Here is a 72,089-nt window from a genome sequence, read left to right as displayed (position 1 = left end):
ATCAGGGTTCTGACAATCCCTTGCGAATTGTCTTGTCTGTCGACTATTATAACAGATAATATGGCCACGTCCTCGACCAAATCCTCCTCCTCCTTTTCCTCCTCATGCTTGGAAACCTCCTTGACCAGTGTGCTGGCCTAAATCCTCGTGTGTATGTCCTTCAGCTTGTAGTCTATAAGCATCATCAGTGTGTTGTATAATAAAGTCATAACTTCGACAATTTCTCTCATCACAACCTGTTGATTTACAAAAGTTGCAAAACAACTGCTTTGGAGTATGTATGTACTTTTGTAATAAATAGAAATCTTCAAAGTGATGTTGGCCTCTTCTGCAAATATCACACCACAAACGTGATCCTGGGTTCACTGGATTAGGTGCTCCACTTACCAAGTAATCTCTGAAGACAGGGCACTGATCCTTATAATGTTCCTCTGCTTTTCATTTTTGGCACCATGCTTCTGATCTAGTCTCTTTACCTTTCTTGTGATCTTGTAATTCCAAGGTCAAATTTTCTAGCTGGCTCTGAATCTGTTGTACTCCTACATGAGTATCTCTGATTGGGAATCTTCTAGCTTCATTGTAATCTCCAATGCTTCAGCTTGAGTCATGATCTTCTTCTACATCAAGGGTAACCTGATATGTGGCAGTAGCACGGCTATAAACCACTCCTTATGTTGTTGTGGGGGTATGTTAAATCTTACTTGTCCCATTAATACCTTGAATCATTGGTCCAACTCCCACATGGACTTAGTAGTGGGCTATTTGATTTCCTTCAGCTCCATAATGCACTATGATTTTGACTTCGGCTTCTTGAATTTTGATACTAGCAATTTCTTAATATCATCCAGCGAGGCAGCTAGATTAGTCACAGAGTATTTCATGTACCATGTCAACGCCCTTTCTCGTAATGTCATGATGAGTTGCGTCTTCTTTACATATTTGTCAGTAATTTGTCTCGCTTTCCATAATACATCAACTACAAACCAAAACTGGTCAGGTTCCTCTAATCCAAGCCCTTTAAAGATAGGTAGTTTAATGCCATCGACCATTTTTCTTCTTAGGGGGTTAGGGGGAGGGGGAGGGGGAGGTGGTGTAGGGGAATTATGGGGAGGGAGATGGGGGGTAAGTGGAGTAGATGGATGGGGAAATCCCAAAGATGCCTTGACTTCTCAACTCCTCATTTTGATGTGTCTTTAGGATAGGAGGGGGAATACCGCGTGGTTTCTGGGTTACTTCCTTCTTCTTCACTCTCAAACCCACCTAACAAGGGAATATAGTCAGTCTCAATAAAGTTCTTTGGTTCGTGCTCTACTCTATGTCGCTTCCCATTTTGTGTAGATCCTGGTTCATACTTATTCCCTATTCATCCAAACATTAATCTAACTGCATTCGTAGTACACCCTTTTCACATAAAAGCATTTTAATCCACAACTTCAAAGAGTGTAGGTACTTACCTCACAGACCCTTGAAAAATCTCCACTCAGCTTCACTATAAGATATAATCGTGTCTATTGTGAATTCAATGATAAATCCTCCCAAAATGATATCGATCTAGAAATCAACAGCTCTTGAGATCCTGTTATTGACCTACTTGAGTCGTTGTATCAATACAAGATTCCACTCCTTAGGTTCATCTCCCTTAAAACAAGTCTTATGCTCAGTCAAATTTGATACCCACTCATACAGTTCAATGTGAAATAAACCAAAGAATATTTTTTACTTCCCTTCGAAGATATACTTCTACAAACAACTATCAGTTGACAATCGTGGATTTATTTTTTCCTGAACTGCAAATTCTCGCTCTTTTTGTTCAGCCCACTCTTGGATTTCCTTCTTCGACGGACACCAAAACATATCCCTCAAACTGATCTCCATCTCGACAATGGAACCATTTGTTGGCTTAAGGGGCTTGGACCTAGGTTCAAAGTGTATTGCGCACCAACAAAACTCCTAGCCACTAGCCCTTTCGGCAATGACCCGCAAGAAGATGACAGTCTCACCCGAAGCAATTATGGGAGGTTGCAGAGCCAAGTTTCTGTAGGCAGAGGGATATGCGCTCTGTGGCTCCCATGTGTTTACTTGTGTCTTAGACCTATCTACGATTTTTCATGCATAAATAACTTTGGGCTAATGATTTAATTCACATATTTTCACTTTTCACATACACATATAAGAAAATAGTATAACATGTATTATTTCGCCTAATTTAGTAAAAAACATGCATAAAAATATGTATAAACACAGATAATAAGCACAAATACATAAAATTTTTCTAAAATTTCTTCTTCTTTATTAAGACACGTCTTCAATACATACAACTTCTTTGACTTGCGCACCTAGTTGTAGGTGGTCTGCGCACTCAGTTGTAGACTCTTCAAGGCCTCCACGCACTTAGCTATGAAACCTTCTCCTAAAGACCAAAATACAGACTAAATATAGAAGATATCAAAGACTCATTTATGACTTGTCTACTATATTACTATCCTCGATGAGGTATTACATCTCCTTATATATATTTCATTACTACAAAACCATGGTCCACATACCATGGATCCATCAAAACAATGAACTAACACCCAATACCTGTTACAAAATGAGGGGATTTTACCTGCCCCAAATCCCTTAAAAATCACATGGTAAATATAACTTCGTGGACTCTACGTGCTCCGCTCCTCGAAATATGAAGCCTTTGACCAAAACTGGACCAAGTTGGGTTGCACCCAACACATAATAAAAAAAATCACATGCATATATCACGCATCCATAATATAGCAAGGAAATCATACATGCAACCTGTTACCTGCCAAATAATCTAGTTGTAGCCTCTAATCCAAGTGCTCCCTTATGCTTTCCTTCTATCCTTTTCCTTCTTTCTCTAAATCCAAGTGAAAGCTAAAGTTCTCCAAGCATTCTCCAAGAATTCTCTAAGTGTGTAAGAGTATGAGAGAGTAAGAGTATAGAAGAGAAATCCAAAGCTAAACTAATAGAAAGATCAACCAAACTATCAAAAGCTAGCAACTAATCCTCAGAAGCCTTTTTATCATTGATACCACTATTTTATTTATTTTCCTTCAATTTTCCTTCAATTTTCTTAGCATGCAAATATTTGTCTCTTCACCTTTCGTTTCTCCTATTTTCCTTTATTTCATAAATAAATGCCAATTATACCCCTTTTCCTTCGCCAATGCCTTTGCCAATTTCCTTAGCCATAAATAAATTGAAAGTGACACCCACTAGGATGTTTTTCCCACCATTCAACTTAGAATATGTGTCCCATGACCTTGGTCTTATATACTTTTACACAGAAATTCAACTAGGGGTTGTTACAAACCCCGCCCCCCCAGGGGAACATCATCTTCGGTGTTCTATGACACCTATTACCAAAAAACCATTAAAAATAAAACATACTACCCATGGAGCTTTATAACACAACTCGTTACAATATTTACAATGACCACCCCTGAAAACATGACAATCATATCGTTTATTTGAGCTTTAAAACACAATTCATTATGGTATTTACAATAACAATGACATATATTCTCATGTACATTTACTTCACCTAGAAAATAAACATATTGTTCACAGATATTTATAAATCATGCTCGATACAATAATATGCACATATACATATTCACATTTTTTCTAACCAACAAATAAAAGGATATAGTGCCTACATCTGCAACAAGGAAATTCAGAGGCTCACACCTCCACCCTCAAAAGAAATGCCAAGATTCATCTCCTTCCCAGGAAGCCCGGAATACAATGCCAAAGAAAAACCTGCATCCAACGTACAATACTATGATCCTCTAAGTGAATAGTTACTAACTCATTGTTTCAGGGCTCACTTCCAATGTGATTTTGATTCCATCTGGAAATGCTAATGACTAAAAAAAATTCATTCCCTAGCCTTCGCTTCTTTGTTAATAGTCCATTGGGAAATTCGATCACCCACTTCCGTGCAGTCACACACGTTCCAAGTTCTGCTAACATCCCCTTCTCTACTACACAGTCCATCGGGCAATCCATCCCTTGACAAGGTTTCCTCGCATTGGAAGGTCCAAAAACCAAGGCATATCCCTACCTCAGAACCATCATACTGGTCATAGCATGCTCATGGAAACCAATGGGTACTACTGGGTACCAATGTCCCACAATGACCTTGCTCCTGAATATTTTACCAACATATGTTGCATGTTCCAGTTCCTTTCATTGTTGCTGCTAATTCTTGCAGTTAGTTTCAACCACCCAAACTGGGCATTTCCATGCTTTCCTATACCAAGCACATAATTTCCATTAGATTCAAAATAAATTTAAATAAATTCAAATCATACCTCATTGGTAGCTCGTCAATAAGGTACACCTGCAATTTTGTTTACTTCCTATCACAACAAGTCAAACTAGCTCTTTGATCAAATCATCATGTATAAACTTATCTCATCGAGTTAGCTCAAAACTCAATTGTTATAAATGAAAATCATAGATCACATGTAACCATCATAAATCAAAGTCATAGTTCACATGTATAATTAAAACTGAAATAAAATACTGATACTTATCTTTCAATTAGTTCTTTTCATTGCACATAGACACTGAATCAGTTTCCACACCCGACAAACACCCAATGCCTTCTCTTCAGACACATACATATACAAATAGTGTACATCACATGCACACACCCACACATGGCGTACAATACAACACATACACCTACACCTGGTGTACAACACCACACAATACATACACTTACACCCGGTGTACAACACCACACAATACATACACCTACACCTGGTGTACAACAAAATACATATAGTTACATAGAGTATGACACAACAAATACACATGTCATGATAAGACAACTACATAATACACATAACACAATACCACATGTGCACAACACAAAATGTACAAAGTGAACACAATACCACATGTAGACAACACCACATGTACAACGTGTACTCAACACCACATGTACAACGTGTACTCAACACCACATATACACAACACCACCTGCACAATGTGTACTCGATCACACATGTACATGACACCACCTGCACAATGTGTACACAACACCACATGTACTCAACACTACCTGCACAACGTGTACACAACACCACTTGTACACAACTTCACCTGCACAACGTGTACACAACACCACATGTACAACATGCACATGAAACAATATGTACATAGCACCGCATATACAACATATACACAACACCATATGTACACATCACCACTTATACAATGTAAGAGCCCCTACTTGATTTTCTATGTAAATAAATAAAAAATAATAGCCAAGGTAACAGGACACATATTCCAAGTTGAATGTTGAGAAAAACACAGTGATGAGGAACAATGTTGATTAATAAATGGCTATGGAAATTGGCAAAGTAGCTGGCAAAGGAAAAGAGGCATTAATTGACATTTTATTTATGAACATAAAGGAAAATAGGAGAAGAGGAAGGTGAAAGGTCACAAAATTGCATGTGAGGAAAAATGAAAAAAATGAAGAAAATAGAGGCCTCAATGATAAAAGGGCTTCTGAGGATCAGTTCATAGCTTTCGACAGTTATATGATGGGGCTCTCTCTCTATTCTCTCTCTCTCTCTCATACTCTTGAACACTTAGAGAAACATTGGAGCATTGTTGGAGCTTGCTTGGAGCACTCTACTTTTCATTGGATTTGGAGGAAGAAGGAAAAGAAAAGTGGGAATGTGCAAGGGAACAAGTGTGTAAGGTCCCATCTTACCAACCATCAGTATTATAAAGAAATATTGAACACTAAGACTCAAAATGCAATATTTTTTTTTGCAAGGCATAAAAGTTAATGCAAGACCATCTTTCCTCATTGGTACCATTTACACTACACACTAAATTATACTAACTAACCCATTGTAATTTTAATCTTCTCATCAAGGCTATAAGGATAATGGTTCATCAAGATCCAAAACTTACAACCATAATAATTTCCTCTGAAGCTTAAAAATCACACTTAAAAGAGAGAGTCTTTAGTGAGATGAATAAATATCAAACTTTACAAACCATAATTTCCAACAAGCTAATTGCTAATTCTGTTGCAATTAAATGTGTTCCGTAGAGACTAATTTGATTTTATTCTAAATAAAATTCTTATTAATTCTTTTCTTAAAAGTAGAATTCAAATTTTATAGTAGTGGTATCCAATACTTATGATTAATATGTAAGCTAACATTAAAACAATTCACTTACCCAAATTTGACTTCATCAGCGTGAATTTTATCTCAATAGAATTATCACGCATATTCATTGAGACATTTCCATAAACACCTTGGTTACAAATCCTAATTTCACTTAGACATTTTTACAGACAATTCATAAATGTAATTAGCTACAACCATTGAGGCATTAAGCCAATCAATTTGCAAGCATGCAATGTACAACCATTGAGGCATTTTAACAAATAGTTTGCAAGCATGAAATCTACAACTATTGAGGCATTTTAACAAATAGTTTGCAAGCATGCAATGTACAACCATTGGGGAATTTTTTCAAACATTTGACAACCATAATCCCTTAAGTAAATTTCACAACAATTAGCTAACATGAATCTAAGATTACATAACCTCATTTTTCATTGTCTCACAAGAATGCCAGTAATTCTTGAATTGAACTTAACACATAAGTAAAACTACCAACCATATTCATTGATGCATTTCTACAAACACTTTAGGAACATGAATGACTACAAGCATTTGTGATTTTTTAAATAGATTGTGTTTGTGTAGGCTACAACCAATGGAGAATTTTGACAAACAGTTAGTGGTCGTGAAATAAATTACCATAAATATGTTTAAACTATTAGAGTATCAACCATTGATACATTAAAACAACAATTTCAAAGTGCATGAACCATATTAATGTCATCAATATAAAGCACCAGGTAAATCCAAGATGGAAAAAATTCTGCAAAACCAAACAAAAAGCAATCCATAGAAGCCATCAACAAATTTGCAAAATTGAGCAGATTAGAGAATCAAAGTCTGAAAACCTATTTTTTGGAATCAAAGTGGGGGTTAGATGGTCATATGGCCCAGATATCCCCCAATGTTGAGCTAAATCACGGTAAAAATGCTAAGGGATGTGATCCTTCAAAACAACAAAAGATGGATCCCTACTATCTCATTTACAACTTTTGTCAAACACTTAGTATGAAAACTTATCCACAACTGTACATGGAGAAAGAAAACCCAAATTTATGCTAATATGATATTTTCATCAAACTCATGGAAGCCTGAATGCTTCAGCCATTAAGACCTTCTGTCAATTACTTTGCAACAAAACTATACAAAAAGAAAACTTACATAAAATAAACTACAATTATTGTGAAATTTCTTCAAACATTTGGTGTGCAACATTTTATATACATCTAAGTTTCAACCGAAAACCTAATTCACAGTAAGAAAAAACCATGCTATCAAACATAGAATAATGAATTTAGATAATAGATATGACCTTCTATGGAAAAAAAATCATTATAAGCTGAACTTTAAAACTTTGGCAACACATTCTTTTTTTAATCCCCTGCATGTACATTATGAACTATAGTTGTCATTCATTATTTGTTAGCTCAGAAATAACTCTCTAAATATATCATAAACATTCAAAGTAGAAATTCCTAACAAATTGAAATTTCTACAACACATTAAACCTAAGTCACCTGACACGGGGATTCGGGATTCGACGGATACGGGGTTTCGAGTGTCGGATACGGACACGTTGACCCCCCAGAATAGGACACGTTCGGATACGTTATATATATATATATATATATATATATATATATATATATATATATATATTAAAATTAGATGTTTATTACACAAATTCTCATTCATGATACAAATTCATCTAGATGTAAGTTTTACAAAGTAAATTATGCATACAAAATTACAAATACAATTGTGACATAAATGATAAATGATAAATTATAAATTTATAATACATATTCAATTCATCAATGATCCAATAGGAGAAAGACAAGATAGTAATATAAAGATATTGCAGTTTTCTCATTAAGCCATCAAAATCAAAATGTGTTACTGTTTATATAGGTAGTGTAATTCCAATGGAAAATAGAAATAGAAAATACAAAACAACTACAACTACAAGTCTACAAGTATACAAGCCTCAAGAAAGAAAGTAGCTCATGACTCATGAGTCATCAATCCTCAAAGTCATCATCAAAATCGACATCACTATCCTCATCATCATGTCACCACTTCTCTCCTCTGCTGAATCCTCCTCCTCTGTATCCAAAGTCATCTCTGCATCTGTTGGGTTGAAGGATGACCCCTCTCTAGTATCACCATCATCAAATCTGATAGGATCTAACACTTACCTGTTGCTTGAATCTCCTTGAAAATTCTCCCACACCCTTTGCTCCTTACTCCCAAACACCCACAACAAATCCACATCAAACTAGACAAGTGAATGTGCAAATAGAATGGGGAAACATGCCTTTATAACATCGCACAGGTTCTTGATTTCCGGATTCTTTTCCGAAAATCAGGACATGTTCCAGATTCGAAGTGTCCTGATCAAGCCGCATTCCAGATTCGAAGTGTCTCGATCAGACACGACGTGTCCCAATTTTTGGACACAAATCCGTCCAAATCATGTCCGATTCGCTGGATTAGGGACATGTAGGGCCTGGGGGACAAATCTAGTTTCATAGCTTTAAACTAATAATAAACTAAAATTTCAAGAATATTTATGAATATACCTTACATTATATATATACAACTCCAAAATATGAGAGTATGCTCCAGCTCTAGTGTCCTAAATGAGAGTATTCCCTAGCTCCACTATCCTTACTAACTCATTGTGAACCATCCGATTTTCTTCCCAACCATATCTAGGAAGAACTTCTCCCCTTGGAACCCCTGAGATGTAAAAGCTCACAAGCATACCAAAATGCAGCAGTAGAGATATATACAAGGCAAACTAAGGAAGATAAATTTCACTTCCTCTAAACACCACTCATATTCAACTCCACTAGGTAGAGCTCCATATTAATTTAGTTTAGAAATTTTAGATTCATCTCGAAAACATTTGGCTACTCTCTTGGTTTCTCCCTCTCACAATCCTCTTCAAGTCTCTCTAACTCTTGGTATTATAATGCACCTCTTTCTCCCCCCACAAGTGAGAAGACATGAAACACATATATAGGAGGAGTAACAAATTCTTGTCATAAATGAGGAGAAATATGCATGCCTTGAGGAAAGGGAACATATTCCATTTATAGGAGTGTAACTCATGCCATTAAGGAGATGTATGCATGCTTTAGTTAAGGGAAGTGTAACATATGCATTAAAGAAAGTGTAATAGGAATATTTTATGCATGTTTTTAATGAGTGTAATAGGAATATTCCATTTCTTTGATGAGTGAATAAGAGAGTGTGTAATCTATCATTAAGAGAGAGAGAGAGTTACATAGATCCGTAAGAATCATCAAAGAAGGAGGTGTGAAGTGATTGAGGTGATGAAGGTGACTTGTAATTCCCTTTTAATAATAATATCATAGTCTCATAAAAGATAATAATGATAATGATAATAATATTAAATAATATTGATGATTAAGTCAAGATTTAGCTATCAATATTGATTAATGATAATTTAAGTGATTTTCCTTCAACTACACTTGATTACCAATTTATGCAAGGTGATTTACTATTTTTGGAAATCCATGCTTGAGATGCTAGACATGACTTTCTATTTTTAGAAAATCACTCTAGGATTGTTAGAAATTAAGTTTTATTAAGGAAATGCATCCCTAGGCTGCCCATGAATGATATTTTTATTTTGGAGAATAGGGATTACGCACCCTTATTGCATGCATCTATGTGTCTTAGTAGATTAAGGACTTCGTGCCTTGATCTACTCCATGAATCCAAGATTGCACACCTTTATCTTTTAAATATGCAGGACTCTGCACCCTAATATTTTTATTATAGATCCAAGACTCCATGTCTTTATATTTCATGGATTTAGGATTATGTGCCCTAATTTTCATGGCTTCTCATCTTGTCTGCTTTGAAACTCCATGCTTCACCTTAAGGTACTAATTGTGAGCTCATACTCATCTCATGGTTTGTTGGTAAGGTCTTGTTCCAAGACCTACACACGTCACAATCTAATAGATCAAAGAAATCAAGTGAATTTCATAATTAACTTATTTAAATTTTACCAAGAATTGTGCATGAGTTCCATAGTCATTTTGGTTTTGTAGAAATGACTTCTGCAATCATTTATAATTTGAGCATCTTTATTGGCAAATAACTAGGTACCCTACCACATCATGATTAGTACAATATTAAGCATACATAATAATTAACCATATGTTCCAGATAACCATGATCATCCATGGATCTATGTGTCTGAAATTTGGATCATCATCCATGTCATGCACCTATCTTAAAACTAGAATACCAAAACAAAAAACGTTGATAATATGCACTTAACCAAAATCAATCTTATACACACAACCATAGATATTATCATAAGCACACAATGACTAGGTTACCCAAACTAGGTCTATAACATATAAGCATATACATAAGTCTGACATGCATAATCTTAAATCACTGCATCAAAATTTCCCTCTCTAAGTGTCACAAAGCTGACCTTGCCACAGTGGGACATTAAAAGGTGGATTATTAGCTACAATTGGATTTATTTGTAGGTAACAAGTTGCATGTGTGATTTTATTTGTTGATTATGGATGCATGGTATATGCATGTTATTATCTGGTTATGATCTGTCATTGGCATGGATGATTGGCTAGATTGAAAATGGTTTTTCCTAGCCTTTCCATTTCCTAGATAGCCATGGTGTCATGGGTTTTTCCATTGATTAGTTTTCTAATTGGTGCTTGTAATTCCTTATGGTTGTGTGTTGGAACAAATGCTCTGGAGCCCTTGGTGGGATGAATTATTAGTCCTGGAGCTAGGTTGGACAAACGCTTTGGCACTCTAGAAGGTTGTGGGTTGAGTTACTAGTTCCTAGAGCTCGTGATAACTTGGGTAGAGACTGATCTGTTTGGTGTTAGTGATGTCTGACCATGAGGTGGAATCAATGGTTGAGGGTTGAGGTGGCTTGGGTTTTGGATGCCTCAGTTTGGTTTTGTTTGGTTTATTCCATTAGACCCCACATTAATTCTTGGAATATGGCACGGGGGTGATTGGCTGAAAGAGAGATTTGGTTTAGCCCAATATATGGTTGGGTGATATGTGGAAGTCCCAGAATCGATATTTTCCTGTGTTAATAAGAGTTATTCTTCTATTGTGATTCAAGCATATTTATTGGCAATGATTTGGTGATATTATGGGTGAGTTTCCATGGTTTATATGCTAGTTATTTTCTAGTTATATGTCGTTCATATGATGTGTATCTTCTATGGATATTGTCATGAATAGTTTAGCTATTTATGAGTGATGAATGTATGGGCTAATCAATGGTGTTGTATCTATGTGGAGAGGGCATAGGGCCTTCTCGATGATTCTCAGATGAACCTAAAAATTTTATGATCAGATATGAATTTATGGCATGTAGCCCACTTGTTTGAAAGATGTTTGATGAAATACCTATCATGTTCTAGGAAGTATAGGTCAAGTTTTGCCTTAAAAATTGTATGTCTAGCATTTTTTTCATGTCATTATTGATTCTAAGAAGTTACATGAAGTTCTAGGCAGTGGACTAGAGGCTAACCTGGAATCTAGGCTCAGATCTTGGGACCACATGCTCCTAATTGAAAATTTTGGGCTGCAACCACATCGATGTAGGCTTTTTCATGAGGCTGGAGGCTTCAAACTGCATGGAGGGCTTGCTATGGGAGCAGTTGGGGACCCAAGTAAGAGAAAAGGGTGTCCAACTCAGGTTTTGACCACCTGGGGTGGTTAGTCTCTGAGTGATATGTAGTCCATGTAGAATGTTATGAGATGTTTGTTTATCTTTTATGGTTGGCCCCACTTCCTTAATGGAACCTAGGAGGTCGGGTCATGTCGTAGTAGATCCTCCTCTCATGTTTACCTCAGCAGGCTGGTGAAAATGGGTAAATGTGGGAGGGATGGTTACATACAACATGTACACAACACCATATGTACACAACACACCATATACAACATGTACACAACACCATGCATACATAACACTGCATATGCAACATGTACACAACGCCATATGTACGCAACACTGCATACACAACATGTACACAACACCACATTTGCAACATTCACACAACATCATATGTACACAACATCACATATACAACATGCACACAACATGTACACATCACCGCATATGCAACATGTGCACACACCATATGTACATAGCACTCCATATTCAACATGTACACAACACCATACGTACACAACACTGCATGTACTGCAACATGCACACAACACCATATGTACACAACACCACATATATAACATCCACACAACACTATATGTACATCCTGAGACCACACTATCTCTAACAAGCAACCTTTCTTCTAGTGTCTTTCTACTATCCATGCTTGTCCCATAGTGCCATAGGTCACACTACTTTCATTCGAATGATGTTTCCTTCAGTGTTACCTTCCATAAAATAAACATATCCATAGTCGTAAGCAAATAATATAAAATCATATCCACATGATAATAAACTCGTAGATCTGTGAGGGCTACTCTTCCCACTTGATTCCTCATAAACCCGGAGCTTCTTCATGCCATTCACCTACATAAGAAATCATTCCTCCACAAGCATGATCCCTGAAAATCCTAGAAGAAAATGACATACATGCATACATATATACATATATAGACATCATCATAATCATAATCACAACACAATTACTAGATATCATAAGGTCAAAGTTAAGAGAACTCCCTTTATTCATGCACAACATGCACAACATTGAGACCAATAGTTCTTAACATAGCCAAGGCATCTGATGCCTCAAATCCATTTAATTTTCTTTTCCCATTACCTTTCTCATGAATTCTCTGCCACCGTTCATTTACCCCAATGGACCCAACAAATCCAACTGGTTGTCATATTCTTGCCTTCAATTTCCCTTATACATGCACCAAGCTTTTAAGATCTTACATTACATGTTGGGTTTCATTCATATCTTCCTGAGCTCCATTAAATTTCTTCTTTCCAAACTAATTCCTAAGACTCTCAAAACATAAATTGAAAGAACAAAAAATCAAACAAGAAGGAAACCATGAAAACTAATACCAATACGACACCACAAAAAAAATGGCATGGTCATGCAACAAACATAAGTAAAACTACAAACTAAGCACAAACAAATCACAAAGCACCAAAAGCACAAAACTTTCAACATACACCATGAATCAATCCTTATGGGTTCCCAATGCTTCCCAAGGGAAAGCTCAACTCGAGTATTCTTCAAGATTTCATGGCAGTCTCTTTTTCCATGCAATCCCATGTATCATACTGCCATAAACACATAATTTTCAGTGCGGATAAATAAAACTAACAATATATTGGTCACCTTACCTTGTTGAACCCAACACGTTTTCTTTTAACTAAACACGTACATATATCATCTCTCAAGGGACTGCAATTTATTGACGAGACCAACCATAAATAGAAACCAATTGTTATACCTGTCAAATACATGTTCATAAATATAGAACATATCCACATAACGTCAGACAAGATCAAAGTTAAGAAGACTTCTTGTATTCATGCAAAGCACTCATTCGTTTCGAATTGTGGTTTCCAAACATAACCAAATGAATTCTCACCCAATTCATTTATTTTACCTTTTTTCTTGCTATAATTGAGTCTTATTATGTGTTATCTCATCACCCAGCTATTAGTTATATAAACAAATCAGCTGTTACCTTGTTATGCTAATAACAATCATGTTGCTCTGCAGTTGTTCACACATGCCAAACACATGTTCCAAAGATCAATACATCATGTCTATTAATTTGAATTCAACCTTTACCAAGACTAACATCCATGTCTTAATCAATTCATAGTCATTAATCATACTACTATAATTAGCACCCACTTGCACTCAAGTGCATATTAGTGGTCTCAGCACATATTGTGTTAGTACAAACCTCCTTATTGTCCATGGTCTATACTAAAGTAGTAGGAAGAAGATACTATAATGGTCTGATCTCCAATGTCCAACAATGGAAATGAGATGTCCAAAGCTCTACTAAATTTAACCATACTTGCCAAAACTTGATTTTCATTTCTCATACATTTTGTACTTGAAAACATACTACATAATCATGGCACTTTTCCATTTCGTATATTTCACATCAGGCTTGTAAGAGGAGTCATGTGAGTTGTATTCCACTACTATGCTCTTTATCCCTGACCTTCTATTTCCTGTAAACATAACATGTTAGATGAACCCAATAGATGACATAATTAAACACATACCGTAGTGTATATCAAGGGAAGCTATCACATCTGCACAAGTTAGTCTAGATTAGTACGACACAATATGACAAGTATATCGACTCATACCTGAATACCATAACCATAACCATTTGCACAGGATAATCCAGATTAGAACGATACATATAATGTCAAGATCTTAGTTGCAATGATCATAATCATAATGTAAATGACCACAATTCATATAAAAACAAGTTACTATCATTCATGACTATCTGACGCACGTGCATATGACTGCACTGAACAACTAATACCATGCATGTACCCACAACAACAATAGAATGACAGGAATGTATATAACCATAGTGCATATAACAACCATTAACCAACATACTTGTATTCCAAACATACAAACATGTACGAAAATCTACTCTTACTCAAGGTCCAGTGATGAAACCTCATTCTGATAATCTACATCTCCTGCTCCATCTCGATCAACATATCAGTCTCATAACATACGCAACAATTTCGTGATGACACAAAATGCATAATGAACACCACGATGCATGACTGATCTACTATGCATGCATAACCATATACATTTAGCTGGATGGGATAAATGGGCTAACCATAACCACATCCAGTCCAAGTTTTTGAACCATGCTCTGTTACCACCCTGTGGTATCATATATTACCCAAAGAGAACAAAAACCTACTCTAATATCACCTTGTAACACCCCCTCCCACATTTACCAAATTTCAACAACCTGCAAGGGTAAACATGAGACTAAGAGTTACTATAACATGACCCGACCTCCAAGCTTCAATTATAGAAGTGGGGTCGACAATTGACAACTCACATACATTCCTCAAGGCATATAAGACACTCAGGAACCAAAGAACCACCCAAGTGACCAAACCATGATATGAGGATTCTTTTTAGTGACCTAGACTCCCAACCACACCCTTCAAACTGGATTCATGTGTTTGAAAGCCTCCAATCACACCCAAAAGCCTTCCTCCATGCGGTTGTCACCTAAATTTCTTAGTTCAGTGCATACAGTCCTGAGATCTGAGCCACAATTCCAGGCCAACCTCCAAACCCTTGCCCAGAACTGCTTGAGATTTCTCAAAATGATAAATAACATATGGAAGATGCTAAACATACAAAACTTTTCCTAACCAAGCCTAACCATGAAAATCATTTCATCAAACATATAGCGAACATGTAAGCTATAAATCATGAAGCCATATCTGATCACAAGAGTCTAAAACCTATCTGAGAATCAACGAGAAGGTCTAATCTCCTCTCATAATAGTTGCAATAATAATTTTTATTCCATGAATGCATCAACCATTCATACATTCATCAAAACATGTCAAGAGCCATAAGTAATATGCATCACATAACCAACATGTAAGTAACAAATAAAAAACATAGAAACCATAAAAACAGATCCATAATATCATCAATATAATCACTACAAATATACATGAGTAACAATAGAAGAATAACTCTTATTAACATATGAAAATACCAACCAATTGAGGGACTTCCATGTACCACCAAAGCATATATTTTGCTAAACAAAATCTCTCTTTTAGCCAATCACCCCTACGCCATATTCTAAGCATGAATGCAAGATCTCATGGAATAAACCAAACCAAAACAAAACCAAGGCTTCCAGAGGCCAAACCACCTCAACCCTCAACCACAGTGATTCCACCTCCATGGTCAGATATCACTAACAGCATCCAGATCAGTCTCTACCTAAGATGTCCAGGGCTCCAAGAACTAGTAACTCAACTGTCTAAGGCTCCAAAGCATTTGTCCAATCCATATCTAAGACTAGTAACTCAACCCAAGTTGTTCTAGGGCTTCCAGAGCATTTGTTCCAACCATAAGGAATTATGAGAACCAACCAAAAACAATTAAGTGGAAAAACCCACAATACCATGGCTATCCAGGAAATGGCAAGGAAATTCTAAAACCACTCTCAATCTAGGAAAATATCCATGCCAATGACAACACAAAACTAGAAAATCACAAGCATATACCATGCATCCATAAACCAACAAGGAAATCATACATGCATTATGTTACCTTCCAAGCAATCCAGTTGTAGCCGCTGATTCAATTATTCCCTTGCACTTTCCTGCTTTCCTTTGCCTTATTTCTCCAAATCCAAGTGAATGTTAAAGTGCTCCAAGCATGCTCCAAAAATTCTCTAAGTGTGCAAGAGTATGAGAGAATGAGAGAATATAAGAGAGATCCAAAGCTAAATTGACAAAAGTCTCAACCAAATTGTCAAAAACTAGCAAGTGATCCTCAAAAGCCTTTTTATTGTTGATGTCTTTATTTTCTTCATTTTCCTTCGTTTTTCCTTCAATTTCCTTAACATGAAAATTTTTGTCTCTTCACCTTCCTTTTCTCCTATTTTACTTTATTTCATAAATAAATGCCAATTATGTCACTTTGCTTTTGCCAATGCTTTTACCAATTTCCTTAGCCATAAATAAATCAAAAGTAACACCCACTCGGATGTTTTTCCCACCATTCAACTTAAAATACATGTCCCATGACCTTATTATTATATATTTTTACATGGAAATTCAACCAGAGGTTCTTACAAATATGCTTCTGGTGGGAAATCAAATTCCAGGGCTCCCACGGGGGATCAATCACATGAATTGATTAAGACATTACCATTTAAAATGTCTTCAATGCATCAGTTGAGGGTATTAACATGGTTTTGCATAAGGGAACTTATAATTTAATTTCAAGCTGTATGTATTTATTTATTTTTACTCTAATTTAACTATATTTAAACTAAGAAATAGAAGCTACTCTGTAGTCTTTGTTCAAATGTGCGATTTGGTTCATACCTTTCAAAATTCAATAATTAAATTAAGTAGCAGGGAGTGCTAGCTATGTTGAATTTTCACATATACTCATGAATTCACAGAAATATGAAAAGAAAAAAATTATTTCAAGTACGAACAATGTTATTATTACATGTGGAATTGTTATGGCAAGATTGTCCATCGGAAAATTATTTAGCTTCTCTCAAAATTTTCAGCAATTTTCATGGGGTGGGAGACTTTCCAAGCCAAGGGACTTGAGGAGCGGTCAAACAATATCCCCAAAATCTACACACACACACACACACATATGGCTTTTAAACTCACCCAACGATGTTCATTTCATGGTATTTAAACCAAACAATCCACATATGATTCCCGATGCCAGTCGGGCTGGAACCTTTCCCTTTCCATTAATGTGGCATCTCCCGAATCCAACTATGGTCGGGAGAGACACACATGAACCGAAAGGATCCGTCTAACATCTAGTGGAATAGTCCATAGAGGATGCGACGCTCGTTACAACCAACAAACGAGAAAAGTCTGTTTAATATCCTGTGGAGTAGTCCACAATGATGGAAAAACAATAACAACCATTACAACACATTCTCAATAAGATAAGTATGAAAACAACCTAAATAGTTCAAATATATTAGCACATGTGAAAGAAAACATGAAGTATAAACATCCACATAATAGTCTTACAAACATTCATAATCCATGCATGAAGAACAAGATGGCCTTGAAGGCTTCTGTTATTAAGTAAAATTTCCAAGACACATGTATACAATGAACATCACTAACTCTAGTAGTGGAGCGATGGAGCTACTCCTTGCTCCCCAAAAGAACTAGCTTATCTCTCTAATGTTTTGTGGGAGGAGCCAAGGTGAAAAAGTACTTTTCTCATACAATGAGAGAGTATATATAACCAAGGGGTGATGCTTCCCCTTCCTTGTGACTCTTTCACTACCCTCATAATTGTTTGACTTCCTATGACTTTTCAACTTACATGAATCTTTATATTCCATGTGTGTCCTTTGGACTTCCATTTTACAATACATTTTGAATACCATTTACATGATCCACAAGGATGATGTGGCATATGAAAACTCATGACATGACATGACACTGCTAACATGGACTGCTTGATGATGTGGCAGTGTTAAGCCACTATTGCTACCATGTGTTGAGTGTCTTCCTGAGAATACTCTTCTTTTCACCTCCATATGACTTGGTGATAAGGAATCTTCAATGATATTAAGTATAGAGTTGTTATCGCAAACTGATGTTCCTTTGCTTTCTTATGATTGATCAACTTGCTTGTTCAACTACAAGAGTATCTTTCAACATGTTTCCCTCCTTCATCCATTTATTCATCATCTTGTCATATCATGGTAAGGTACATGTATCTGCAATTCACTCATGAAGAGATGAAATTAGTCCAAAAACCCCCTAATCTAAGATGTTGCATTTTAATCCATTGAAAAAGTCGGAACCAGGTGATAGGTCAAGAAAGAGGGCTCAGTGGCTACGCAGTTAAACAGTTCAAGTAGCAAGGGGTGAGGCTTGGGCCCTGAGAATACACAATGAACGGTTTAGGCTGGACTGGGAGAGAAAATTCCACAATTCTGGGAGCAGTGAGACAGGTTGAGGCGGTGGACACTGAGAGGACATACTGGGAAATTCCAGGAGACAAGGTAGGTTGGGAAATTGCACAACTGCACAGTTCAGAGGCTCAAAGAATGATATTGAGGCTTGTGATTGTGCAATGCGTAGTTAGGGCCAAGTTGAGAGAAAGGGTTGCACAATTTCGGAGGCCAAGTGAGGGGCTTAAGCCCAGAAACTGTGCAGTGCAGCAGTCCTAGGAGACACGAACTATGCATTACATAGTTCCAAGGGTCAAGGTCACAGTTAGAGGACAGAAACCACACAGTGGATAGTTTAGGGAGGTCGAGTCAAGCTATTTTATTTTTTGGGAAGACTTCTTAGAAATGGCTAAGTGTAAGAGCAGATAGACTAATGTGAACAATGATAAGACTTCGACTGTGATCTCACACTTAAAACACTTGACAACACAACAACATAGATCACCTAGGACACATGAACAATGCATTTCCATCTGTGTAATAACCTTATGACAAGTTACAACAATTGGACACTTAAGATACACTTTGCGATGATCGTGACGACACTTGTGCGACAATGCTTAAAACTTTGCGAATGAGTGGGATAGATGTTTACACAGTTAGAAAAATTCATATACACAAAGATAGAACCTTGAAACCACAAGAACAAGCTTCTACGCATTGTGTGACAACTAATGATGAGAAAAGACGACAGTTTACCCAACATGCAAAGGGGAGAAAAATACTTCAAGAAAGTACATGGAATGAGTTTCGGTGTTTGCAAAAACAATGTACAAGACCAAGGAAGGCTCCAAAATTGAGTGTAAGCTAAAATTTTGGAGGGTATTGTAACAAATACAACACTTGGCGACACACTGGTAGAATTCCATCTTCTCTGCCTCGGTTAACTTATTTTATATAGGGTCTTGGTTCTTTAGGGAGTATTGATTCATCGTGCAGATTACTTTGGTCTCCTCACTTACCCCATTAATAGACATGGTCCCCTTTATGCCTTCTCATTTGAACATAACATAAGATTCAATGATATTACAATGTTTGAGTTGAGAAGGGTAGTGTAGCTTGTGAATTTAATATTCTTAGAGTAATTTTTCATTTCTAGTGTTGCTCTGCTTCTAGCAGGCTTAGAAAGCACCCCGGTGGAGTCACACAGGAACACTAACATTGCTCCACTTCCAGCGAGCCTGGATAATACCCTGACATATTTTCTTGCTTCACCTCTCTACACAGGAAGTCTTTCTCTTATTTCACCTTTATTTATTTATTTTAAAGAGGATTGTGCATCGACACTTATTCATTTTTGGGCATAAGAGGGATCTCGACTTATTGAGAGAATAAGAGGTTGTTCCTTCAGAGAAGCATATAGAGACCTCTGATTTAGGTTTTCTTGTTTATATTTTTCCCCTTCTCCTCTTCTATTGATTGGATAAGCATGAAAACATTGAAACACAAAAACTTATTGTAGGCATAAGGTTTCCTGAATAGACATAGGTTCATGGTTGGACCAAAACTATCCTTACGGATGGATCATATTTTCCATTAGAACCTCATCAACCAAAAGGTTTAACCAACACAAGGAAGATAGACAAGAGGCTAGACAAATGTTTTTTTTTCTATGTAAAACTAATCTATTAATAAAAACATAATTTACAGTGAGGCATCGGCCTCTACGGGATTAGGTCAACCATATGACCATTTTAAACAACAATTCTTGAAGTCTAGATTGCCCCAGATGGGGAAACCAGTCCAAGAACGAGATAAAATTTGATTCGTTCTGCCCATGCAAGGGCCACAGTTCCAGAAATCAAAATTTACTAACAAAAAGACTGTAAAATTCAGAAAGGTCTGCCAAAATTGACCACTGTAGAATTCAAAAACACTGGCCAGTATTAACCATTGTAAAACTGAAAAAACAAAACTCAGATCCCGAACAGGACACGTGACCTGTAGCATGTAGCTGCAAGGTGTCTTAGGATGGCAACTTTTCTTCCACGATCGGACACCAGCCATAATCTTCAAAGTCAATTTCCGCTACCTGTCTACCACCTGTAGTGTCCTGAGGCTCATGGTCTTCCACCTCTATACCTTTGTCTTTGTAGGTGGCATTGCCTCCTGGAGTCTTCTGTTTGCTGCTGGACCAATGGTCCATTTCTATCGATGGGTGGCTAGAGCTTGGCTCCCCCTCGATATTGACAATCGAAGGAGAGGCTTGGTGCATCTCTTGGCTGTGTTTCGAAACTACGCATGAGCCAGGGACTTCCCGGAAGTCCACCGTGACGATGGTGATGATTACCGGTTGGTCCATGGATAAGAGAAACCTGAATTGAGCCTGCTGGGATGTAGCAGAGGAATCCGATGCTGGGTGGTTGCACCGGCACGCCGAGCCTCATGGGAGCCAGCTTGACCTTGGCCGCTACGAGTATCTAGATATCTCCCCTGGAAGCGGGAAGAGGAAGGGCTGGGATGCAAGGAGGCTGAAGGGGAAGTAGAAGCAGATGGAGGCGAAGACGAGAGCTGAGTGGCATTACCACAACTGCCACCTCACCTACTTCGCATGCGATGGCGTTTCCGCATGATTCTCTGGGTTTGAAGCCGCAACGAGGAATGAGTCGGAGGAGCTGGGAGTGGTGTAAGAACAACTGAGGGAAAATTGAGTTGAATAGGTGAAGTCAAGTCCGAGCCAGAGATAGGGGTTGAGACCTCAATTTGCAGGGCGCAATGGAGGGACTGAGAGAAGTGTAGACAATTTCCCAGGTCGACACAACATAGGAGTCTGCAATGTCTACCCATAGTGGTGCGAAGGCTAGGCTCTACGATTGTAGGTGGCAAGCGCAGCTCAGAGGTCAAATGGAAAATTGCAGAGGGTATGGCTCCATGGTTATGTTATGGCAAGGGATGTCTTGATCCTCCCAATGTGATGATGGCGCCGTCCGAGGGACAGTGGTCTGTGTTAAATTCCCACAAGGGAAAGCACAGGTTACCATGTGGGTCTACCACCTGCATGTCCGATGGCACGCTTGACTTAAATTCTCATCTACCATCCGCATCTGGGGAGAGGTTAGCCAAATGTTGAAGTGTCACAAGATTCTTTTTATTTCGGCCACACACATACCAAGAAGCCACAACATGTTCATGCACATTACTTATTCACATGACGGAAAACAAATAAAAATTCAAACAAACAAGAAATAAAAGACTATGTACACAATGTAGGGCACAACCCCAGGTCATCATTGAAAGTAAAGTTTTATGTCTTGGCCATTGATAGGGAGAGAGTCAATCTTCTCTTCAAGTGATTGAAGATAATAAGTGTGATGGCCAAGCTTTTCGTGGACTGTGAATGGCCCAATCCATAAGGATTAAAACTTAGTGTGTTTGCCTTTGTCCTCGTTGGATTTATCCCACTTCAAGAATAAGTCACCACACTGAAGCTGTTCTTCCCTGTAGAATTCTTATCAAGCCACATCTTGATGTGGTTCTGATGAAGTGAAAATATTTCTTTTGCTTTCAACCTTTCTTCCTGTAATTTGTGAAGGGTTTCCATCCTATGGTGCACTAATAAACATGGCTTGCCTTAGTATTCTTACGAAATTTGGAGAGCAGGAAAGTAGTTGTTGGGTGGGAGGATGAAAAAAATTCCATATACCAAGAAGTAAGGGGAGGTGTTCAAAGAGGACTTTTGCATGACTCGGTCAGCCCATAAAGCATTTACCAAAGCGGAGTGCCAATTTTTTTTCTTAGAGAATATTGTCTTTTTTATGATACATATGAGTTTCTTATTTGTAGATACAGAAAGACCATTCCCTTGTGGATAATAATTAGCTGAATGTTTCAATACAATACCATTTTCCAATGCAAAATCGTAAAGTCTTAGGAAACAAAAGTATGTTGCATTATCGAAAACAAGTGAAGTAGGAATGTTGAACCTGTAAATGATGTTATGCTGAAGGAAATTTATGACTTCCTGATCATTCACCTATTTGAGTGGAACTACTTCTATCCACTGCGTAAAGTAGTCTATGGCAATGATAATATAGCAGTGATGCTTTGATGAATGAAGAAACATTTCTCCAATAACATCCAAGTCCTACTGTTGAAAAGGTTCTTCCACTGCAATATGTTGCAATGGGACAGCTGAATTCTTGTTTCTTCTGACACACCTCTGATAGACCGAACACTTGTGAGCATAATCATGAGCATCCTTGAATAATGTAGGCCAGTAAAGGTTGCCCTGCATGAATTTATGTGCTATTTTGTTACCCACAAAATGTCCCCTGGCTGGTTCGTCATGGAGATCACACAGTACTTTCTCTGAATCATGTGCTTCCAAACACTTGAGCAATACTCCATTATGGTGCTTTCTAAAAAGCACCCCATGCACCAACTGGTAAGATAATGCTTTGAGTCTAAGTGCCCTCTTTTGTTGTGCGGATAGATGGGGGGGCACAATGCCATGCTCAAGGTATTGACACACATCTGTATACCAAGAGTTTATGAAAGTAGTGAGGGAAGCTCACTCAACATTGAACATTTTGATTTCTTGCTCCCATCCCGACGGATCTTCTTCTTCCTTTGCATCCATTTCTTCTGCTGCTAGTCGACATAGACCATGGCCCTTGATTGTGTGAACTAGTTTGAACTCTAAGTCATATTCTTGTAGACCAGTCATCTAGTTCGCTCTTCTCTCACCCATCTCTTATTGGAAAAACAATGATCTCGCTACTCAGTGCAGAACAAAGATAATACCATGATTTTCCAAGAGATAGGGCCGAAAGTGCTTTACTGCCTTGTATACTGCATAAGCATGCTGGTCAATGGTGGGATAATTGAGTTTGGTTCCTTAAAGACTAACTCTCATGAAAGATATAGGCCACTCATTGTTATGATCATCATTTTGTGTGAGCACATCGGCGAGAGAAGTGTCAGAAGCAAAGATGTAGAGCAAATAATCCTCGCTAAAATCTAGGTTGTATAGTGTAGGTGCCTCTGTGATAGCTTGCTTGATATGGGAAAATGCGTCCTTTCCACTTTTGTCCCATCCGTATACTACATCCTTCTTTATCATATACTGTATTGGTTTAATAATTTGAGTATAATCAGAGATGAACTCTCGGAAGCAATTGATTTTTCCCAGAAAGGACTGCATAACTTTCTTATTTATCGAGAAGGGAATCTGCATAATTTCTTTGAACCTATTCAGGTCCACTTTAATCCTAATTTTTGAATTGATATGGCCAAATAGGTTATCCTCGAACACTGGAAAGATACTCTTTTTGGGATTGAGAGATATCCCGTATTTACGACATCGGTCAAAAAATTTCTTCAAATGGCGTATGTGATCGAATCTCTATTTGGAGAATAATGTGACATCATCAAGATAGACCACTACAATTTATTCGAGTCCTTAGAATGCAATGTCCATGGCATGCTGGAATGTCGCACTAGCATTAATCAACCCAAATAACATTCGCTTAATGCGAACGTGCCCCACTTTGTGCATAAAGTTGTTTTAAGTCTATCAAGCTCTGAGACTAAAACCTGGTTGTATCTTGAATATCCATCCAATAGATAAAAAAAATTTGACCTCGATACTATTTGCAATATATTTTCCATAGACGACATGGGGTAGTTATCTTTTTCCAAGGCGCGGTTTAGATTTCAAAAATCAATATATAAGAGGATTTCTCCACACTTCTTTCTTACCGGGATGAAGTTTGATACCCAGGTGGAGTGTCACACTTTGTGTATGATATGAGCATCCAACAACTTCCTTAACTCCTTTTGAATGAGAGGATCAAGTGTTGAATGTACCTTCTTTATCTTTTGTTGAAATGGCTTGGCCCCTTCTTTGATCATAATCACATGTTGGATAATTTGTGTGTCATAAGTTTTAATTTCATCATATGTCCACACGAATACATCTCGGTACTACTTGAACAAGTGGATAAAGGATTTCATTCCTGTGGTGTGTAGCAAGTACCAATATTGACAAACTTTATATCATTTTTCATTCCCAAATTCATATATTCATGCAACATTGTGGAACTATGGGTTTTAGCATTGATAGGTCCCCGGAAGTAGTTCTGCAGATCATACAACTTTTCTTGTATAGTGTAGGCATGAGATTTCCTTTGCCTGAGCTAACTGCATCCTTCAATGCCCTTACGTGCTCATCTTCATCGATTGCTACATCTCTGAAAACATCAACGTTCGCCATGAAGTGCAGTATCTGTTGGTCATAGAAAACAAGAAAATTAGTAATATTATCAAGGATGGATAGTTTATAAAGAATTTCTATGTAAAATGTGTCCCTTAATAGTGAGAACCTAGGAACATCATTTTCCAATGCATCCGTAGCTGTGTTATGCATTCTAGGACCAAAAATAATGTTAAAAGCTTGGAATTGCGAAATTGAATGCCATACCTCTTATTGATAACTGTTGAGATGAGGTGACACACAGTGTATAGTATCACGTACCTGTCACACAACAACTTCTGAGTCACCTAGTGCTTTTATAATTGAATGTTGAGGTCAATGGCTCTTTTCAAGCCCAAGATGAGTGCCTTGTATTATGCAGTGTTGTTCGTCCACCGAATTTCCAAGTGGCTAGAGATCATATTTTTTCTCTGTAGTGGGTCTATTAAAATGCAACCAGATCCAGATCCCTCCTGTGTTTTGGAACCATCAAAATACGGAGTCCACATATCATATGTACAAGGATTGCGAACTACACTAGTACTAATATTACTTTTACTACCAAATGTACAAATATCATTTTGATCAGTTGGACTGGGAAGGAGCTCCAACTATGTATATGGTGGGACTGGGGATGGCTACCCAAGATAACACCCCAGTTGAGTTTCCAGGAAGCAATTTCTGAAGATAAGTCCTGCGAAATCCATTGGTCCATTATTTCAATTGAAGGGAGTAACAGTATGTTTCATGTGTCTCTATAAGTTCACTTGGATCTGATTATTTCTGCCCTTGTGCGAAAGCCATAAATGTTACCAGTTCGTAGCAAAGTGCCCTTATAGATTTCTAGACCAATATTTGCTCAACAATACTACATATACTTCTGGAATGTCCAAAATCACTATATTGATACATTGGTGGACTCGCTCATCAGATGATAAACAGATAATCACATCTTTGAGTTCATCAACTACGTTGACAAGAGTCATGTCTAGCTGAATGATTTGTGCATTTCTTTTGTCCCATTTTGCATTTATTTTCTTGGCGACAGATAATGGCATTATGTTTACCGATGCACCAGAATCAACCAAGCAATTGTGTACATTGAAATTGAATATTTCAAAAGTTAACAGAAATGGAGGGAAAAGTGTGTTTGCATCCATTTTTAAAGTGTTAAGCATTAATTCGAGGGAACTAGAGGACATACCAGATCCATTTTGTGAATAAGCATCATTACCTATGGTGGCCTGCCCAAGTGTGCATAAGAGGATGTTTCGCTGGCTCGTGATCTTTGTTAGTTTTAACATTAAGATATTCGCGCAAGCCTTCTTCATGTCTTTAATTATGTTGTAATCCAAAGTGGGACAAATTGCCAAAGTGTCTGGGGATGTGTTATAGACATTTTTGTGCCTTACAACATTGAGCATGAAATTTCCATAATCCAAGGGATACAAAGTCCCTAAAAGAGTTGTTCCTACCCCTAAAGGAACAAGGTCAACCAATGACAGCTTCTCCCAGAAGTTCTCCACCAAAAACCACTCAGAAACAGTCAATTCAGGATCAATTCAGAGGCTCCACTAGCTGCCTGCGTTGAAATGCATAGGCTACACTGGCTAGGTGCACTGCAACGCAGGTGGAAGCACTACCAGGGTGCGCTGAGCGGGAAATAACAAATGGCAAGCTCATTCAACGAGGTGGAAAGACCATGGAAGCTTCCAGAATCTTCTCCAATGACACTTGCCTCAATGAATTCGACTAGTGATGAGTAAGAGGCTCTCAACCTCCAAGTGGAAGAAAGAACTGACAGAGAGAAGCCACAAGTCAAAACATAAGCTGACTCATCCTCTCTGCTTACATCTATATATGGATATCTCACCCAGAGGTTCAGGGGGCTAGAATTTTGTACTTTGCAGAGAATTGCTGTTGGTTTGAGATTGAGATTAGTACATTGGGTGATTTATGCTTTGTTGGAGGAGAGGAAGGGATCCCTTTGCTGGGAGGTAGATGGTGGATCGGAACTCACTTGGTTGTATCTCCTCTTGGACTTTATTATAATATCAATAAACTATTTGAGTTTCTCCTACATGCTGTGTACCAATGATGTTTTGTTATGCTTACATGTTTAGCTTAATCTGATCTTGAGCTTTTTATGAATGTATATCTGTATCTTCGTGTAGTTTCTCTCTCTTGTGATCTTGCAGGAATTCGGTGAAGCTGGGCCAATGAAGGAGCAAGGAGCTGAGAGCCACTAAAGAGAGGAGTGATTGGATCGACAAACTAGTGGAAGGCACAGGTTATTTACATCCTTCTTCCTCATTTACATTCCATAAAGAAGAATACTCAATTAGTTTACCTTGTTTGTTGCTAAGGCACTATCACACCTTAGAGTGGGATAGGGGCATTCCGAATTGCATACTTTTCCCAACAACAAATTGGTGACTCCGCTGGGGAGAGTATCTTGTTAGTTTATTTGTGTTTCTATTGTTGTTCTTCTCATAAACTCAGGAGTGCCGAATCGAAATGCATTTGCCATTTTCAAATGCAAAGTAGAGATCTGCCACTCTAGTCCACTCACTGGGCCTGTTTTTATGATCTGAATAGCTGATCCACAAGTTCTCTAACATCCCTTTGTGATAGATCTTAGTCCTCCTTTAAATCATCCTCCTAATTGTACCTAATTGATAGCTTTTATCCGGCCAAAAACTGTAGATTAAACTGCAAACCGTGACCCAGAACCTAGAAACAATTCTCGTTTCTGCTTCAGCGCAGACTCTGTGAAGAGATTCTGCATTTCAACGCAGGTCCCGTGAAGGATAACTGCGCTGAAGTTCAGTTTCTCTGTGCTGAGGGTGCGCTGATCAGTCTTTGCCTTGTGCAGCTGTGGTTCCTTGCTTCCTTTTGCTCAGTTTTATCTCTGTTTTTTGCAGCCTGTTATCAGTCAATGTACCTATCTGAAACCCCTTTTCTTTGCCTCAATTATTTCTCAGTTGTATAAATAAACTGTATTTGTTCTTTTTGTATTTGTTACATCATTTGCAGTTTCCCATTACGAAAGTAAACTAGTCATATTGTCGCCCTTAGATCTAGACCTGTCGTAAGTGTCGTTTTGATCTTAGGAGTGAGTTTGTTTGCTGTTCACAGTTGATTAAGCTTTACTTTTGTCGTTTGGTTTGAATTTATGCATTTCTAGTGTCGAAACAAGTAAATCATAAAGTGTTGTAATCGTCTTTTTTATTTCGAAAAAGGAGCTTGTTTATGTTTTCACTTGAAATCGAATTCAAATTTGTACAACAGCTTTCTTTTTAGGCATCAATATTAAGGAAGCGAAAACAAATACATGCATTTGTGCATTTGCATTTTGATAGTTTGCATGCTTTGATTTAGGAAAAGTGCATTTACAGTGTGCTCTATGCTCTTTGAGAAAAGATTGTGTCTTCCTTTTCCCCTTTGTAGCTAGGATTTTCATTGTTGAAAAGATATAAAAGCTTGCTTATCATCTTTAGACTGCATTTAGGAATTGTATCATACATCTCGTGGTGATCCAAAAAGGCAAACTTCTAAGAAAGATCAACCTAAAATAAATTGAATGAACTTAACAACGCTTTGTAACTTAACGCACAACATAGAGGTCTAGGCTAGAGACGTGTTCCGGCGTCGTAAAACCTGGTGACTGTCGATCTCACTGATGGTTGGGTGATTCCTCCTGAGAGACGATAGCGCCAGTACGGATTGTGCTCCCACGTACCGTCGAGTATATATTGGGAGACCCCCCACGTGTCGGCCGCCCTACTGATCGCAATGCACTGAACACAGCATTCAGGAAGATTAACCGCCCGTACCCTAAAAAGTATTCTGCGGTTTTGCAAAAAGTTTGGCACACCCTCTACCTAGAACTCCAGAGCAGTTCCTTTTGGCCTTTTTCAGACCCTATAATGGAAAAAGTCCATCCGAGCATTTGTCACTTCGGGCTCGTTAAAACATCGAAGGCGACTAGAGTCATGTTTTGCTTTTTCTCGACTCTTTAAAATTGAAAAAGCAAGTTGTGTCTAAGCGTCGTTAAAATTTATTTTAAACGGAATATTCATACCCTTTTTCCTGCATTGATCTTTAGGTTGAGAAAATGGAGCCCACCAACCAAGGAATTCCCCTTGGTGGAAATCCTAGTCCCTTCTCCTCTTGGGGAGATGTTGGTGCGCCCCATATGGCCACATTGTCGTTTCCAGGACCGACAATTGGCTTGCCGGTCTGGCTCTTCTCAACCAATGTCGTTCAGAACACCACTATTCCTGAACAGTCGAATCAACAGTTAGACCAGTCCAGAGTTACCCACCAGCCCTCTACTTCCTCTAATTCTTCCTCTCCTCCTTCCTCTTTGCTTGACGGAACTGGTAAAACAAAAAACCAAGTTCCTAAGGAGAAGAAGGAAAAGAAGAAGAAAGAGAAGAAGAAGAAGGAGCCAAAAGCGACTGGGGGCAAACAAGTGTCGTCTAACAAAAATCCACACACAACACTGACTAGGCCTAAATCGCCATGTGTCATATGCAAGGGAGACCATTTCCACAGAGATTGTCCCTGCATCCCTCGGATACTAAGGGACTGGTCTCCCTGTTTGCACAATCCGGTGGCATCCACCTCTGATAGCCAGGTTGAATGCACACCGTCAACTAGCGAAAGTGAAGTCCTTGGACAGAAAGGGAGAGATGTATCTCCCTGTAGACTGTGCGAAGGCAACCACGCCATCCACCGTTGTCCCTTCTTAGACGAAGTGAAAAGAGTTTTGGATGATCGTCTGGTTTCACCGTTATGACTTCCTCCTGGATATAAAAAACTCTTGCCGAGTCCTTCGTTAGTTGAAAATCCAGCTGGCCCGCTCAAGTGGTCAGCTGAAGCACCGGTCATTGAAGATGAACCAGCTGAATCCATACCCGATGAAAGTCAAAAGGTCGAGGCGGAAGTTGACCTGGTCTTGCCTTCAGAGGTTTTGTCTTCGAATGATACAGTCACTGAAGAGGATAAAGATGACACCATCCAAATTCTCTTCATCAGCACAGACTCCGACGAGCACGGGGGCACCCCCCCCATTCCTTTATCGCAGGAAGGAAGTTCGTCAGAGTGATACCCGGCAGTCTACTCGGTCCCACCACCAAGCAACCTAGTTGTATCCTTCGACTGGAACCAACTAGGCAAACCCCGTTTGCCAGCAAGCATACCTTTCCGAATTATCGTTCAAATATATAGAATGGTCATGGCTGGCACCATCATTGATAAGGGGGCATCTATGAGTATCCTTTCCTCTATTGCTTGGAAAGCGCTTGGTTCGCCATCGCTTTTGCCTGAGATGAGAAATCTGACACGCTTCGATAAAGGAACCAGTCGACCTTTAGGGATCCTCCTCAATGTTCCTATCACATTGAAAGGGAAGACCGTTCAAATGAATGTGATGGTCGTTCAAGGACCCTTGGATTATAACCTACTCCTTGGACGAGACTATATTTATTGCATGGGAGCCATCGTCTCCTCACTCTTTAGAGTAATGTGTTTCCGCACAAAGGAAGAGTGGTCAAGCTCGTGGACCAGCTTTCATTTCCTGGATCACGCATCGCAAATAGTCATATACCATCCCTAAATGGTCTCTTCACGCAAGAAATGTCTCAACCCACGGTCCGTCCTCCCGATGAGCGCGAGTGATTCGGAAGGATATGACTGGAACCCAGGGGCATGCGTCCTGGTCTGCTTCGGCAGGAAAACTTTGGGTATAGGGTAGGTTTCCGTGGGAGAATATGACTAGTCTGTACCCCGTCCGTCTTGGAAGATGGGTTATTCTAGAATAAGATTCTCTTGTCAAAGTTATGTGTTTGGCGCTCGTTGTCACTCACCTTTGTCTATCTCGGTAGACATCGCCAAGGAAGTGTTTTGTTTGCTGCGCAGATGAGACAATCTTTGGTAACCTGAAAGAGGTAGGCCTTTCCTGGTAGAACAAATGTTTTATCTGCAAATTGAGGGGTAACCTTGAAATCATACTTTATACCTGGGGGCATGCAAACCTTTTGGAGTGCAAGCAAAGAGCGGTTATTTATCTGTTTTTGGGGTTAGCCGTTTCCTAACTTGCATAAAGAAAGGATTCTGGAGCAAAGCTTTGTAAGGCGCAAGCTCCATAAAAAATGGAATCTTACATGAGACATTCTTATCATATGACTGGATTAATCAAGCAGTTTTAGCACATAGTTCATGCTCGTTAAAAAATAAACATAAGATCGAGCAGTTTTAGCACATAGTTCATGCTCGTTAAAAAATAAACATAAGATCGAGCAGTTTTAGCACATATTTCATGCTCGTTAAAAAATAAACATAAGATCGAGCAAGTGTTTCAACCCACGTTTAAGCTCGTCCGGTAAATAACCACCATGAATGTAACAGTATCAGCCATTAAAGCCTTGGTCGTGTTTGCACCGTCACCTCCACTTTTCCATTGGCTGATCATTCACCTCCATTTGATTGTTTACCCATTTTGAGGAACAGCTGCGAAGAGTGATTTCACTAGCCATCCTTGTGACACTGCCGTGATTGGAAAATTCCAACCCTTACCTGGAATCAGCTGCTAACCCGTTTTATCACTCGTTCCTCAAAAGACGAGTCTTCTTTAAGCTCTTTTCGTCTGACTCGTAAAATATGAAAAGATTGCCGAGTTTTGGCCTTCCAGCTCGTTAAAGCGACCGGAAGTGTTATCCCTCCTCTAGATTTTAATCTTTTTGGACCTGAGGGATTATTGCACAAAAATATCGAGCGCTTGTTTTGTTCGGCTCGTAAAAACTATCAAAAATTCATCCCTTCTGTATTGTTTTATACTTTTTCGGACTTAAGGGATTAGGTGACGAAAAAGGAACTTTGGAGTTATCTTTACGTACCTTTTTAGACTCTCTAAAAATGAAAAGGGACCGAGTTATCTTTGTCGTTAAACTCGTTAAAAAACATTAATAGCGACAAACTTGTCTTTAGACGAGAACGAGTTTCACTATCGCTAGGCTCGTTAAAACATAGCGATGGGTTTTCCCGAAGGGAAAATTATAGAACAAGCATATGTTATCCTCCTCAAGCTTGACAAAAATAAAGAGGTACTGGTTTGGGGAAAAATTGGGAAGAAACTCAAAGAACTTTATTGGTAGCAAGTCGCTCTTGAACATGACACTTCCACTCCGTACTTGAGTCGGGTTGGGTTGTTTCATTCACCGGTCACATCGCCATGGTCTCGCCATACCATCCATCTTTGGGGTAAATGCTACCAATCCATCACATAAGTGTCGCCGATATGTTCAAGAGAAGTCATCTAGAGAAGTCAAGCGTGTCCCATCCACTACCATACATTATACTTCATTCTTTCATGACCGCCACCCTGAACCATATATCATCAAATCGTTTTCACCTCCATCAAAATCATTTGCTCCGTTCCGTGTCACTAATGTGGGATACATCAAGGCCCTCCTTTGACAGATCGCTTCTTGTCGACATCAGCTCATTATCCAAGAAGTTGATCTAGGAACACCCCCTCCAGTACTTTGAAGCTTGCATGCCTCAATGGCAAGTTTCTCACTTCCGGTGACAGGTATACATCAATGACCTTCGACCGAAAGATTTTGCGTGGTGTTCGACGCCAAGTCCTTTATTCACACCACGTGAATTGTACTGCAGTACCTTGAGGGACATTATCATTATCGGTGATTCATCTCGCGCTTGTTAACAGTTTACATCATTGACTGGTAATCAAGCGATGTCTTTCCATGTTCGACTTCAGAACAGTTCTCACATGGATCGACTTGTACATAGAGTGAAGATCGGACGACATTGAAGACCCCGGATCTAGTTTCATCCATCCGGGCTACGATATATATTCAGGAAAAGTAAAGACATTGACATGTACAACATTGCAGCACAGATAATCATCCTACCAAAAGGATGATGATTTCATCAAAATCATCAGTCTACCATCAGACGACTGTCTATCCTATGTACATCAAAATGAATTTATAAAGCTGAGCATGGGAATTCCCGCCTCAGCTAGATCATGAAAACAGTATGAAAAATAATGTATTGTATTGTATCTTATTACAGGTCTCCTCCCAGCATTGGAAGAACTTCGGATCCTCCTAATAAAGAATTTCACCCGATAAATGGCCTCATACTTTAGGGGGCAACTGTTATAGACATTTTTGTGCCTTACAGCATTGAGCATGAAATGTCCATAATCCAAGGGATCCAAAGTCCCTAAAAGATTTGTTCCTACCCCTAAAGGAACAAGGTCAACCAATGACAGCTTCTCCCAGAAGTTCTCCACCAAAAACCACTCAAAAACAGTCAATTCAGGATCAATTCAGAGGCTCCACTAGCTACCTGCATTGAAATGCAGAGGCTACACTAGCTAGGTGCACTACAATGCAGGTGGAAGCACTACCAGGGTGCGCTGAGCAGGAAATGACAAATGGCAAGCTCATTCAACAAGGTGGAAAGACCATGGAAGCTTCCAGAATCTTCTCCAATGACACTTGCCTCAATGAATTCGACTAGTGATGAGTAAGAGGCTCTCAACCTCCAAGTGGAAGCAAGAACTGACAGAGAGAAGCCACAAGTCAAAACATAAGCTGACTCATCCTCTCTGCTTACATCTATATATGGATCTCTCACCCAGAGGTTCAGGGGGCTGGAATTTTGTACTTTGCAGAGAATTGTTGTTGGTTTGAGATTGAGATTAGTACATTGGGTGATTTATGCTTTGTTGGAGGAGAGGAAGGGATTCCTTTGCTGGGAGGTAGATGCTGGATCGGAACTCACTTGGTTGTATCTCCTCTTGGACTTTATTATCATATCAATAAACTATTTGAGTTTCTCCTACATGCTGTGTACCAATGATGTTTTGTTATGCTTACATGTTTAGCTTAATCTGATCTTGAGCTTTTTATGAATGTATATCTGTATCTTCGTGTAGTTTCTCTCTCTTGTGATCTTGCAGGAATTCGGTGAAGCTGGGCCAGTGAAGGAGCAAGGAGCTGAGAGCCACTGAAGAGAGGAGTGATTGGATCGACAAACTAGCGGAAGACACAGGTTAGTTACATCCTTCTTCCTCATTTACATTCCATAAAGAAGAATACTCAATTAGTTTACCTTGTTTGTTGCTAAGGCACTATCACACCTTAGAGTGGGATAGGGGCATTCCGAATTGGATACTTTTCCCAACAACAGGATGTGACTTGGTTTGTGACTTCGGGATTGGTGGTCTTACTCTTACTACTTACGGAAGCACTTTTCTTTGTAGTTGTGTTCCCAAACTTGCTCTAAGTATTTTGTGCTGAGCTAACAAGTGGACTGATCTTTATTAACAATTTTTCTTTGAATTTTTACTTCATCAACCTTGGTTCAGCGGCTATCCCTTGCCTTATAAAATTGTACCGGTTGGTCTGCTTCTGGGTTGGACCATCACTCATAGTTTGTTTTTCGGCCATGCTCTTTAGGGATGTGAGTATGCAATTAAACATGTTTACTGCATGCCCCAAACTTGGATTCTCTTCGGTAGTAAAAATTTATTGCTTTTCTTCTACATGCTCGGTCTTCTCATCAGCAAGTACCACATCAACAAGATGCGTAGCAAGAACGTTCATGGTATGATTCCATTATGGGCATGTTTTCTTGGAATGATATTCTTGATGATATGAACAATATTGGTCCATGCCCATGATTTCAATATTAAGTACAACGTTTGAGCTTTTGCAAACTTGGTCGGTTGGTTGCTGTTGCTGCCAAAATTTGTAGTCCTTCTGAATAGGTTGAACTTGGGAGGCTTCCTACTCACAGTGGTCTCACTTGAACTTTGCTTCAGCTCTGCCATCTCATTTGATAGAGTCTTGGCGGTACGGGTCAATCTCTCAAGATCAAAATTTTCTTTCTCTTTGGCCTTGTTTATGGAGGCCTGAGACCTTTTAACTGTGTCTTTGGAGTCTTTTGTTGGTTCATCATATATAATGACTCCAATCGTGCCCACATACTTTTCAACCATGATTTCCACTTCATAATTTTATGTTAAATTCTATTTCGTTGTTCTCTTTAGAAACTACATAATGCAGACTGACAAGGCAGAAGTGTAATAATCGATAGTGATGGAGTCACGAGGTTTATTATTTGTTGGGAACTTGTTTAGAATATGGTTAAACCTCTTATTGAAATCTTTCCCTTTTTCCTTGTGCACCATCTTAAGATTCCCCAGCTCTTTTAACAACATGGAAGGGGTCTTGTCATCAGTGAATTTTTCAAGGAAAATTTTCTTAAACCCCCTCTAGTTCTGGATGGAATTTGGAGGAAGGCTATGATACCATACAGATGCTCTACCAGCTAAGGTACACAAAAAAGTTCTACATGCAACGTCATCATAGCATACCTCAAGTGTTTGCAGATGTAGGTATAAGTTGTATAAATGATCCTCCACCTTTACTGTTTGTCAGGGTCGTACTTTGTTAGGAGCTTTTCTAGATGCCTTGGAATCTTGTGTAACACACTCGGTAGTGCAAGTGGGCTTTGAGATATCCAATCCGGGTCTTGGTCTTCCATTTATTTGTTGTTTTCTTCCCTTTATTCTTCAAAATATGACTGGTCTTTTGTTCTTCTTCTTCTCTTCCCAACCCACGGAAAGTATCATCCAAGAGAACTATGTTGTCACCGTAACCACCATTGAAGGTTGGAGGTTGTTATGATTTTTTTGTGTTTTCTTTAGAGTATTCTAACCCTTCAAGGGTGGCGAGAACCAACTCTTCAACTGTTGAGACCACTATCCCAGTGGGGGTAGTTTGGTTCTTCATTGGAAAATATGGAAGAGTTTCTATTCTAGATATCAATCAAATAGTTCTCGCAAACTTTTAGGTGATGGGGCGGATGGCTCGAATCGGATCATAAGAGACTTCATAAGGTTGCACAGTTCCAGGATGAGAAGAATTACCAACTTCAGGAATGTGTACAAGGTATTTGCTAGGAATGTTACTGCCTTGACCAGAGGAAGTAAGATTGGGTTTGGTGGGGTTATCAACCATAAAAATCTGATTGCCCTCCTTCCAACGCTAGAAATGTTGATAGTGTTATACTTGCCAACATTCAAGGGATATCCTCGATATGAATTCCCAATTAGACCTCACATCGTTTGGTGTAGGAGTCTCATCCAATATAAAGGCCTAGTTGCCAAGTTCTTAAAGATTTTCCTCGACTGTAACTGTCAGCAAGAGAGAGGGATGGAACGTTTCCTTCAAAAATAAAGAAGGTGTGCCTGGTGAGTGTTCAATTGTAAATGTGTCAAATTTCTTCTATTGCGGAGAGGGATGGAAAGTGAGCCTCTAAGAGAGAGGTAGTAGTACCACCCAAGAAGAGACACACATGAACCAGAAGGATCTGTCTAACATCCAACAAAATAGTCCACAGAGGATGACATGACAATCGTTATAACCAAAAAATGAACAAAGTATATCTAATATCCTGTGAAGTAGTCCACAAATATGGGACAACAATAACAACCATTACAACACATTCTCAATAAGATAAGTACTAAAACAACTAAAATAGTTCAACTATCTTAGCACATGTGAAAGAAAACATGAAGTACAAACATCCGTAGAATAGTCTTACAAACATTCATAATCCATGCATGAAGAATGTGTTGGCCTTGAAGGATTTTGTTATTAAGTAAAAGTTCCAAGACACTTGTATACAATGAACATCACTAGCTCCAGTAGTGGAGCGTTGGAGCCACTCCTTGCCCCCAAAAATATATAGCTTATCTCTCTAATGCTTTGTGGGAGGAGCCAAGGTGAAAAAGTCCTTTGCTCATACAATGAGGGAGTATATATAACCAAGGGGTGATGCTTCCCCTTCCTTGTGACTCTTTGACTACCCTCATGATTGTTTGACTTCCTATGACTTTTCAACTTACATGACTCTTTATATTCCATGTGTGTCCTTTGGACTTCCACTTTATAATAAATTTTGAATACCATTTACATGATCCACAATGACGATGTGGCATATGACAACTCATGAAATGACATGAAACTACTGACATGCATTGCTTGATGATGTGGTAGTGTAAAGCCACTGTTGCTGTTGTGTGCTGAGTGTCTACTTGAAATTATCTTCTTTTCGCCTCTGTATGACTTGGTGATAAGGAATCTTCAATAATCTTAAGTCTTGAGTTGTGATCACAAACTGATGTACCTTTTCTTTCTTGTGATTGATCAACTTTCATGTTTAACTACAAGAGTGTATTTTATCATGTTTCCCTCCTTCATCCCTTTCTTCATCATCTTGTCATAGCATGGTAGGGTACCCTTATCTGCAATTCACTCATGACAAAACGACATCCATCCGAAAGCGCCCTAGTCTAAGATCGTGCATTCTTATCCATTGATTGAGTCAAAACCAGGTGACAGGTCAAGAGATAGGGCTTAGTGATTGCGTAGTTGTGTAGCTCAAGTAGACAGGGGTGAGGCTTGAGCCTTGAGACTGTGCAATGCACAGTTCAGGCTAGATTGAGGGAGAAAGCTGGGCAATTATTGGAGCCAGTGAGACAAGATAAAGGGGTGGGCACTGAGAGGAAATATTATGCAGTTCCAGGAGACAAGGGAGGCCTGGAAATTGTGCAACTGCACAGTTCAGAGGCTCAGAGAATTAGCTTGAGGCTTTTGATTGTGTAGTGCACAGTTAGGGCAAGGCTGAGAGAAAGGATTGCGTAATTCTGTAGGCCAAGGCCAGAGCTTTGTTCATAGATTTGTTCCTCAAACTTCTAACTAGTTGTCAAGCCACAATGCAAGGTGAATTTTGAAATATCTTTGCTTGAGATCACTAGATATTTCAGCAGGGTGGACTTCGAATCTTCGCATCTATGCAAGATTCATTAGCGCTTGAATCCAGGAAAGGGAAAAAAATTGATTTCTATTTGAATTTTGGGTAAAAATAATTTTTACAGTCTATTTGTGCATATCTACATTTTCAAATTTTACACAGCCACAATGCTCTACATTTGACATTTAACTATAACTTTCAACTACATTATGGAATAAAAGGTGCTTTTGGTGGGACATCAAGTTCCAGGGCTCCAACGGGGGATCAATCACATTATTTGACTAACACATTACCATTTAAAATATCATCAATGCATCAATTGAGGCCATTAACATGGATTTGCATAAGGGCACTTATAATTTAATTTCAAGTTGTATGTCTTTATTGTTTTTTTACTCTAATTTAACTATATTTAAACTAAGCAAGAGTAGCTACTCTGTAACCCTTGTTCAAATGTGTGAGATGGTTCATACCTTTCAAAATTCAATAATTAAACTAAGCAGCAGGGAACACTAGATATGCTGCCTTTTTTCTTAATACTATTGCAAGACTATTTTATTTTGACGCATTTCTTAGAACCTCCACTACTTGCGTTGAATTCCAGCGCAAGTTTCTTAGATTTATGAAGTGCATAAACTTCGAAAGAGCAATTTTACTGTGAAATTATTTATTTTTTAGTATTTTAATAAATAAATAAAATCTATTAGTGAAAGAAGCAACATGAGAAGATAAGTTATTGCACTGAGAGGTGCATTCTATAGCCCAGTATGAAAGTGGTGTGATTCTGTATAAAATATTCTCTAAATTAAAATAGGAAGTTGGCTATAATAAAAAATAATAATAAATATACAAATTTACTTCGTTTTAATTATTTCGTTATGCACTCTTGGTTACTTGTATGAAGGAGTTGTAAAAATTCATATGAAGTAGCATATATATATATAGATAGATAGATAGATAGATATATATATATATATATATATATATATATATATATATATATATATATATATATATATATATATATCTTTAAAGTGTTAAAAATTGTTAAAAATATATAGATATTTAAATTATTTGAACATACACATACATCTATATATATATATATATATATATATATATATATATATATAATAAAATATTTCAATCACGAAAGATAAAAGTAAAAAAACACAATTATTTGGTGAAAGAATAATAAAAAGAGATGTGTAATTCATTGAAATTCTTATTATAAAATTAATATGTGGCATTTAAAATAATAAAAAAGTAATGTAGCTTATAGGTTATGTAATATATAAAACAATTCAATGTCAACTATGTATATATTATATATAGTTAAAAAAATATGTACATAGTATATAAAATTTGAAAAAAAAATCTTTATCATTAAAACATTTCAAATAATCTCTTTTTCTTGCTAAGGCAAGAGTGTTTATTTCTCATTCAATGGCTTAAAAAATTACAAAACTATGTTACAAGTCCCAGCCAAAGTCAACGGGAGCAGCCGGAGACCACCAAACCTCAAAAATCAGGGTTCAGTTCCACAAAAAGCCTACAAATTGACCAAACCCACGGACATGAAAGGAAAATAAACCCAAATCAAGGGTTCTATCGGGTCCGTTCAGGGGGATAAATCCCATGCAACTTTGACATCCGAAACCTAGGAGCCACCACGATGAACACGAAAAGCACGGAGGATAACTCCTCCAACTAGCTCGATGAACTAAGGTCGTAGATCTTCACCCACCGAATATGATGGATGAGGAGAATATTGGGTGGAGAAGAAGCTTGAGGATAACCCGCCCGATATAGGCGGTTTTCTCTCTCTGCCCATTGCCACGTGGTGATGGATGAATGGCATCGGAGGCAAACCATGAAAAACCACTTGGGGTCTTGGAAGCGCCCGATAAACCACGAAACCGCTTGACCTTTGATTCCTTTGAGAACAGAAACCACTCTTGCTCTGCATCCTGCCATCCAATAGAAAGCTTCCATCACGCCGATTCTGAGAACTAAAGCTAGATGAACCCTAGTCTGCCATCCACTTCATTGTCCAATTGCTGCTTCTCCCTCATACTGTGATAATGCTCATTGTCTGCGCACGCCAGACTGTGGCATTCCTCTTGGAAATTCCCTGTGGGTGTAAGTTCCCACTTGTAAATACTGTGATCATTCTTATAGAGCACCCCTTCATTTTCCAGCCTGTCCGCTAATCTGTTGGCATTTTTGCGCACATGTACAAAACTTAGAGTTCTCAGGATTCTTAGATGCGATTGAATACGATGATATACCTGCAAAAGTCTCCAGTGGTTCGAGATTTTCTCTGGAGCAGAGCCATTTGCTATTTTTTTTATAGAATTGATTGTTAATTCAAAATCAACTTCTATTATGGAGTTTGTCATGTTGAGATCTCTCAGAATCTCTAAGCACTATTCTATGGCCATTAGTTCCGCCATGTTGTTGGTAGCATTCCCTAAATGACTGTGGAAGATGACTATTATATTCCCCTTGTCATCTTGTATAGCACCTCCATACCCCGCATCCCCGGGTTTCCTTTCGAGGCTCTGTCTGTATTGAATTTCAAGTATCCAGGGGGGAGGGTTGCCAATAGTCCTGCCTCATTGTAGCGTGTGTTGCAATCCAGATTGTGCCCTGGGGGACCAGCTTCTGAAGGCCCAAAAGAAGAAGAATGCGAGCCTCCTGTTGAGATGGAGGATTCTCAAGAGGTTGCTTCTGAATGGTATTAATAGTTTCTTTGAGTTGCCTTAGGAGTTGAGTTATTATGTTTTGGGGTGGGCTGGATTCATCCTCAAAAATTCTTTTGTTGCGTTCTTTCCAGACATTCCAGATTAGAAAGCCTGGAATCAATGTCCACGCTATGTTGACAGTCTCATTCTCAGAAAGCTTTTTCCTCCAATTCTTTAAGGTTTTGGAGATGTCGTTTTCGTCTCTATCAGTTTGTCTGAAGATAGAGGCAACCCAATTCCATAAGGTTGTAGTGAAGGTACAAAGGCTGAGAAGGTGATCCTTCATTTCTTCCTGGATACCACATAACTGGGATCTAGATGGTCCCACAAAACCTTTCTTTCTAAGATTTTCCCAAGTCAGAATCTTTTTGTGATGAACCATCCACATGAAGAGCTTGATTTTCATCCAATGAGGGTGCTTCCATAGGCTCTTCCAAATTTGATTCGAGTTTGTAAAATTGTAACCAGTGACAATTTCTTTGGCTTCTTTGAGGTTGAAGTTTCCCTCACTGCTTCTTCCCCATCTAAATTGATCTATGAACGTCAAGATCAAAATTTTCCTCTTTTCCAGGATTGTAGCAAGAGTTTCTACCTGGGTCTTCAGAGGAGACTCTTCACTATAAACTGGTAATTTCCATGTTCTCCATTTATCACTGTTCCTTGCCTTATCCCAAAAGTCATTAACCTTTTTTAGTCCTTTGTTGACAGCTTCCTCTTTGAGAATATCTAGTCCTTATCGACTTAAGTTGGGTTCCTGCTGCCAATTATCCTCCCAAAACCAGGCAAGGTTCCCATTTCCAATCTCCCAAAACCTATGTTTCTGAACTAAAGCTCTGTTCTCCCAAGCATTATTCCAAATATGGGAGCCCCGGATATGTCCTGTCATTCTGATTAAGTCCCATTCTTGCTAGTCCTTTGCATATTTCTGTTTCCAGAGCGTGGCGCATGGGTTGCTTGATTCCTTCAGCCATCTCCGCCAAAGCTTGGCCCCCAAAAACTTTTTGAGAGTTTTCAGGTCATGGAGACCTAGACCCCCATGAGGTTTGGGCATGCAAAGTTTGTGTCAGGCTACCAGACCCCATTTCTTTTTTTCCTCACCTTTTCCCCAAAGAAAATCTCTTTGCATGTTCCTGATTTATTAGGCTACTCCTCTAGAGACAGGAAGAGCCGAAAACATATATATTGGAATAGATTGCAGGACCGCCTTTGTGAGAACGAGCTTGCCAACTAGATTTAAAGATCTACTTGTCCATTTGCAGATTTTGTCCTTCATTTTATTGGTCAAAGGCTCCCAAAATTCCTTGCTCTGAGGTTTGTCAGTGAGAGGTATTCCTAGATATTTGGAGGGGATATGGTCTCTCTGAAAGCCGAGAATTCTGGAGAGGTTTCTCTGAATGGAAATATTTGTATTGAAAAAAAAACTTTAGATTTTGAGAGACTTACCTCTATAGTAGATGCCAAAGCAAAATCTTGCAGAATTTGTTTGTAAGCTTTGACTTCTTTGACCGTTGCTGTGCCTTGTAACATGGTGTCATCTACAAATTGTTGATGAGTCAGCGAGTCTCCTTCCTAGGTGAGCTTGAGACCCTGGATTGTGCCCTCCCTTTTGGCAGAAGTGATCGCTTTGCCTAATCCTTCCATCATAAGAATAAAGAGAAAGGGAGAAAGCAGATCTCCTTGCCTAAGACCTCTTGAGGGCCGAAAGGATTTGGAAGGAGAGCCATTGAGAAGGATAGAAAAGCTAGCAGATGTTACCAAAGCCATGACCCATCTTATCCAATTCTGGTCAAAGCCATATGCTATTAGAACTTCTTTGATGTATAACTAGCTTAGTTTGTCATAAGCTTTCGCTAGGTCTAGTTGAATGATCATCCCCGCTTGCTTATTATTCTTGAGAGAGTGCACTATTTCATGAGCTTGAATGATATTATTGAGTATTTACCTTCCTTCCACATATCTAGTCTGCTCCTCCGATACAAGAGTTGGTAGAAGGGGCTTGAGTCTATTTGCAATAACTTTGGAGATGATTTTGTATATTACATTATAGAGGGCTATGGGTCTGAATTGATCTGGAGTCATTGCTTTATCCTGTTTAGGAATGAGGGCTATGAAGGAGGTATTTAGCTCTTTTAGGATTGTTTTTGAAATTCTTGAGTCCTCTACCACCTCCAGAATGTCCTGTTTGACTATTTCCCAGCTTGCCTTGAAGAAGTCAATGTTGAAACCATCCGGTCCAGGAGCTTTCCCATTGTGCATCTCATTTATTACTTCTTTTATCTCTTCTTCTGTCACTGGTCTGTTGAGATTATAATTATCTTCCCTGGTCACCAGTTTTGGAATATGCTGCATAAATTTTTTAATAGCTAGCGATATGTTTAAGATAGGCTCCTCCGCTATATTTTTAAAATGTTGTACCAGAATGGATTCCATATCTTTGTGTGTGTTGAGCTCTCTCCCCACTGGATCTATGAGCTTTGTGATTCGATTATGAGCCGGATGTTCCATAGTTGATTTGTGAAAAAACCTTGTATTTCTTTCTCCTTCTTTAAGCCATTGCACTCTTGATTTCTGCTACCAGAAGATTTCTTCCTGTTGACATCTGGTGTCCCATTCCTGTTGGAGAAAGTCAGCTTGCAATTTCTTATCCTCAGTGAAGCCTTCCTTGATAAGAATTTGGTTGATTTTCTGAAGCTTTTGTTCCACTTCTCTTTTGGCTTTAAAAATATTGCCAAACTCACTTTTGTTCCAATCTTTGAGTTTGACCTTAATGTGCTTGAGTCTCTATTGCAGAATGAACATTTTCGTGCCTTGAACAGGTAAATATTCCTTCCATCACTTATCAATGTTGGAGATGAAGTTAGGATGAGTGAGCCAAACATTTTCGAACCTAAAAGGTCTGTTCCTTGGATTTCCAATAAAAGAAGCTTCTAGCTGAATCAGCCAGTGGTCGGACCCTCCAAAAGGAAGGATAAAAGCACTCAAGTTAGGCCCAGAGAGGAAGAGGTTCTCCAAGATGAGGAATCTATCTAGTTTTGAGGCAACTTGGGAAGCTCCTCCCCTTTTATTGTTCCATGTGAAGGTTCCATTTGTTGTTTCTAAGTCCACTAGCCTCAAGTTGATGAGGAAGTTCTAGAAGGCAATAACGTCTTTTCCCAATACTCTAGTTCCTCCTTTTTTTTTCTGTAAGAGATTTGATCATGTTGAAATATCCACCCATAATCCAGGGTATTGCTGGGTGTCTCTCCCTAAGCTCCTCAAGTGAGGTGAGAAGCTTGACTTTATCTTTAGAATTTTGAGGACCATAGAAATTTGTAACCATATAGATTTCCTTGTCACCCAAAGGTTGGATAACCATTGAAAGATAGTTCCTAGATGCTTTCGCATCCAAAATGCCAAATTTCTGAGGATTCCAAAGAGTAAGAATCCCTCCTGCTGTGTTATTGGCTTTAACTTCTAGGTACTCATATTTACTGAGCCATTTGTTATGTATCTTTTGGACTTTATCTATTGAACATTTTGTTTCCTGTATGAACACCATATCTGGGTTTTCTTCTTTTAATCTGTTGCTGAGATTCCTCTATTTCCTTTTGCTTCCTAGACCCCTGATATTCCAGGTTGTGAGCTTCATAATGATGGGTTTTTGAATGAGTAATTGGTGAGATCTTTCATCTTAGCTGAGTTGATCATGAGCTTTCCACACTCTATTAGTAGCTCATTTTGTGTCTTTCTTCCTCTCTTTCTGCCTGGGATTTTGGCCGAGTGTCTTGATATTTCCTCCATTTTTTTGACCCCTCCATGGTTCTAGCTTTCATGGCTTCTTTTGATTCCTGAGGCTTTTGTCTGAGATCTCCAGAGGAAAAGCTGTTGTACTCTATCAAACTCCTCTTGTGGTAGGGAATCTATCCCTTTATTGGTTCCCTGGTTTAAGAATTTCTCTAGATCAAGATTCTCCCTCTCAAGAATCTCATGTAGTTCTTGGTCCTCTATCCCAACTTCACTAGGCATCATCTCTTGGTCCCTGCTTAGTTCCATGCTGTTTGGTATGGTTTCCTGTTGTTCGTTGTTTTCCTGTATTATTTCCACGTTGTCCTCCATTTCCTTCTCTATGGTGTGGTTGTCCAGAGTAACAACCTTTTCAATGTTCCCCCCCTTCTTCTTCTAAAATTTCAAAACTGTTGTGACTTGCTAGTTTGTTTTCTCTCTTTTTTTTTCTGGTACTTTCTTCCTCCTCCTTTCCCTTTGCCTCCCAAATTGATGAATCTTTCAGTATATCTACCTGTGTTGGTCCTTGGATTATCCTCCCTCTTGTTTTGTGGGTAGTCTCTAAAAAGGTGTCCATGTTCATGACATTTTCGACATCTAAAAGGGACATGTTCATAGTCCACCGCCTGTACCCATTCCTCATCATAAACTTCTATGACAACTTCATCCGGGAGTGCTCTCGATAGATCCATTTCCACACATATTCGTGCGAGGGATGTATATTTTCCTCGTAGAGTTGCCTCTAAGATTTTTAGAAAATGTCCTAATTTATTTCCTATAGCTTTCAAGGATTCAGGCAACCAATAATCTAGAGGTAGGGAGTAAAGTCTTATCCATACCGGGACCGATGTGAACGTTTCTCGCTCTGAGACAAAGTTCATTACCTAGGGTTTCATATATAGTCCTGCAGTAGCATAGAAATAGGGTCCTCCTTCGAAAACTCTGTCTTTGTCCTCTAGGCTGTTGAAAACCACTGTGAAGAAACCCTTGGATCCTAGATGCAGAGTTATGTCTCCCTTTGGTTTCCAGTTGTTTCTTATCCATATGTACAGATTATTCTTTGTGGGCCATATACCCATAAACTTGCATATAATAGCATAAGTGGCCATGTGATCTCTGTGCTCCTGCAGTGCAGGATCATTCAGAACCACTCGGGGTTTGATGGCAGTCTTGGGCTTACAGGGTCCTGTTGCCGATTTGTACACATTTTTCTGATTGTTGTCCTCTGGTCTCTCCTCCCTTCTAACCGCCTTGTGAGTTTCTTCCTGTTCATTAGCTTTGCTGCTTTCCGGTTCGTTTGAGTCTATTTTTTTTCCGACCTCCAAGTGTTTCCTGAATCGATTCAAACATGTTTCCCTGCTTCTATTTGATACAATGTTGTTGTAGGAGGGAGTGGAACTCCCTCCTCCTGGCCCCTCCATTGTTATCAACTTGCTCCTCCTGTTGCTCCCTGCTCTAAACCCTAGCTCCATATTGCATGCCCAAAACATTTCAAATAATCTCCCTATTTTATATTTTATGTTTTTTTTTTTGTATTTTTTGGATATATTTTTTGTCAATTCTGTATAGAATCTAATAAAGATTTGTTGGAATTGAAAGTTTAAGCTATGTAAATTATACAATCCAAGTATCCAAGGGGATTTTCAAGGCATTAAATGCATTTATACATTCACAAACACACAAATGTATGTATATATATATATATATATATATATATATATATATATATATAGCGAGAGAGAGAGAGAGAGAGAGAGAGAGAGAGAGAGAGAGAGATATTCAAAACCAATTACAAAGACAACATTTTTTCAAGTTTTGTAATATAACAATGGTACATTTTTGTACTATAACATTTTTTCGTTAAAACATTTCAAATAATCTCACTATTTTATGTTTTTTAGATATTTTTTTGTCAATTTTGTCTAAAATCTAGCAAACATTTGTTGGAATTATAAATTTAAGCTATGTAAATTTCACAATCCAAATTTCCAAGAGAATTTTCAAAACATTAAATACATTTATGCTATGTAAATTTCACAATCCAAATTTCCAAAGAAATTTTCAAAACATTAAATACAATTATGCATTCATATATATAACATTTTTCAAACTTTACAGTGTAACATTCGTTTTCACCTCAAAACATTTGATCTCTCACTCTAAACTAAATTGAATCTATACTAATATTTAATATAATAATTGAAGTTTCATTTCACATAAAGCCAAATTTAAAATTCATTACGTTGATAAGGTTATATATTTCAACTCACAGTGGATGTGGACTTATGGAATTTTATTTTATTTTTAAATCAATAGACAATATTTCAATATTTCTCCATCTGATAGATAAAGACTTGAACGATTATGATTTCACTCACCCATTGCATGTTGTGCTTTTGAAGAATATTTAATTAATAAATTTGAAATGACAGTCCATGCATTTCATTCCACACAACCGTCATTTACTCGTCCTTATGCAGAGAGCGTTGTCTCAACACGTAGGGTGGACTCTCACCTGCCCAAGGTGGCCACGTTACAAGTTAGTGGTCCAAACATTAATCCATTAAAATTGGTGATTACATCGCTGGCCAACGAAGTGAAGTTCTGGACATTAACCCTCGTCCGGCCATGTATTTCTCATGGGACTCTGCATTGGCTTTGGTTATTTGGATTACTGTCAGATTCTTTACTCGGCAGAAAGGGAGTGATGAGCTTGGCTTGTGTCGACAACACCATCCCCGGTTCCCAACTTTAATGTCACATCATTTTTGGGTTTATTCGATACTCCAGAGATCGACGGGCATAAATAGCGGTGACGTAGGGCTATCATGGACATAGGTAAAGGCCTTAAAACCGTTTCAATGTAGAGAAAAGCAAAAGGGTTAAATGTTGTGGGGAACTGAAATAATAATTAAAATGACATTTCAAAATTTGTGGACTCATTAAAATAAAACAATTAAAGTTAGTTTATTCAGATTTTGGTAAAGGCAATTATTAATTCTTTAAATTGTGAGGTAATTATAATTACTTTTCATTCTTTCCCCAACACATTAATATTAAAAAATTGCAATTTTATTTTTTATTTATTTATTATAAAGATAAGATCGATGAAGAAAATTGTGACTCCCACGGAAATCTACATTTCAATCTTTGTAACGTCACCACCCAAAAAAATCCCTATAAAAAAGGAACTAATTACTCATTCAAATTCGGATGTAACAATTATTTCAATTGATTGTCTATCACTTCTGAGCATATATTATGTTTATAATATTTTTATTTTACTTTATATTATGTTTCGATTACCAATCTTGAGGTCCCTCGTTTTCTGTTGTTTCATATTAAATATAGTCATGGTTATTACATTTAATAGTGCATATAAATATTTGTTGATGGGTGATAGCGCTTTTCTCTCTTTCCGAGAGAACTTCTAGAGGATTTGAAAAAAACCGATAAGGTGTACGATGTTATATTGTAACGTCTATATAGTTGACATATGAATGTGTACTTTCTATGGTTCAAGGTCGTAGCGTTTATAGCGTTTATATATTACCTTGTCACTTAGCACATTATTAAAACTTAAATCTTGTTGTTAAGTCTTCGATGGTTTTGAACTTATTAGCTATCTTTTTCTATAGAGTTCCATCTTGACAACATGTCCGGTCTTGGCACAATTGAGGTGTTAGCAGATATTTCATTCGTTTCACTAGGGTTTCGGTTTAACGGCCCAACATGGATAGGGTTTGTTTGGGGTAACTACCCCCACTCCGGTGTGCTTGCCTCAATCATTTGTGACTTTGTGAGGTACCAGTTGAGCTCTATGACATGTGCACAAACCCTAGTAACCAAAGGGCTCCTAGATGAGTTTCCATGGTGGTCAAAGATGCACTAGTACGGGTAAGTTTTTATGTTACCTTGCTAGTTCTCGTCATATGATTTAATGGGATTTTGAGAAAGAGTTTAATCAGTAATAATCCCGTTTAAATTTTTTCTAATCTTTGGAGTTGGAAGTTTGGGGTATTACTAAGCCAATCGTTTGGAACCAACAAGTCTTCTTGGCCTCTCCCTTCTACACATGTATAACGAGAGCATCTCTCTATAATTTGGCTCTATTCCAAGTTTTTCTACTTTTAATTACAAATTCTATTTTGTGTGTTAATGGTTATGCTTTGTTCCTCTTTTAGCATGCCCTTGGTTTCCACTTGATCTCTACAAGGTTACAGGTAATGACGACTCTTTATCTTCTAAATTTTTTTATAGACTACTGTATTTCTTATTCAAAAGGTTTCTAATGTCTCCTCATTTGGGTTCAACTCTTGTAGGTTGGGTTTTCACCTTCGTAATTGGCACTCGGTCAAAAGCATGATTCCGGTTTACGGTTTCAATTTTGCTTCTTCCTCCAAGTTCTTATCACACTTGTCTATTTTCTTACAGGTCTTTTGGTTCATATGCATGAGGGTTTAATACCCATTGTACATCTCTAGGCATACTTTTGTTCACGGGAATGACCTTCCAGCCTTTGCGTATTTTCAAGGTTTTGATTTGGAAGAAATGAGTTTCTTATTGTCACACGACTAGCTTTTCTTGTTACAGAACCCTCTAGGTTTTTGCAAATATTATGCTCTATAAGTATTTCAGTGAGAGTTTTTTTTTTTTTTAGCTGTGGTTCATGGACATCCTAGTCATCGGGTGGTCGCTACGTCCATGGAAGTAGAAATTTTGAATAATTTAACACATATTCAACATAGATTATCCTGATCATGTACTATTGCGGAATACATACACAATGCATAAGCTCCTCTACGTTGATCATCAATATAGCAGCATCAATAACAATAAAACATCAAGAGCATTCACACATTAACACAGTATGTAACCTGGGGAAAGCATCTCGCTAAAAACCCCAACTATCTGTATATTAATGATTGAGACCATGTAACATTACAAAGTACAACGCTTATCACAAGCAATCCAGTACCAGCTCCACCTGTTACACACAATACAGCTAAGATCTGATCTCCAAATCTATTCCACTGCTTGCCTGCCTCCACTGCTCAATACCTGCTCAAGAATGAATGAGAATGGTTTACCAAACTCGTATTTCACCTCCAAAGAATCACTCACACTATGTTAGACGTGAGCAGAGGCTACAATACTGGGCAAATACATGAGCAAACTCATTGGCATACTCAATCCCTTGATTGTGCAAGATCTGATGCACAACTATAGTCACAACTGGTAGCAATCTGATTCTCTAACACCTGTCCCTGTTGAACTGAACATGCACTGACATGCAACTGAGTTAACTGATGTATTCTATAGTTGTATTATGAGTTAATAATTAGTTTAACAACTCATCATTATTCTATTTGCAGTTAGACTAACTACAACTAGTTTAACCAGGTCAAACTGAACACAACTCCATCAACTCCACAATCAACTCCACCAAACTCAACTGATTGAGTTCTAACTAAAGTCATGCATGCAACAACTCAACTGAATCATAAGAAAAGTATACTTCCTTCTGACAGCTGCATGGGCCACATTTGTAGCTCAAACTGAAGTGCTCCAAGAGAATAAGATCAAGTTTATAGTCCAAATATTATTATGAGACAATAATATTTGACTTTTCTATTTTGGAAAACCAGTCTAAAAATAGACTTTGATCGCTCCTGCTGTGATCACTCATGCTGTGGTAACTCCTACTGTGATCACTCCTGCTGTGGTCACTCCTGCTGTGATCATCCCTGCTGTGGTCACTCCTGCTGTGATCATCCCTGCTGGGATCCAAAAATAGAACTTGCACCATAATTTGCCTGTGGGCCCACTTAGTGAAGGCGACTCTTTTCACTAAGCTCCATAATCTTGTTGCAATCTCAACAAAATCTACGTTGATCAACCCCAAAGGGAATCAAGCTCCTTAGCCAATAACTAGGCCTAACCCTAAGGGCTTCGGAGAGAACGGACCCTGTCACCTCCCGATCGGCGAGGCACTGATTTTACCAGTTGAGCTAACCCTTGAGGCTATATTTCAGTGAGAGTTATGTAGAGTATGTGTGTCATTTTTAATATGAAATTTTTCTATTGAACTCGTATACTATTTCAGATTTATATTCATGCTATGTATCATGAAATAGATTTTTCACTTGGACATTGAGCCATTATAGGGTTTGAGTAGCATAAGTTTAAATTTTTGGAATTTTCCAAGTTCAGTGTACTTTCATGGACTTCTGTTTTTCTATTTATAGGTTTTATTAAACATCCCTCTTATTAGGGTTTTTATGTGTGGTTGTTGGCTTAAGGGGGTCTGGACCCAGGTTCAGAGTTAGTTGCGCCAACTAACAAAACCCTTCACTGTTGGCCCTTCCGGAAACAACCCGCGTAGGGAAAGCTGCAGTCTCACCCAAAGTAGTATTGGGGGATGACAGAACCAGGTTTCTGCATCAAGAGGTCTACGTGATGGGTTTCTATTACTTCTAGGGCTTTATCCCAACCTTCACGAATCTTATCCCTTGAAATGCGGAAATTAAGATAACTTATAGATAACAACTTCTAACTTTGCGCAAATTGCTTTAAACATCCATATCATCAAGTAAACTAACAGATCTACTACTTTCGTGCATTAATTAAGTGTTTCTTAAGATAATTATAGAAAATAGAGCGAATACACAGAAAATGCATAAGAAAACAGAAAGTCACAGATGCACAGAGATGGCTCCAAAATAGTCTTTATTATGATCAATCATCTATTACAGAATCTTTCTTCCCTGCACACACAGTTGCAAGGCCCCACGCACTCAGCTACGGACTTACCAAAGTCTCTGCGCACACAGCTACAGGAGCCTTCCCCTTCACCTAAGTACAGAAAACAGACCCTTCTACCTTAGATTACTTTCCCATACATAGATCTTCAATCATTAACTGATCTCCTATGACTCGCTATGACTTCTTTATATAGCATCTTTCATTACAATACCATGGTTCGTGAACCATTGGTGGGTCACAAAACATCTTACTTCTAACATAATAAGGGGCTTTGACCTTCCTAAATCCCCTTTGACTTCTACGACCTTCGAACTCTACTTCCTCAAAATGTGGAGACTTTATAGAGATAACAAAAATGATTACAAAATGGACCCCAGGGGACCCTGTCCCAATAGCCCCCCAACACAAATTCGTTACTTGTCCTCGAGTCACTCTTCTGGTGGCGCATTGATCTTCGCCTACAGCTCACTGAATTCAATATTTAAAACTTGCAAGTCTGTTGCCCCCTGCATAGTGTCCTAACAGACTTCTTCAACCAATTTCTCAGTGGTGGGGTCTTCAACTGCAAGGCCCATTGTTCTCTGTTTTTGCTCCATGGCCTTTATCTTTCTCTGAACTGACAACGTCAACTGACTGGCCTCATTCGCCCAAGGTTGCATCCTTGAAGATATGATTTCTTCTTTGCAATGCAACTCATCAATTTTGCTCTGGATGAGCTTGTCCTCCTACAATCAAGTGAACCTTTGCACTGGTGCTAAGGTTTGCGTTGTCGACCTAATTTCATCAAATTATCTCTTCTTCTCTCTGATGTCCGCTTCAATCTTCTACAGAGTTGGATCCTCCTGCAGCGAGGTCCATAATTCCATGGCCTATTCAAATAACTGAGTGCAGTCCTTGATTGCAACTTCCAAGGTGGTTATCTCTTCTTTTATAGAAGCTTCGCGTTGCTCTCTGACTTTTGGAAGGGTAGTGCGATGCAACTTAAGTTGTAGCTCTGAGATTTGCAGTTGCGGCTCAAACCTAACTCTGCCGATTTCTGCCTATGACTCCCTCACCGCAGTAGCTAGCTTCTTAATCTTCATTATAGGGGCTGCTTCTGCCTCAATCTAGAGCTTGGGGAGCTCCCTATAGCCTATGTAATAGAAGCCTCCAGTTGTTGACTTCGCGTCATGACCTCCTCCTTTTCCTTGAGGGCGTGCACCTTTTCCTCAAATATCTACTAATTATTTTTTTTACCTCGTTGATGATCAACATTCCGCGTTCTTCCTGGACTGATAGCTCGCCTAATATGATGGTACCTGATGTCAATATTCTTAGATCTATCATGAAATACAGGATTAGCCGAGAGTTTAATGCAACTCTGGTTATCACAGTAAATCACAGTAGGATCCAAATGAGAACCGAACAAACCAACCAGGATCTTCCTCATCCATATTGCCTCGCATGTAGCCAAACTTGTTGCCATATACTCGGCCTCTGCTGAACTGAGTGCCACGGATCTCTGCTTCCTGCTGTACCAAGAAACTACTATCGATCCAATACTGAAGACCCCTCCTGATGTGCTCTTTCTGTCCGTTGGGCTCCCTGCCCAATCTGCATTCGTGAAGCCACATAGCTTCACCTCATCCTCCTGTCTGTACCACAAACCATATCCCAATGTGCCTCTCAAATAACGCAATACATGCTTTCCCGCCTTCCAGAAGAGCTTGGTAGGCTTAACCATAGCTTGTGAAAGTTGGTTAACTGCATAGCATATATCGGGTCGTGTATTGACCAAATACATCAATGACCCCACCAACTGTTGATAAACAGTGCCATCCACTTCTTCTCCCGAAGTGGCATCCTCCTTCCTCCAACCTCCAGGAAGAGGGGTATCAACAGGCTTGCATCCATGCATGTTGAACTTCTCCAGTATCTCCCGAGCATACTTGCCCTGAGAAACAAACAGTCCACCACTATACTGGCATATTTCCAATCCTAGGAAATAGTGAAGGAGGCCCAAGTCCTTCATCTCAAACTCTGTAGCAAGATCCTTCTTGAATGATAGTATCAACAGCTCATCACCCATTAGAATAAAATCATCAACATACAGTACAATGATAAGCAACTTACCCTCCACCACAATCTGGTATAGGTTAGGATCCGCCTCGCTCTTGGAGAATCCAAGTCCTATGAAATAGTTGTCTCTCCGTGTGTACCAAGCACGTGGTGCTTGCTTCAACCCATACAGTGCTCTCTTGAGCCTGCACAAATGCGACTCGCTGCTGAAGACCTCAAAGCCTTCGGGTTGCTCAATGTACACCTCCTCCTCAATGACTCCATTGAGGAACGCAGTCTTCACATCCATCTGATGAATGTGCCATCCCATCTGCACTGAGAGAGCAAGAATCGTCCGTATGGAAGAATACCTTGCAACAGGTTCAAAGGTCTCCTCATAATCAATCCCCTCTATCTGTGAAAAGCCTCGGGCAACAAATCTTGCCTTGTACTTCACTACACTCCCGTCAGCTGCCTGCTTAAATTTGTAGATCCATCTCGAACCCACCACTAATTTCCCTTCCGGTCTAGGAACAATCCCCCTTGCACTGTTTCTGACAATAGAATCATACTCTTCCACCATGGCGTCTACCCATGCAAGATCCTCCATAGCTTCCTCGAAAGAGGATGGCTCAGTCACAACACACTTGCTCATAAGAGCCATGTATCCAGTGTACCGATCAAGTGACTGTCTCTGCCTGCGTTGGGCTATAGGTGGTCCTACAACTTTCTCTGCACCTTGAGCCAGTCGCTCAGCTTCTGTCAAGCGCTTTCACCCTCTGATGGTTGGTGCTGCATGAGTGGTCTCTTCCACTCCGTGAACCTCGTCCTGTGGTTGATCCACATCCTGAAGCTCATCATTAGGAACTAATAGCTCCTCATCTGCATGCAAGTGTAGCTCCCTCTCAAGCGAACACTTCATGGATTTCTCCTCCTGAAATTTTATATCCCGTCGCACGAAATTTTACCACTGTCTGGCAAATACACACGATAGTTGTGGGGCGTATCAGTGTACCCCACAAATATCCCAACCTCTGCGGTTGGCTCCAACTTCTTCCTGGCATCCTTCGTCACATGCATCTAAACGTTAGCACCAAAAATCCTCAAATGAGAAAGATCAGGCTTCTTACCAGAATAAGCCTCCTTGGGTGTACTCATGCCAAGTATCCTGTGAGGACAATGGTTCTGCACATAAACTGCTGTATTGCATGCTTCCGCCCACAAGTGAAGGGGTAGGCCCTGATCATGAAACATTGCCCGTGCAACACCCACAATCGTTCTGTTCTTCCACTTAGCTACCTCGTTCTGCTGTGGGTTATGGGGAGCTATGAGCTCTCTACGAATCCCTTCTCCCTTGCAGAAATCCTTGAACTCGTCCAAGATGTATTCACCACCATTATCGCTCCTAAGAGCCTTCACCTTCTTCCCCGACTCCTTCTCGACCAGTGCTTTGAATTCACAGAACTTTGAATATGTCTCTCTCTTCTTCTGCATGAAGAAGATCCAGCACTTACGAGAGAAATCATCAACAAAAATCACATAATACCTTTGTTTTGCTGTCGAAGCAACTGAGAAAGGTCCACACACGTCTGTGTGAATTCTCTCAAGGATCGTCGTGGCGTGACTATCCTTCTCGTGAAAGGTGGCTTTCACAAACTTCCCCAAAGTACACCCCTTGCACTGATCTGACTGCGCAAGTGTGCCTTTAGGAAGCCCTGTAGTGATCTGCTGCAGTATCTTCAAGGCTCCATGGTGAAGGTGACCCAATATCCTGTGCCACAACTCGCCATCATCCCGGCTCACCAATCCTTCTGCCTTGCCTGCCATTGCTACGCATCCATCTACATGCAACTGATAAAGGTTCCTCACTCGAACCCCTATCTTCCGAGTCTCACCAGTTGTCTTGCTACGCAGGAAAGCCTTTCCCTCACTGAAAACAACATCATACCCCTTGTCTTCCAACATCGCCACTGAGATAAAATTCTTCTTCAATCCTGGAACATGCATGACTTCCTTCAATACGAAGGGTTTACCAGACTCCCTCTCAAAGGAAATGGTACCGATACCGATCACATTGTATCTACCATCATCGCCCATCTCGATGTGCACTCCAAGATCTTTGTCCTCCAGATCAAAGAACAAATCTCTATCTCCTGTCATGTGAAAAGACGCACCACTGTCCAAGAACCACACCGATCCCATCACACTTAAAACCAAGCATGCGATCAATGAAAAATCAAGCTCAAACTGTGAGGCTAGAGCCTCTCCTGCTGAAGATCCAGCAACCTGCTTCTTCTTCTTCTTTTGCGGACAATTAGTGGCATAGTGTCCATGCTGGTGACAATGAAAACACTTCACCTTGGACATATCCTGCTTCTTGCCTTTCGCACCAGACTGAGAAGCTTTCTTGCTCTTCCCTTTCTTTGCTTTGGCAGCCAAAGCACAATTCTCTTCATCAGCTCCCTTTGACGAAGATCCGTCCCTGGTACTCCGCCTGATCTCCTCCTGCACAAGATCTGACCATAGTCTTTCCCATCCTGGCAATTTCTCCCGACCATTGACAGAGTCCTGATAGGAATGGCAACTCTTCGGAAGACCTAGGAGAGCCAAGCTCACCAAGTCCTCATCATTGACAGTAACCCCCACACTTCCCAGCTCATCTCGACACTGAGTGAACTTCGTGAGATACTTGGGCATACTGTCACCCTTCTCGCATTTGATGTTTCTGAGCTTATCTTTGAGCGCCAGCTTCCTCTGATCGCTCTTGCTTTGGAATAATTCTGTTAATGATTTCCACATCAAATATGGAGTAGCCTTTCCATGGAGGCTGGACATATTGTGATCCTTCACGCGCTCCAATAGAATCCTTCGACATTTTGCGATCTTCGTTTGCCAAGCATCAGCTTGAGTAGCATCAGTAGGCTTTGGGACATCCGTATCTATGAACTCCTTCAGCCCGTTATCATCCAATACTGCCTCCATCCTGTCCTTCCATGCAATATAGTTTGAGCTGCCCTCGAGAGCATACTCCAATCGCAATCCATTGAAAGACATTGTTGTGTTGCCACCAAGAAAACACTGCTGCAAATTCGAATTCCACCAGCAACCAACTCAACCGCTTTGGATCTAAGATTCGTGAGAACACAATATTTCTCGTACAGAGATTGACTGTATGGGCATTCACTGTATATCTCACCTTCCAAAGGAAGGATGAATCCAGAGGCTACTTGGCCTGATTACAGACTCTGCTTGAAGAAATAGAATGTAAACACTTCCTGAATAGTAGATCTGATGATCAACAGCTCTGATACCATGTAGAAATTTTGAATAATTTAACACATATTCAACAGAGATTATCCTGATCATGTACTATTGCGGAATACATACACAATACATAAGCTCCTCTACGTTGATCATCAATATAGCAGCATCAATAACAATAAAACATCAAGAGCATTCACACATTAACACAGTATGTAACCCGGGGAAAGCATCTCGCTAAAAACCCCAACTATTTGTATATTAATGATTGAGACCATGTAACATTACAAAGTACAATGCTTATCACAAGCAATCCAGTACCAGCTCCACCTGTTACACACAATACAGCTAAGATCTGATCTCCAAATCTATTCCACTGCTTGCCTGCCTCCACTGCTCAATACCTGCTCAAGAATGAATGAGAATGGTTTACCAAAATCGTATTTCACCTCCAAAGAATCACTCACACTGTGTTAGACGTGAGCAGAGGCTATAATACTGGGCAAATACATGAGCAAACGCATTGGCATAATCAATCCCTTGTTGTGCAAGATCTGATGCACAACTATAGTCACAACTGATAGCAATCTAATTCTCTAACACCTGTCCATGTTGAACTGAACATACACTGACATGCAACTGAGTTAACTGATGTATTCTATAGTTGTATTATGAGTTAATAATTAGTTTAACAACTCATCATTAGTCTATTTGCAGTTAGACTAACTACAACTAGTTTAACCAGGTCAAACTGAACACAACTCCATCAACTCCACAATCAACTCCACCAAACTCAACTGATTGAGTTCTAACTGAAGTCATGCATGCAACAACTCAACTGACTCATAAGAAAAGCATACTTCCTTCTGACAGCTACATGGGCCACATCTGTAGCTCAAACTGAAGTGCTCCAAGAGAATAAGATCAAGTTTATAGTCCAAATATTATTATGAGACAATAATATTTGACTTTTCTATTTTGGACAGCCAGTCTAAAAATAGACTTTGATCACTCCTGCTTTGATCACTCCTGCTGTGGTCACTCCTACTGTGATCACTCCTGCTGTGGTCACTCCTGTTGTGATCATCCCTGCTGTGGTCACTCCTACTGTGATCATCCCTCCTGGGATCCAAAAATAGAACTTGCGCCATAATTTTCCTACGGGCCCACTTAGTGAAGGCGACTCTTTTCACTAAGCTCCATCATCTTGTTTCAATCTCAACAAAATCTACGTTGATCGACCCTGAAGGGAATCAAGCTCCTTGGCCAATAACTAGGCCTAACCCTAAGGGCTTCGGAGAGAACGGACCCTGTCACCTCCCGATCGGCGAGGCACTGATTTGACCAGTTGAGCTAACCCTTGAGGCTATATTTCAGTGAGAGTTATGTAGAGTATGTGTGTCATTTTTAATATGAAATTCTTCTATTGAACCCGTATACTATTTCAGATTTATATTCATGCTATGTATCATGAAATAGATTTTTCACTTGGACATTGAGCCATTATAGGGTTTAAGTAGCATAAGTTTAAATTTTTGGAATTTGCCAAGTTCAGTGTACTTTCATGGACTTCTGTTTTTCTATTTACAGGTTTTATTAAACATCCCACTTATTAGGGTTTTTATGTGTGGTTGTTGGCTTAAGGGGGTCTGGACCCAGGTTCAGAGTTAGTTGCGCCAACTAACAAAACCCTTCACTGTTGGCCCTTTCGGAAATAACCCGCGTAGGGAAAGCTACAGTCTCACCCAAAGTAGTATTGGGGGATGACAGAACCAAGTTTCTACATCAAGAGGTCTACGTGATGGGTTTCTATTACTTCTAGGGATTTATCCCAACCTTCACAAATCTTATCCCTTGAAATGCGGAAATTAAGATAACTTATAGATAACAACTTCTAACTCTGCGCAAATTGCTTTAAACATCCATATCATCAAGTAAACTAACAGATCTACTACTTTCGTGCATTAATTAAGTGTTTCTTAAGATAATTATAGAAAATAGAGTGAATACACAAAAAATGCATAAGAAAATAGAAAGTCACAGATACACAGAGATGGCTCCAAAATAGTCTTTATTATGATCAATCATTCTATTACAGACTCTTTCTTCCCTTGCACACACAGTTGCAAGGCCCCGCGCACTCAGCTGCGGACTTACCAAAGTCTCCTCGCACACAGCTACAGGAGCCTTCCCCTTCACCTAAGTACAGAAAACAGACCCTTCTACCTTAGATTACTTTCCCATACATAGATCTTCAATCATTAATTGACCTCCTATGACTCGCTATGACTTCTTTATATAGTGTCTTTCATTAGAATACCATGGTTCGTGAACCATTGGTGGGTCACAAAACATCTTACTTCTAACATAATAATGGGATTTGACCTTCCTAAATCCCCTTTGACTTCTACGACCTTCGCACTCTACTTCCTCAAAATGTGGAGACTTTAGAGAGATAACAAAAATGATTACAAAATGGACCCCAAGGGACCCTGTCCCAATAGGCCCCCAACACAAATTCGTTACTTGTCCTCGAGTCACTCTTCTGGTGGCGCATTGATCTTCGCCTACATCTCACTGAATTCAATATTTAAAACTTGTAAGTCTATTGCCCCCTGCATAGTGGCCTAACAGACTTCTTTAACCAATTTCTCAGTGGTTGGGTCTTCAAATGCAAGGCCCATTGTTCTCTGTGTTTGCTGCATGGCCTTTATCTTTCTCTGAACTGACAACTTCAACTGACTGGCCTCATTCGCCCAAGGTTGCGTCCTTGAAGATATGATTTCTTCTTTGCAACGAAACTCATCAATTTCACTCTGGATGAGCTTGTCCTCCTACAATCAGGTGAACCTTTGCACTGGTGCTAAGGTTTGCGCTGTCGACCTGATTTCATCAAATCCTCTCTTCTTCTCTCTGATGTCCGCTTCAATCTTCTACAAAGCTGGATCCTCCTGTAGCGAGGTCCATAACTCCATGGCCTATTCAAATAACTGAGTGCGGTCCTTGATTGCAACTTCCAAGGTGGTCATCTCTTCTTTTATAGAAGCTTCGCGTTGCTCTCTGACTTTTGGAAGGGTAGTGCGATGCAACTTAAGTTGTAGCTCCGAGATTTGCAGTTGCAGCTCAAACCTAACTCTGTCGATTTATACCTATGACTCCCTCATCGCAGTAGCTAGCTTCTTAATCTTCATTATAGGGGCTGCTTCTGCCTCAATCTAGAGCTTGGGGAGCTCCCTATAGCCTATGTAATAGAGGCCTCCAGTTGTTGACTTCGCGTCGTGACCTCCTCCTTTTCTTTGAGGGCGTGCACCTTTCCTCAAATACCTACTAATTATTTTTTTTTACCTCGTTGATGATCAACAGTCCGCGTTCTTCCTGGACTGATAGCTCGCCTGGTACCCCTTGGTGCAGCTCGTGCAGAGTCTGAATAGGAAGCATCATTAGGTTCAGACTCAAGTCCTTCATATGTAGTAGGTGTGCCCTACCTTCTGTTGAGTTGATACATAGGGACCCCTCTAGAAATTGCACTTTGCAAAGATCTAGTGTGATTTCTTCTTCCAGGGCTGACCCACTCATTTGTTTCTAGCTCGCCTGTCCCACGCTCATTTGAATAAGACCAGTTTGGACCTGTAATTCCCACAAGCCCTGTTGTACCTTACTTAGTGTTTGTTGGTACTGCGCTTCAAAGTGGCTCATAAGATTCATTGTTGCATTGCAGACCACATCCCCAATTTCATCCAAGTCCTCCTCTATGAGGACCAAAGGCGTTGCGCTCGCTAATTTATCTGATTTTTTCTTCTTGCACAGTCCCGTCGAACTCCTTTTCTGCCTCTTCTTGATGATGAAGGGGGGCTCCAAGCTTACGCACCCTTTCTCTTCTCCCTCTATCTCTTCCTCCAAGTTCGTGCGCTCATTGTCTGACTCGTCGAGGTCAATGGTGGCCTGCGATGAAGTCTTTTCCTTTATTGCTGCTTTTTCCTTAGCAACCGCTTCTTTCTTCTTTGCAGCAACTTATTTCTGTTGCTCGACATTTTCTCTCGCCACAACCTTTTATAAAGCAGAAGCCTTCTGTGCTTCCTTCTTCTTATCTGCTGCTTTTGTTATTGTTTTCTGTGTTGTTTCACCTCCAACAACCTTACTCGTTCCTGTGCCGATATCAGAGGGGGTCAGCTAGTCACTTGGCCACTTACTCACAACCCCTATAATATCATCTTCGGTGACTAAATATGGAAACTTGTACCATATTCCCTAAGCATCTTTCTTCACGCGAATGTGCAGATTATGGAAATCTGCAGTAAAATTTACACATTGGTGTACTTCTCGTGCAAACTTGGTGATAACCTTGTCTGCTAGTTAATTACCATCCTTAGTTCTGACTCGAACAAGACCTAAAATATTTTCTTCTCCATCACTCGTGTGGGGTCTTTGATAGCCCATAATGAAGCAAACTTCGTGGCCTCAAGTAGTTCCGAGTCCTATTGAGGGAATTGAACTTTTTTAGGCATCCTCCAAGTCACCAATGTGATCAATAACAACAACCATGTGTAGTGGAACGAATTTCCATCATCATGGGCCTCTCTTCAATCCTCCAAAAATTCATGGCATAAGTATTGATCCTAGTTATATTGGACTCCTTTGGCGCACTGCGCAGCCAAAGAGATGACTGGTGTCGACACTTCATCGGTGCAACACTTCCTCATGATCTTACCAACCAAGATCTGTGCAGAAAACTGCACCATGCCATCTGATATGGACTGAATGGAGTACCCATGCGACTTCTTGACCATAACAAAATCACTCTTCATTTGGTCTGCCAACTTCTTCTCCTGTGACTTTCCTACGAAAGCCTCCGCAGGGTCCACTCCTTGGTATGGCAGCAACGTTATTCGGTGGATCAACATGTCAATGATCGGGATGGGCCCTCCCAACCAGAGGCACCCATCGTGCACCAATGTTAATAATTGGTGCACAAAAATTGTATTAATAGTGGTGCGACTGAAGTGCGACACCCACAACATATTGAGGAGCCTTGTGCCCCCAACTCCAGCCACCCATTTCATCGGGTCAAGTCACGTGACGTTCACCTCTTCATAGTAGACCTTCTTTAGGTACTTACTCGACGCCAACTGTGGAAACCTCTCGTGGTCCCCCAGGTCCCAATCCTCCATTTTCAAGTTTGGTATATGGGCCAGCAACGGGCCCTCAAACAACACATTCTCTGGCAGCAAAGGTGTGGAGACCATAAACTTCGTAGAATTTGGGTCTTTGGGCACTTTAGCCGTGGCTTTTCTTGGTGGAATATATGGCAGTAATCGAGTTATTGACTCAACCTCTTCTGCGTCAATTTCCTCTATGCCTCCATGCAGTTATTCCTCATCCAGGTCTAGGGGCTCCATCGGTTGTTTGGACCTATCCATCTTTCCCTTTCGACGGATTTCAATCAGGTTTTTCCGCAGTGATTGTCGCATTGGTGCTTGTTGGGGCTTATGTTGCTTCTTATCTCCCATTGTGGAAGCATATGGCTTAGGCCTTGGCGACCTAGGTACGGTAGTAGGCAACCCTGTAGGTACAAGTTGGGCCACCTCTGCTGTAGTCTCAGGTTGCGTTGGAGTCATTCTCTCGAGGATTATCAGGTAAGTTTGTGAATTCTTGTTGTGAAAGAATGCTCTCCCAATCCTTATCAGACATACAACACTGTTCTAGACACAATTGAAAGTGGAACAACTTAAGGAAAATTATCAAGGAACAAAGTGTTCGAATGTGGAGCAGGATGCCATATTTATAGCTCAATTTGAATTCAAATTTGTTCGTTCCCTCCAATTCCCTGTCATTAATGCGATTTTGGCGACATATTTCCAAAGATATGCATATTAAATGCCCCCCCCCCCCCCCCCCCACATTCCTTTTAACAGAAAAAACACCATCCAATCAATATAGTGCTTCAAACGATCACTTTTTGGCCCGACTGCGCAGGACCCACAATCATGGTGTATCTCTTTCATTGAAGCTCTCCTTTGCGCCTTGCCTTGATATGTCGTGCAACCCCATCACTTCGTCCAACCTTTCTTTTTGTAGTGTAGATTATAGTCCCGCGTTCCCTTGTAACTGCTTGGAACACTAAGACTATCCCGCATCCATATAGTCATTGCGCAGGGGCAGGATCACCCCTATACATCTTTAATCGACTCCCATTGACTTTTCACGGAAATAATTCCCCATTCAGCTTTGTGATTTGTTCTGCGCCTCCATCCATAGTCTCTTTAATAATATATGGCCCCAACCAATGCTTTTGGAACTTCCCCAGGAAACTTTGTAAACTTACTTTCATATAGCAGTACCAAATTGTCGTTCTTAAAGGTGTGATGTTTGATATGGCAATCATGCCATGCCTTTTCACGATCCTTTTGTACTTGCTGATGAAAACACGCCGAGAAGCGATCTTCCTCCAACTCAACGAGTTGCACGAGTCGTTCTTCCATTGTATCCCGATCGACCATGTCTGTAACCACAGCAATCCGCAAATTAGGCACTATGTATTCCATTGATATTATCGCTTCTTGTCCATAAACCAATCTTAACAACGTTTTTCCAGCCAACTTCTTGTAGGTAGTTCTATATGCCCATAGAACAATGGGTATGCGCGCATCCTAGTCATTTTTCTTCACATTGCAAATCTTTGTTAAGGCATTCTCCATAATTTTTTTTAAGGCTTCTACAATGTCATTCACTTGAGGATGATACAACGTACTCTTTTGGTTATGCATCTAGAATTCTTTGAGCAGAGAAGCAATTGTTTCATTTAAGAAGTGCGTACCTCTATCGCTCATCAAGATCTTAGGGCATCCAAACTAAGACAAAATATACTTGAAGATGAACTTTGCAGCTGTGGCCGCACTACAATCCTTCACGTGTTGTACCTCAGCCCACCTGGTTAAACATTCGGTTGTTGTAATGATATATGTGGTTCGAGTCTTCTTTCCTAGTGGCTGAATGGGCCCCACAAAGCCTATCACCCATTTATCAAACGCCTGCAATGAAACTTGCGGATCCAAAGGCAACTCATCCCTTTGTGAAGGTCTCCTCATTCTCTCACCAACATCACATGCCCTACAGTAAACCTTGGAATCCTTATGCACAGTCGGTCACCATAATCCTGCGCGTAAGATCTTCTGTGCAATTTCTCTTCCTGCATAATTTCCTCTTGCAAATCCTCCATGTGATTTAGCGAGGATACTTTGTTGTTCATACTCCAGGAAATACCTCTGCAATATTTCATTAAATCCCATTTTATATAGATGTCTGGTGATAACAAAGAAATTGGCAACTCAAACCACAAACTCTTTCTTCTGCTATGTCGAATACCCCTCAAGAGCTGTACATGTAGACAAGAATTAGATTATGTCTACGAAATGGTTGTCAGCAATGTGCACAACAAAGAGTTGCACATCAGGTAATCCCTCCTCCCAATTTGTAGGTTCTTCACCATTCTCAATCTGCAAAAGGTGATCTGGTCTAGCATTCAGTGACCCTGGCTTCACAATTTCCTCAAAGTCATATTCATGAAAGATTAAAAACCATCGATAGATTGCCCGCCCCAACACAGGCTTGTTTACTAGGTACTTCAAAGCAGAATGGTCTGTGTACATCGTGAAGTGCGCGCCCAACAAATAGTGCCTGAATTTCTGCAGCTCATACACCATGGCTAGTTTTTCACACTAAGTGGCAGAATAATTCTTTTCCGCCTTCGATAAATTTTGATATCACCTTCACCTGGTTGGGTTACCACAACTCCTAGTGCTATGCAAGATGCATCTACATGTACATGAAACTCCTTATTCCAGTTGGGGAACACTAAAATGGGTATGATGATCATTTTCTCCTTTAAAATATCCAAACTCTTCTAGCAGTCATCGTCCAAACAAAATGTTGCATCCTTTTTCAGCAATCTTTCCATAGGCACAATGATCTGCACATACACCTTGATAAATTTACTATAGCACCCTGTGTTGCCCAACATCGTGCGCAGTTATTTGACATTCTTCAGAGGTTCCATATTAATAATTACTACAATTTTGGCAGGGTCTACCATCAATCCCTGCTTATAGACTACATGACCCAACATAATCCCATATGGTACACAAAATATACATTTCTTCAAATTGAGGGAAATCCGATACCTTTGACAAGTGTCCAACATGAGGTGCAAATTGGCAACATGTCTTTTTACTAACCCAAACACCGTCCAATCATCGAAGTAAACCTCCAAAAACCTGTGAATAAACTCCTTGAAGGCTGCAACTACCACCCTAGAGAATATTGCAGGGGAATTCTTAAGTTCGAAAGGCATAACTGTATACTAAAAATAACCCCATTCAGCAGCAAAAGTAGTCTTATTTCTATCCTCCGGCACGATCTTGATCTAATGGTACCCTGAGAATCCATCAATAAATGAATAAGCCTCCTAACCTCCAACATCTTCCAGTACTTCATCTGTGAATGGCGTAGGAAATGGATCATTGAGACAAGCATCATTCAACTTCCTCGAATCTACTCAATCTGAATTTCACCTTGCATTTTCTTTTCCTGAACCACCATGGGACTAACCCAGTCTGATTCTTCAACAGGTTCAATAATCTCGACTGCAAGTATCTTATTTAATTCTTCATGCACCTTTTCTTTATATTTAGGATTCAACTAGTAGGGGTGCTACTTCACTGGCTTCGCATCTAGCTTTAAAGTGATCTTTATGACACACATATCCCCTACTATCCCCTTAAGATCAGAAAACTTGGTGGGAAACAAGTCCTGATACTCTCGTAGTAGCTCCACAACTTTGTCCACTATATCTTCATCCCAATAGTTGCCTATGTTTGTAAACTTCGACTGCACTTCTGATCCAATATTCACCTGCTTGGTCTTCAGGGGCTGTGAAATATCATTGGGCCCCGCAAATTCGTGTTGTCCTTCCGACTCAGGAATATTGATGTTCCTAAGATCTTCTTCACCTTCCTCGGTGGTCACATTGTAGCATTTGAGCGCATGGCGCCTGTGTACTCCAATCTAGTTGTACCCATGTAACAGGTTCTTCAGGAATTTTTAATATTACGGCTTTGATCTCCTGTAATGCCTCATCAATGCATTCAAATCCATCTTCAAAGCTAAAATTTAATAGAAAACTTTCTTTCAAAACATCCCATTTTTTGGTTCCATGTCGCAGCTCCGTTTCTTAGTAGTAGTTCATTAGAATCGTATCCCAATTATGGCAGAATATATGAACCCATTCTGGCTACGGTTCTTCACCCCATGCTTTCGTCCATTGAGGCAGATGCTCGCACAGATAATCCTTCCCTTTGTATTTCTATGTAATTCAGGTATTGGCATACCCAAATCATAGCTTCATCATCTGTCGATATTCCTTCTAGTCTGTAAAGTTGTTCTTATGCCCCACCATCTGGAAAGCATAGCTCTCAGCGCGAGGTCTAACGCCTGGAACTAATGTTCCTTCGGTACATCCCTTTCAAATTTATCTAGAAATAAATTGACATCTTCTAAACCATCATAATGCGGTAAGTTTCGTACCTCAGTGGATATACATTAGAGTGACTTTGTAAGCCTGTTGCATCGCAACGATGATACCTCATGCAACCTGTTTTGCCAATGTTCGAGCTCCTCATCTAAATCTAAATTGCATGAGTTTTCCTTCTCCCACGTAATCCACCCATACACCATAAGGTTGATCCAATCTTCATCGCACACTATCAGCTTATAGATCTTCTCAATATCATCGTCCTCCTCATAATCACGGATTGGTATAGTATATCGCGCACCCTTGGCAGGATCCAATGACACAATAACCCTTAGTTCTTTCTTTTCAAATTTCATACTGCGCTTCTTCAGGTTGATGATTGCATTCATATCAAATTCCCTATCAATTCCAAGCAGTGCTTGGTATGGGTTACTATCGTCTGCTATTTCGATTACTTTAAAATCAGCTATGGAACGTGCCCCTTCAATATCCACAATCACTCCATGTAGGAACCCCATAGGAATAATCTTCTATTAATTCGCCATCCTTAGCTGGATCAGGGACCACTATAGTGTTGGTCTTCCCATTCTTTCCCAAGTTTTCTTTGGCATAACATTTGCATCAGACCCCAAGTCAAGGATTATCGACAACAAAACCATTTGTTGGCTTAAGGGGGTCTGGACCCAAGTTCAGAGTTAGTTGCGCCAACCAACAAAACCCTTCACTATTGGCCCTTTCGGAAACAACCAGCGTAGCGCAAGCTACAGTCTCACCCAAAGCAGTATTGGGGGATGGCAGAACTAGGTTTCTGCATCCATAGGTCTACGTGATGGGTTTTTGTTACTTCTAGGGATTTATCCCAACCTTCACGAATCTTATCCCTTGAAATGCGGAAATTAAGATAACTTACAGAAAACAACTTCTAACTCTTCACCAATTTCTTTAAACATCCATATCAGCAAGTAAACTAACATATCTAATACTTTCGCACATTAGTTAACTGTTTCTTAAGATAATTACAAAAAACAGAGCGAATACACAGAAAATGCATAAGTAAACAAAAAGTCACAGATACACAAATATGGCTTCAAAATAGTCTTTATTATGATAAATCCTTTTGTTACAGAATCTTTCTTCTCTGCACACACAGTTGTAGGGCCCTGCACACTCAACTATGGACTTACCAAGGTCTCTGCGCACACAGCTGCAGGCGCCTTCTCCTTCACCTAAGTACAAAAAAAGAACCCTTCTACCTTAAATTACTTGCCCATACATAGATCTTCAATCATTAACTGACCTCCTATGACTTGCTAAGACTTATTTATATAGCTTCTTTCATTACAATACCATGGTTCACGAACCATGGGCAGGTCACAAAACATCTTACTTCTAACATACTAAGCGGATTTGACCTTCCTAAATCCATTTTGACTTCTACAACCTTCGCACTTCGCTTCCTCAAAATGTGGAGACTTTACAGAGATAACAAAAATGATTACAAAATGGACCCCAGGGGACCCTATCCCAACAGTGGTATCTATTTTATTCTCATGTTATTCTTCAGAGGTTTGATTACAGATATGTAGTATGATTTGGTTAATGTACAAAATGTTTATTTTCGACGATATTTTGATTTTCATTATAGCCAATTGCATTGAAGTTTTGTAATCACTTACAATTGTCCTCTTATTTTATCAAGGTCCATGTAGACCTATCATATGTACTCTTATAGTATTAATATACAATTATTTTCTCTTAATGCATAGTTATAGTTTACAGTAACTTCTTCTTGGAGTTATAATGTTTCTTGGTTTGGAGTAACCTAGTCCGATTCTTCGACAGGTTCAATAATCTCAGCTGCAAGTATCTTATTTAATTCTTCGTGCACCTTTTCTTTATATTTAGGATTCAAATAGTAGGGGTGTTGCTTCACTGGCTTCACATCTAGCTTTAAAGTGATCTTTATGACACCCAGATCCCCTACTATCCCCTTAAGATCAGAAAACTTGGTGGGAAACAAGTCCTGATACTCTTGTAGTAGCTCCACAACTTTGTCCACTATATCTTCATCCCAATAGTTGCCTATGTTTGTAAACTTCAACTGCACTTGTGATCCAATATTCACCTGCTTGGTATTCAGGGGCTGTGATATATCAGGAACTTCCGCCTTGGGCCCCACAACTTCATGTTGTCCTTCCGACTCAGGAATATTGATGTTCCTAAGATCTTCTTCACCTTCCTCGGTGATCACATTGTAGCATTCGAGTGCATGGCACCTGTGTACTCCAATCTAGTGGTACCCATGTAACAGGTTCTTCAGGAATTTTGAATATTGCGGCTTTGATCTCCTGTAATGCCTCATCAATGCATTCAGATCCATCTTCAAAGCTAAAATTTAATAGAAAACTTTCTTTCAAAACATCCCATTTTTTGGTTCCATGTCGCAGCTCCATTTCTTGGTAGTATTTGATTAGAATCGTATCCCAATTGTGGCAAAATATATGAACCCATTCTGGCTATGGTTCTTCACCCCATGCTTTCGTCCATTGAGGCAGATGCTCGCACAGATAATCCTTCCCTTTGTATTTCTATGTAATTCAGGTATTGGCATACCCAAATCATAGCTTCATCATCTGTCGATATTCCTTCTAGTATGTAAAGTTGTTGTCATGCGTACCCCACCATCTGGCAAGCATAGCTCTCAACGTGAGGTCTAATGCCTGGAACTGATGTTCCTCTGGTACATCCCTTTCAAATTTATCTAGAAATAAATTGACATCTTCTAAACCATCATAATGCGGTAAGTTTCATACCTCAGTGGATATACATTAGAGTGACTTTGTAAGCCTATTGCATCGCAATGATGATACCTCATGCAACCTATTTTGCAAATGTTCGAGCTCCTCATCTAAATCTAAATTGCATGAGTTTTCCTTCTCCCACGTAATCCACCCATGCACCATAAGGTTGATCCAATCTTCATCGGACACTATCAGCTTATAGATCTTCTCAATATCATCGTCCTCCTCATAATCACGGATTGGTATAGTATATCGCGCACCCTTGGCAGGATCCAATGACACAATAACCCTTAGTTCTTTCTTTTCAAATTTCTTACTGCGCTTCTTCAGGTTGATGATTGCATTCATATCAAATTCCCTATCAATTCCAAGCAGTGCTTGGTATGGGTTACTATCGTCTGCTATTTCGATTACTTTAAAATCAGCTATGGCACATGCCCCTTCAATATCCACAATCACTCCACGTAGGAACCCCATAGGAATAATCTTCTATTAATTCGCCATCCTTAGCTGGATCAGGGACCACTATAGTGTTGGTCTTCCCATTCTTTCCCAAGTTTTCTTTGGCATAACATTTGCATCAGACCCCAAGTCAAGGATTATCGACAACAGAACCATTTGTTGGCTTAAGGGGGTCTGGACCCAAGTTCAAAGTTAGTTGCGCCAACCAACAAAACCCTTCACTGTTGGCCCTTTCGGAAACAACCAGCGTAGCGCAAGCTACAGTCTCACCCGAAGCAGTATTGGGGGATGGCAAAACCAAGTTTCTGCATCCATAGGTCTATGTGATGGGTTTTTTTTACTTCTAGGGATTTATCCCGACCTTCACGAATCCTATCCCTTGAAATGCGGAAATTAAGATAACTTACAGAAAACAACTTCTAACTCTTCACCAATTGCTTTAAACATCCCTATCAGCAAGTAAACTAACATATCTAATACTTGCACACAATAGTTAACTGTTTCTTAAGATATTACAAAAAATAGAGCGAATACACAGAAAATGCATAAGTAAACAAAAATTCACAGATACACAAATATGGCTCCAAAATACTCTTTATTATGATAAATCCTTCTGTTACAGAATCTTTCTTCTCTACACACGTAGTTGTAGGGCCCTGCACACTCAACTGTGGACTTACCAAGGTCTCTGTGCACACAGCTGCAAGTGCCTTCTCCTTCACCTAAGTACAAAAAGCGAACCCTTCTACCTTAAATTACTTGCCCATACATAGATCTTCAATCATTAACTGACCTCCTATGACTTGCTAAGACTTATTTATATAGCTTCTTTCATTACAATACCATGGTTCACGAACCATGGGCAGGTCACAAAACATCTTACTTCTAACATAGTAAGCGGATTTGACCTTCATAAATCCCCTTTGACTTCTACGAACTTCGTGCTTCGCTTCCTCAAAATGTGGAGACTTTACAGAGATAACAAAAATGATTACAAAATGGACCCCAGGGGACCCTATCCCAACAGTGGTATCTATTTTATTCTCATGTTATTCTTCAAAGGTTTGATTACAGATATGTAGTATGATTTAATTAATGTAAAAAATGTTTATTTTCGACGATATTTTGATTTTCATTATGGCCAATTGCATTGAAGTTTTGTAATCACTTACATTGTCCTCTTATTTTATCAAGGTCCATGTAGACCTATCATATGTACTCTTATAGTATTAATATACAATTATTTTCTCTTAATGCATAGTTATAGTTCAAAGTAACTTCTTCTTGGAGTTATAATGTTTCTTAGTTTGGAGTAACTTGTATAGGCTTGTGAATGAAGTTTGTATTCCCTCTCTAGTTTGTTGGCTTTTCGAGTTATAATTGTTTTCTGGGTTGTTGGGTACTACCTGACTTGGCTTGGATAACTAATCTAAACTTTGAATATTAATAACAACTCCTTCAACCCTGTACATATTATATAATACTAACTTTTTATTAGTTATTTTGAATCCACAACCATCATTATTATCAATTCATGGATTGGATACAACGAATCATTACAATTCATTGTCCTTGGTATCATGTACAAAGATTTATAACAATATACCATTTATTTTGGAGTAATTTGTTTCAGTCATAACAAGCCCTTTACTTATTAGTTTTTGTACAATAAATCTTTATAATTCATCATACGATAAGTTGTTAAAGATGGTGGAAAAGCAATTACTATCTAATACAGCTATTTGTGCAAGTGTTTTACGATTTGGAAGCAACTGCCTCTTGTACAAATATTGGATGAATCTATTATAAGAAACCCCATTGGCACGAGCTGCTGCATTGATCCGAGTAATCCACAAACGACGAAGATCTCTCTTGCGTTTACCTCTATCTCGGTGGGCGGAAACTAAGGCTCTAGCTTTCTGTTGGTTAGCAGTTCGAAAAAGTTACTCTTCATGTTTCAACAATTAGGACAAACCATTTTCATTGTACAACAACTCATACTACTGTAATTACAAAAAGTTGTTCTTGCTTCTAGAAATTAACCAAACAAAACATTCATATCATAATTATCTATTTTTAGGTTTAGGCTACCAGGAAATTCACAGAGGAATAAGATTACTCCTCCCAACCAACGAGAACGGTATCGACTACTAGTATCCCCTTGAGCCAATTTCCACTTCCAGAACAGTCTTTGATGGGGACCTTACGAGGTCCACCTAGAACTTGTCTAATCACATCAGGTCATGTCTAAGATTTCATAGACTCCATAGGTATGAATAGGGATTCCACTGGCCAACCAACTCAATAATTACCTTACTGGAAATGTCCTTCCTTCCCTCAACAACGCCCTGTCTAAGGTATTAATTCTTTCGATCTCTCCTCTTGGTTGCCTCAGGTTTTCCTCATACCTTGTTGGATTCTTTTCCCAATTGAGATGATTTTATCTCTAAGTAGAGGAGTAATTGTCTCTTAACTGTCTAGTAAGTGAAACTCTCATTTAGTGTATTTTCCTTCCGTAATTTCCATGGCTTGCCATGACCAATATATTAATGAAATTTAAAATTAACTTAAACATTTGAGTTTATCAGTAGGCATTCCACATGACCCACAGTCTGCCAAGTCATTGCAGTAAAAAAAAAAAAAGTAAATTAAAATATTTACAAACTACTGAGGGGTATTACATCTTCCCCACCTTAAGTGAAACACCATCCTCGATGTTTTTTCTTGCCCCTTTAGAATAGGTTGGGATATGCT

The sequence above is a fragment of the Pinus tabuliformis genome, chromosome 9 (genome assembly GCF_031772625.1).
Source record: "Pinus tabuliformis cultivar Carrire ecotype Pingquan chromosome 9, CPIR1, whole genome shotgun sequence".
In the NCBI taxonomy this organism is placed as follows: domain Eukaryota; kingdom Viridiplantae; phylum Streptophyta; class Pinopsida; order Pinales; family Pinaceae; genus Pinus; species Pinus tabuliformis.
Note: the sequence above shows the minus strand (reverse complement) of the source record.